Raw genomic sequence first — 72,089 nt, forward strand, 5'->3', positions numbered from 1 at the left:
GGATGGTCTAATTCCCAACTGCTGACCTCGCTCCAAAGCGCCAAACTGCTCCTCTGAAATCCCTATACATATGGTACATCTGGCGGAACGCGAACACTCACGATGAACATAACAAAGTAAATGAGGGTCCCAGCCAGGAACCGTGATGGGCACTTAGCACATCGACGGAAGACATAATATGGTGTCCTCCACGGAAATCATAATATATAGAGGATACAGGTCACTTCAAAGTACTAGCAAGATGGTATAATCTTTATTATGGTAATTAGATTTCGATTAAATTTTATTCAATCTACACAGAGAACGGCACAAAATAGAGATTATATAGAATATATCTCTATAAAATATGACTATAAAAACCCGTCACTCGACTTTCGATATAGCTTCACTGATAGTAGCAATCCACCATCACACAACTTTCACCTACTGTAACGCCTCTGGTATGTTGTCACTAGTCTAATTCTAACAACTGCCAAGAACAACAGGGAAAACGCTATATGAGTATAACAAGTTACGGATATCATATATAGAATAAATTGTGTGATTAAACTATACAGCGGACGCTCTAGCAATGCCTTCCAAAAGCTAGGCAATCACACGGTAACAAAGGGCGTATCTTAGATTAGCGACCGCCATGTTTTAAGCGATCGCGGGAATCGAAAAAATTTGACTAAAGGACACATCCCGATAGTTTAATGAGTTTAAAAGTTCCCCATGATACTTAACACTCTCCGCTATAACTGCTATCCTTCCGATTGCAATACACGGCTGTTTTTAGTACACAAAATCGTTCACCAACAAGTACGACCGTCGGAGCTCATAAGCAACACGTCTTTCTTGGGCGGTGACAAAAAAATTTTGAACAGGGATTGTTGCACGCATGCGCTCAACTCAAAGGGCGCCGATAGGTCGGTCTTAGGGACAGGTCAGAAAAATCTCTGTGTGAGAGGGTTTTTGTGTTTCGCATAATCGGTAGATTAATGCAATTTGTATTTGTATCAACATTGAAGGTGGGTAGTTCTATGTATAAGTATGGGAATTTTGAAATTTCAAATGACTGGCAAAGGTAACTTTCTAGCACTGCTTTCAATCACAATCATCTTTTGACTTTTGTATCAAATCTTGATACTCTCTCAGTGTAGACACTAGAAATTGTTTTAAAAAGAGGGGATAAAGTACAATTTCCCTTTAGATTCAATTTATTACAAAATAAAACTATCACCATTAGGAATGGTAACTCCATCCCATGCAGCAGCAGACACATCTTTTCTGAAGCATGTTTCTCCCACACACCTGCTCCCATTCCAAAGCATTAGGTACCCCAATCCACACTCATATTCTCAATTATGTCTCCCAATCCCTAATCATCCACTCGTATTCCCAATTTTAAATCTCGATAGGTTTAACAATGGGTTTCCTTATGTGCCTCATATTGGCTCCCGGTTCCTGTGGTTTGAATGGCGCGTGTACTCCGTATGGTCTTGGTACAGGTAATTCCACTTCATTATCTGGAATGTATGCATTAGGACGTGGCTCGGCAGTGGTAGTCACACCACCAGCTATCAGATATTGCTCCTCGTCCTCTTCAGCCTATATTTAAAAAGAAGTAAATTTGATTGTTAACTTGATTGAGTTGTAAACTGCTATGCAAAATCAAATCAGCAAAAAAAAGACAAACATATTACATCCAAGACCTAAAAAATATCTCGGGTTTTTTGCAGTCTCATGGGCTTTGAAACATGCTGCGCGTATTGCACATTTCAGCGCACATGTCTGTTATTGATCACTACTATACTATGACCAGCTTGTAAATGGGGACTGAATAATTATTGCCTATGACAAGTTAATAATAGTATATATGACACAATCTGGTCCATGGAGACCAAAGGAGGCATTTTTGAAAATTAAGTTACTATAATTATTATCAAAAATTAAGCTATCATTTGCTGAAAAAACCGAAGGTCTAGCATACTCGGTTCTAAAGTTTTGTGATGCCTATTTTCTTATGTAGTTTATTGGGGTTTTTTTACTCCATATTTTTCTATTTATCTCAATTTCACATTTGCCACCTTTGGCCTACATGGACCAGATCGTGTCACATATGCAGATCGTGTCACCGTTACATTCTCATTGTCTATATAAATAAAAGAAAGTCGCTCAATCTTGTCCAGAAGCAGGCTCTGAGATGCTTTCATTTTCAGCTCTGATTTATTCGTATTTGATCGGGTACATATTGCCATTCAATCATCTGACGTTCATTTTTGCAAAACTGTTCAATCACTATGGAAATAACAAAAAAAAATGGTCGGTTGCTAGGCCGTTGAGGTCAATAACCTTATGGGTCAGGTCATGACAGCAAACGCGTCAAATGCAAGCGGTGTCCAACACGCGCTGTAAGTGGCGAGTCACGCACCTGCGCCGTACATCGGCACCATGGTTTCACACGCATTGCGGCGCATGGTATGGACGCACTTAATGTTGGCTAACTGCGCGTATAGGCCTACGTATGTGTACGTGACTGACCGCTCCTGTTTACTAACCGCTCCTGTTGACTCAACTAGCGGGGACCCGCGCGAAGCTTTTACACAGTGTACACCAAAATACAATTGTTGTCCTTACCATTCTTCTGAGCTCTGCATCATCAAGTCTCCTTCTCTCGTCTCGTACCATCCGTTCCCAATCTCTGGCAGCTTCCTCTGTAGGAGCCTCACCCTGCTCCATTCTTAGATAAGCCTGCTCAAGGGTTGATTCTTGACCTCTGACATCTTGCTGCATCTTAAGGGCTTCTGCTTGTCTCATGGAGAGCTCGGAGACAGCAGCCATCATCTTACGAGTAATTTCTTTGATCTTAGCTTGAAGCTCATTAACCTGTTGGAAAATAATTTTGAAAATTGTCAATGTCATTAGCATATGCTGCAGTGATTAGAGAAATGCCATTTTATCTTGCCTAAACTTTGTTCATAAAGAACCTTGCAATAAAAAAAAAAAAAAAAATTGTTTGATTGGCATAACATGAAAAAAAAAAAAAATTAGGGTAGGTCGGTCGGCAATTAAAAAAAAAAAAATTTTACACACATTTTAAGCTGAAAATCATGAATTTTTCTTCTTTTTTTAAATTTTAATCTTTTTTTGATTTTTTTATTCATTTTTTGCAAAAAAATAAGAAAAAACTCCAGGGTCGGGCCTATTATTAGGGTCGGTCGGGTTATGCCAATCAAACAATTTTTTTTTAGGCCTAATTGCTGAATGTAAGTATATAATGCACTCACCAGAAGTAGGAACTGACTCCAAGTTTGGCCTTTTCAATTTTACAGACAACTGCATGTTCTACACCAATTAAAGTGCAACTTTACACACAGTAGCGAGTACTAGTAAACATATTTTAATTAGCAAAATGTTGATCTGCCTCAATTTTATTCAAGTGCACAAATCTGGCTAATCAAATAAAAATAAATTCTTGATTTGAACTGTCAGGATGAAATTTTGTATTGAGACTTGCACTAGTATTATGGCTTCAGATTACTATTGGGGTTGTATCTCCTTACCTTCTTTGCCAGCTGTAATGTATCCTCCTTGCCAGTGTCCACTTTACTCTTGACCCTCTCTGATAGCCTGGTCACTTGCTCAAAGATAAGATCTTTTTCTAAAAGTTGCTCTTCTTTTTCTGCTAAACGAATCTCAAGCTGAAAATTTAAAATGAGATGGCATGTGGAATTAACAGTTAGGAGTATTATATGTTAAATAAGAAGTTACGGTCTGGATGTACTTGGCTAGTTACTTCAAATGGATGACAAAAGCATTTTTCAATATGTGGTCTTTCATTTCAAACCTTAGTATCAATACTTAAAAAAGTGGTTTAAAGTACTTGTTAATGATTGCATTCAATTTATTTCAACTTCCCTTTTTTTTTCTTCTCATTTATAACAATTTTCAAAATGTTTTAAGCAGTCAAGTTAGCTCAATTGATAAGGTGTTGGATTATGGTGCGAGAGGTTGTTAGTTTGAACCCTGGCGATGGTTAGTACGCTCTCGTGAAGCTGATCCTCATTTGCAATTGATTATATATGGAATGTGTAGCGTATGCGCTCTTGAAGCGGCAAAGTCCCTGTGTTGTTGTTAAATGGTTTATGGAATGAAGTGGGCCGTAGTGGTCAGCGACAAACTGTAAAGTGTGCTGAGGCTTGTGGATCAATGTCTAGATGTTGCGCCTGTGCGTAGTGCACTATAAATCACTGATTTAATGATATTTGACTTACATCCTCTATCCTGGTGTTGAGATGTGACGGGTTAGGATCTTGACCTTCCAGTAGTCTCACTCTCTTCTCATCATACGGATTCTCTAATTCCTTCTCTAATTCATGCATACGATCCTGACAGGAAGCCAGCTATAAGAAAAAGAATAAAGGACAACTCGTATTACATATGAATGTTGACGAATTTGATTGTGCCTCACGTGATCACATGAGCCCTTCAAACCTAATATCTTCCGCTCTTCTCCAGTGTGCCTCTGTGGCCCAATTGGCTATAGCGACGTGCTAGTAATACGAAGGTGGCCGGCTTGAATCTGGCCAGATGCACTGATTTGTTTGTTTTTCAATGTTTATGTGTGCTGGCTGCTCTAGGTAAAGATTAAAAATTTGTTCATCCTATCAATCCAGAGAACTAAGTATAAAATTTTCACATATGAGCCCTAAGATTTGGAGCTTAATTTCTGTTTCATATTGTGTTGGGTTTTAAGTCTTATTATAGACAAGACAGCTCACTATAACATTGGAAAAGCTTGCAAGTATAAAGTATAGCATATATTGTCACTTCACAAGGTGAAGGATAACAATTCAAATTCAAACTACAAATTAATTTTCATCAGGCAATAAACCAATAGCAGCTAACCTTTGATAAGATTCACTACCTGCATTGATTTTTGTCAAAAACAATTATATGCACATATTTCTGGATGTAGCTAGGCAGTATTTTCAATTTCATTACAGGTAGATGAGGACATTTCAGGCCACTATGTGGATTTTTTTACCATCAAATTTGGGATTTTCAGCTTTTGCTTTTTAAAAGAAAGTTAAAATATATATTTTACAAAGTTTATGAATGAGGTTAAAATCCCAGTCAAGGATGATTTTTCATCCGTAGTTAACTTGTGGAAAAGAAATAATTATAGATAATCAATGGAATACACATCCAGAAATACATAAACATGGATTCCTTCATGTAATTTTACACGAAATTAGGGTTAGGGTTAAGGTTAGGGTTAGTTTAGGGTTAGGGTTAGGATTAGGGTTATGATTAGGATTAGGGTTAGGATTAGGGTTAGAGTTAGGATTAGCTTACACGAAATAATTACATGAAGGATCAACCCAAATGACATACCTGTATTTGCAGTGTCACAAGTTCCTGTTCTAAAGCCGTCTTATTAGGTAGATTCCGTCTCAGTAATTGGATGGCTCTCTTCTCCTCACCCATCTGCATCTTCAGGAATCTTATCTCTTCCTCCCTGGTGTGCAACTCAACATCACCTTTACGTATCATGTCTTCTTGGATGTTCACTTTCTCATAAAATATACAGACTTCTTCATTGCGTTCTATGAGCTGGACACCTCTGTAAAATTTAAGAAACAAGAGAATTGTCTTTAAAATGTTTGAAGATTTGTTGATTTTATTAGACAGAAAATATGTGGGTCTAAACTTGAAGATCAAACTGCCAAGATCATGGACATTCAGAGCTGCTTCCTGGCTTATTCTGCCTCAGTAAGTGTTGTTCTAACAAGCCCAGGATCAAAAGTAGCCTCAGCAGCTGCCTTCGATTTGGGACGGGCAGCGGTGGGTTAAACGCTTTGGCCCCGGGGACCCCACTGTCCAGCTGCACTACTGTCAGCACCTCTCAACTCTCAGCTTACAAACATCTTATTGCTTCTAGCCAACCAGATTATATGTTGCTCTTAAATCTCTGTAAGTTTTTGAAATAACCTCTACTCCCTTTATTTTTTTGTTTGATAGGGTGTGAGAAATTAATGATTGCATAGCAATCAAGCTGTTCCATTTAAAATCCACACTGCCCCTGTGGAAGATTTAGCTAAAGTCTTCCACAGAAGGAGTAACTTCCATTTGAAATACTCACTTCAATTGTGGAAGATTTAGGGAAAGCCATAATACAGGGGATGTATGTGTCTCAAAATGGTTTACCCTGACCAATGACTCCCCCTGTGGAAGATATTTCCAAAATCTTCCACAGGGGTAGTGTGGATTTCGACTGGAATAGCCCATTTACAAGTTTCAAAAATACAATTTCATCAGGATAATTTTTGCAATTTTTAATTTACCTCTTTGTTTTGATAAATTGTAGTATTTGCCGATTGCATGACCATATCAAAACAAGATTTTACCCGCTAAGTGTGTATTGCATTTGTGTACGCCTGCTTTAATTGCCGCGCACGCTTTGCTAAAGCCTTCTGGCATGTTGCAAGAAAAGTGTGAGGAAAAAATTGCACTTTTTGCACATGCGATTGCAGGGAAGACCTTGTTTTGGTAGCAAGATAGTGGATCCATGCAAAGGGCGAATAGTTACAAACTTACCTGTCATTTCTGTGTTGTACAGCAGTCTCATATCTCTTCCTAAGTTTCACCATCTGATCTTCAGCCTGGTTGATCATCAGATTGAGTTTAGCAATGTCCAGTCTCTGTTGCTCCCTCTTCTCTCTCATCTCTTCTTCTATACGCTGCTGCTTGCCAAGCTCATTGCGCAGTTGGTCTCTCAGGACAACGGCATTCACATGTTTTAACTTGGCTTTTTGAAGGTGCCTAGATGGGAACAAAATTAAAATCAAAATATGCCAATTATTTAGCATATTGTCACCACAGCTAGAATCCAGTTCACAATGATCTGATATTGCTTTTTGGCAAGGTAACATATGTGACGTGTCATGTCAAAAGGAGACACTTTTGGGCAGGTTATCATTTTTGAGGTTTTTACATATCTTAAATATAGATATATTTTGCTCCACAATGCCGTTTTCCCCAATGAAATCGGACATTCCTAAGTGAAGATATTGAGTTCGTAAGTTATGGTATCATAAAATTGGAAATTGAGATATTGGCCTTTAAAAATATCATTGACAATGTTGAGAGTAGGAATTGCCTTGAATAAATGTATCAAAAAATACAAGATGCCAGTTATATTCCGGTCTGAAACTATCAGACAATATTTTAAACGTTAAGCACATTACAAATTTGCAACAAACCCAAATTGTGAAAAAATCACCCCTGGGCAGATATTTGGCTATTTCTCCATTTACGATCCTGCCCAAAAGTGTCTCCTTTTGACATGACACGTCACATATTACCAAGGTTTACACCTAATGAAAATTTTAAGGGGCAAAATTCCATTACATTTTCATCCATTTGTCATGTGTTGAAACTCTATTCCCAATATCTACATACAAGACTGAATCATTCATTGTCTTCTTTGTCATTGGGTTATGCTTGTGCTTGTTAATGACAAATCAAAAACAGTGTGTTCAAAAGTGATGGACACTTTGATAGTGAGGCTTCCAATGTACCTGTTATGTCTTTGCAAGCTGTTGTGTCAAGAGCTCATACTATAGATGAGTTGACCTCAATGTTTATCAACAAAGGCAAGGGACTGGTATGTCGATATGCTTGAGTGAACCTTGTGCAATCACTACACTGTTCAATAGGCTTATTGTGATGTGGCTGGAGTTTTAAAAACACAAGCCCTGAACAAAATATGATGCGCGCGCATACTGCCAGGCAAAACACAATGGAAATTGTGATGATATATGCGCATACTGCCAGAAGTATGTCAAAAGTCAACTCATCTATATGTTCTAAAGTATGTTTCACATTTCAGACACAGTTTTAAAGGTTGACTGGGAAAGTCACAGAAATTACACAAAAGTTTGTCACTCGCTCGATCAACCACTGCATTGACTGACTGAGGATGCCAGCCTAATCTATATACAGAAACTGATCATGAAAAAAGATTCTTTATACAATATTCATTTATCAAGAGTAGTCAAAGGCCTCTTACCTTTCTTTTGTATGACAAGATGTTCTTAGGATCTCAATTTCATTCTGCAAGATTTTAATCTTCTCTCTCATCTCAGCCGCTTTCTGTGTGCTAGCCTGGATGAGATTGACACACTTGTTCCTCTCGTTCTTGATCACATCGTACATCTTAGCAAACTCTTTTAACCTTGAGTGAAGAAAACACACAAAGTTGAAATAATAATATTAATGGGCTATTCCAGTTAAGGTCCACACTCCACCTGTGGAAGATTTAGCTAAAGTCTACCACAGAGGGTGTAAGTTTTGAATAGAATAGACAATTGAGTAACTTCCATTTGAAATACTCACTCCAGTTGTGAAAGATCATTCAGTTGTGTAAAGTCGTAATACAGGGGGAGTACAAGTTTCAAAATGATTAACCCACCTATTACATTTGAAAACATACACCCCCTGTGGAACATATTTCAAAAATATTCCACAGGGGTAGTGTGGAATTCAATTGGAATAACACAATATGCTACAATATGATACGTCTGAGTGGTTTATTTGGCGAGGGCAGCTTTAGCTGCCCGAGTTAAGTAAACCACTCAGAAACGAGGACGCGAGTTGTTAATCGGTGATGAACAACGGTGAAACATGATTGAATCCCTTTCAACAACGAAACAAGCAAAAGATGTCTAATTCACATGATTCTTTCATTCGGAATGTCCGTTTGTCATTGCCACTCAACCTTACAAGAAGATCGCTGTATTTCTCTGTTGATATCAGCAATAAAACTCAAGCGTTAATATTTAGCTGCTACCGCCAACATCAGAGAGTTCATGTTTACGCATACGTTCCAGGCATGACAACTTTTATGCGCTCATGCGTAACGCGTAACCTTGCCTTCGCGTATACGCTACTAGACTGTGGATTCATCACCGATTAACAACGCTTGGCTCCTGTACAAAGGTATAGGAAGAGTTGTTGAATACATTTTTGTCCATTTCCAACACTAATAAAGACACAGACCAGTGAAACAAAGCCTCATATATATAGAGGCATATGAGGGTTGAATTCTTAAAAATGCATTCGCACAAAGAGTAAGGCCTAAAAAAACAAATTGTTTGATTGGCGTAACATGAAAAAAAAATTAGGGTAGGTCGGTCGGCAATTTTTTTTTAAATAATTTTTTTACATGCATTTTAAGCTGAAAAGCTGAATTTTTTCCTTTTTTTCAATTTTAATCTTTTTTGATTTTTTTTTATTCATTTTTGCAAAAAATAAAAAAAAAAGTCTAGGTCTGGCCTATTTTTAGGGTCGGTCGGGTTACGACAAACAATTTTTTGGGGGGCCTAAATTGCCTCAACACTAATAGGCTACTGATACGATTCTTTGGTTCATTTCCCAATTGCTATAATAAAATGTTAATAAACAATTATCAAAATTTATTTACCTGTCATTCATGTCTATCTGCTTATTTGGCTATTCTATTTAAAATCCCCACTACCCCTGTGGAAGACTTTGGAAATATCTTCCACAAGGGGAGTATGAATTTCAAATGGAATGAACGCATTAGCAGCTCCATTTTGAAACACACCCTTCCTCAGCGGAAGATTCAGGTTGAATCTTTCTCAGTGGGTGTATGAAATTCAAATGGAGTTGCTAAAGTGTTCATTCCATTTAAAATTCATACTCCCACTGTGGAAGATATTTCCAAAATCTTCCACAGGGGTAGTGTGGGTTTTAAATGGAATAGCCTGTTGACTAATAACTTCATGACACAAAATACAAGACTCACCTAATCATCATTTCTTGATATTTTTTCTTATTATCAATAATGGAGAGATCTTTAGCTTTCAAGTCATCCAGAGCCCTATGATATCTGAGCTCAGCTCGCATGAAATCCCTAGCTTTCTGTTCCCTCTCGTCTCCTTTGATGGCAGCTAACCTAGTCAGCTCAACGACCTCTATGCGCAAGTCACTCTGCTCATATAGGAGGCGCTCTTCTTCTGCTATACTCTGTTCTACTTTGACTTGTTCAACTGCAGTGAGAGAGTTCTGTGAGAAAATTGTATTGGATAGAATTAAGAAATATTACTGTATTTATCTATATTTTTACACTAAAATAAAAAAAAAAGGACAAATTAATTTACAGTTACAACAGGATTATATGGAACTAGATTTCGCGGTTCTCGGGTTGGTTGGTTCTCGTAATAGCCCTATCTCTAATCCATATACCTGCCCTGACCTTTTAAACTACTACTGCTGAAATACATGGAATAGGCATATGCACACGTTCCGTACCGTATTGAAATATGTGTTGAAAACCCGGGGTTGAAAATAGGCCTATTGGTCCGATGAGATGCAACTGTTAGTCACATGCATGACATGCACTCTGTAATGCTTTCCGATGCCCGCACTGCGCCCGTCGGTACTCCGCGCACACGCCCGTTGATACTCCGCGATTGCGCTCTACGAGCACACGATAGCGCGCGGACAGACGGACAAACTCTCTATAATTAGTATTATGATGGTCAGACTTTGAAAACTGAAATACCCAGAGAAAATATCCTGCACCATTGTGACAGGACCTTGCCGAGGTATCTTGCCCTGAATGTTCTAAAAATATGTGTCAACTAACGAACGCAGTCACAATGTGAAGTTTTACATAACTGTGCAAAATCATAACTTTAGATTCTTGTGGTAAGTCTGTCACACAATTTGCCCCCAAGTGTTTCTGTCGTCAACCTGAACATTCACCGACTTTCAGTATGTAAACAACTGCCATTCTTCTCTGGCTGAAACTGTATGGAAGAGAAGAACGGCAGTTGTTTACATTCTGAGAGTGTGCACAGCGTAAACACAGAAGTGGGGTTCTGATTAGCTGATTCAATCGTCTGACAATCATAACCTATCTATCTATCTTGCGGACGCATCCGAGAAAGAGTTTACAATTCTTTTCCAGGAATCTCTATCAGCCATCAGATTTGGGAGGTCATTAATTTCTTGATTGACGTCCCTTGCCACACAGTCGATGTAGTTGAATGGTCTTCTTCCTCTACATGTTCGTGGAAGCCTCATACAGATGACATCTGAAATCATTTGGTCTTTTGCACGGTAGCAGTGGCCTGCAAATCTGGCTCACCGTTGAGCAACGATGGAGGACACCTGTGGAACACCATCATAGATCTCTGCTTTGGTTTTATGTTCACGCCAGGATATATTTCGAACCCTCATCACAGCCGGGTGTAGGTACCATCAAGACGGTCCTGAAGATCTTTCTTCATTGTCCAGGTCTCACTTCCATATAAGAGGATACTCTCTATGCAGGCTCTAAAGAAGGCAAGCTTGGTATTTCTTGATATGTTGGACTGCCAGATGGTGTGCAGTTTGTTGCAAGCTTTCCATGCTTGAGCTTTGAAGTCAGAAAGTCTTTCTTGCTGTCGGCAACAAATGAACCAAGGTATTTAAAGTCCGACACCTCCTTGAGTTGTGTGCCATCCCGAGAAAGGATTGGAGTTGGGTTCTTATCTCCATTAATACACATATATTCTGTCTTCTTGGAATTGAGAAAGAGGCCAACTTTGGCGGAAGCATCTTCTAAAGATGACAGAAGATCTTGGGCATCTTGTGATAACGTAGCTGTTAAAGCGATGTCGTCTCATGTAGTCAAGATCGGTTAAATACTTGTTCTTCTCTCTGCTCGTCTTATTGGGCATGATGTCAATCCCTTTGGACTTGTCAGTGTCTATCGACTGTCTGAGGAGATAGTCTACCACTATCACAAAAAGGTAAGGGGCCAAGGTGTCGCCCTGCAGGATTCCAGCAGTAGAGAGGAACTCTTCAGTTGGTCCATCACCTGTTTGTACAAAACTTGAAGGATTATCATACATTATTGCAATAGCATTCACAATCTCCTGAGGGATCCCATAATTACGAAGAATATGCAGCATGGCCTTCCGGTTAACACTGTCGAAAGCTTTTGAGAAGTCAACAAACACAATATATGCCTGCTTCTTTGAGATTTTAAGCTCTTCTATTATCCTTCTAAGGGCTAGAATCTGTGGTGTGGTTGATCTACCCTTGCGAAAACCATTTTGGTTACGTCTGAGAATAGGATCTAGATGAGGAGAAATCCTGTTGAGCAGCATAGTGTTATACAGCTTGGCAGCAAGTGCTGACAGTGTGATACCTCTATAATTTGATGGTTGTGAAAGATCCCTTTCTTCGGAGAGGTATAATTGTGGATCTTGACAAGGCTTTTGGCTTATTTCCTTCATGGTTTCATTACAGAAATCAAGCAGTTGCTGATGGAAGAGTGGGTTTTTCCAAACAATGGCTGGTATGTTGTCAGGACCAGGTGTTTTTGACTTGTTGAGCTTGCTCAGACCTTTTGCAGTTCCTCCATAGTAAATGGACCAGTGTGTATTGGGAGATCGTCAGAGACATTGCTGTTAAAGAACGTATCTTCAAGGTTTACGTCTTGCTCTGGTTTCCCTAGTAAGTTGGAAAAGTGTAGAAACCAGTTGTCACGACGCTCTTCAGATGTATTGCCTTTCACTCTAACCACAGGAGCAGATTTGGTGTCAGTTATCTCCGGAGGAGTTCCCAAGAAGCTGCATGTTTATATTCACGATGGAGGGTGTCAAGTTCCTCTGTCTTCTTTTGAATAGAGGACTCCAGAGTTTCTGTGTAGGCTTTATCAAGAGTAACTTTGGCCGATTCGAGGAGCTTTTGTGAGGCTCGGGTGGATCTAGCATTGTGTTTCATAGATGCACTCTTTAAGACATCTCTTGCCTCAGTGACTTTGTCTGATGCAGCAATGTTGTAGGACTGCTTTGATTTTTTAGGGAGCATCTCCAGTGCAACTTCCTCATTAGCCGCAACTAAGGTATCATAAGTGGTGCTAATATTGGGTTCTTGTAGCTCATCGTGTAGAGAACTGAAGCGGTTATAGACTGCTACCACAAACTGCTCACCCAGGATGGTGTCTCTGGTAACCTTCTTCCAGTCAATACGTTTCATTGGGTCTTTCATGGAAGTTCTGCATTTCCGGTAGCTGATTTGACATTTGCATGAAACAATCCTATGGTCCGAGTTCACACCCTCGAAGGAGCTGTATGCACGTGAATTCTTGATTGAGTTGATCCACTTCTTTCTTACCAGGACAAAGTCTAGTTGAACTAGTTGGCCATTAGGACACCTATGTGTCCATAATCTGTTGATGCGGTTTTGAAACCTTGTGTTTGTGGCTATGAGGTTATGTTCCTGCATGAAGTCTTTCATGTGGTTGCCATTTCTATTGGTTTCTTTAGCAGGTGTGAAGAGAGCATCCAATGGCCCAAGCTGAGCATTAAAGTCTCCTCCAATTATAAGTAAGTTATGAGCTGGGATGGCATTAACTGTAGAAGAGAGTTCTTGGTAGAAGGAGATAACAGCTTCTTCAGGTTGTTCGTTATGTGGACTGTAGCAGCAGAGAACTGTGGATGTTGGATTGCCCAGCAGAGAAATTTCTATAATCCGTTCATTATGACTAATAATGGACATGCAGGAATTGATGGCTCTTGGTGAGATTAAGAAGCCTACTCCACCAGTGGCAGCATTCCTTTGGTTCTTCCATGCTGAAGAGGTGACTAATCTGTATCCATTCAGATCTTCCTGCAAGAGGGAGTCATTGTGACAAATCCGGTGTTCCTGCAGACATATGATGTCAATGCCATAATGTGCGGCTTCATGAGCAAGTTCTTCTTTTTTTCTAGTTAGTTGAGAGTTCTGATGTTGAAAGTGCTGATGGTAAATGGTTTTTCTTTTGTACAAATTTGTCTTGACCATCCTTATCTGCATCAGGTTTGGTCCGTCCAGGGATGGTATCAACTGGCTTTGAGATCAAACCGTCATTGATGTTAGCATAGTCTAACGGTGACTTAGATGGTCCAGACTTCATAGCAGGGGCTTTAACCCTGGTGCTTAAATGTAAACTCATATTTCTTGTCAATGGCTGAATAAGACAGAGGTCGCCACTCCTTCTGTCATAGAGGATATAAAGGAAAGACAATCATAACAGACATGGTAATTGGATTAGCCGATTACGCATCAAAACGTTGGTCGGCGCAAACAAAGCTCCGCGTATGTCGCTCATTAACAGGGCACTCGTGTCAATCTGAGCAAGGGACTGCCGGTCTTCTCTGAAGCTGAGTGTAGGCCATTTATTCAGACAAACACAACCTTAACATCATCATTTTTATTTTCAATGCAACTTTTGACTACAATCCTGCTTACCTGTTGTGCCAGCATACGTTTAGTCTGCTCTACTTCACGTTGTAAATCTTTGCGTTTTTCGAGCAGTGTGCCATCATCTTTGGGACCATGGTCTGCTTGTGACTTGACCTTATCATAAACAGACTGAAAATTAAAAAGAAGTAAACATTATTGCTTTTAAGAGTTGTTTTGTTTTATTCTTGAAATATGATCTTAATGTGCTTTCTCAACTAAAGTCTGCACAAAAAGAAACTCAGCTGTTATAAACACGCCTATAGCTTCGGAACTAATAATTGTTTTCACATTATTTCAACATAAAAAGATGGATGGTTTATTTACGCGCACTTTGATATCTAAATTGTCCAATTTTGTTCAATATTAACAATGCAGCAGTGTTTTGGAAGAAAAATAGCCGAATAGAAAAGTTGCAGCTATTTGTATTGATTTTGAAGTGAGCGTGAAGATAATGGCGGGCTTTACGTGCTACCGTGCTGGCATAATAACCATTGATCGCTGTAAACTGCAACTTTTAAAATCGGGTATTTTTCTTTAAAAACACTACTGTGTTGTTAATATTGAACAACATTTGACAAATGTGGCATCAAAATGTGTGTAAATAATTCATCCTTCCCTCCATGTTAAAACATTGTGAAAACAATTATTAGTTCTGAAGCTATAGTCGTGTTTATAATAGCTGAGTTTCTTTTTGTGCAGACTTTAGAATTGAGTAATACATACCACATGGCCACTAATGACTGGTCACAGGGACTTTCAACACATAATTGAAATAAGATAGATAAGATAGACTTGATTCAGTTGAAAGGAAATATGAGTTGCAGCAGAAAAAGCATGTGGGTTTTCTATTGTTTTTGTTTGTTTCTTTCATAACAATTTCAAATTAAAGTGTATTGCATATGATATCAACAAAGTGTTACACCTATGATTGATTTTGAATTGCTAAATATCCAAAAATATTACAATTACATATTCATCAAGAATATTTCCCGGGCAAAGACTGAATTACATACATTGTACAGGTAAAAATACATAAGATCTGCATCCATAAAAGAAATGCATGGGTGCTCGTTAAAGGTCTAGACTGATTCAAAAGTATATCCAAAACATCAAAATGTGTTGTGAAATTTTATTAATTTACAATTGCAGTTCCCTTTTTTGAGGTCTTTTATGCAACAATCAAATTGTTGCATAAAATACCTGAAATAAGAAATAACAACAAAATATGCTACTTTAATGTGTTTGCCAATTAAATGTAATCTCTCTACACTCAAATACACTACATCCCTATCCCAGTCTTATTAACTTTACCTTCGTATGTTCCTGGGCATCTTGTGACACTCTCAATTGCAGCTCTGTTTTCTTCAGATTTCTTAGATCTCTCTCTTTTTCCCTTAATTTTCTGGCATAGATGTCATGCTGGTTCTTCTTCTCCATCTGGACATGACGAAGACTCAAATCAAGGGTTGCCCTGGGGGAAAAACAAGAAATTGGCATAAAGGTCAAACATATCTTACATTAAATGCCCACTGTATCATGTCATGTTAAAGAAGGAACACTAGTCCAAAGATATGGTATGATCAGATAAAACCTTGTACATGTACATGAGCATATCTCCAGGAGCAAAAACACCCATCAAATAGACTGGGAAAACATAAATGTGCTGGAAAAAGAACCCACAGAATTTTCCAGAAGAGTCCTAGAAGCCATTCACATCAGGAAAAAAGGACCAAACTTGAACAGAGACACTGGACTGGACTTAGATCCAGTCTGGGACAACCTACTCATACCCAAGACCACCAGGGGGATGAGGACAACACCTTTGACGTCATCTGCTTCTAGTGTGACATCATCGTCAACAAGCCATAAATCATCAGAGCCATAACATCCGGCTGAGGACGCAGTTGGTACTGTGAAAGCGCTCCCGGTAAGTAGTGTTGAAGTCAAAAAATTCTTCTAATTTAAGATAAAACCTCTCTGTACTTTGTTCACCTCATTATATAACACTTCATACATTATACTTCAGGAAGTGACAGGTGCATTCTGTTAGGCAAAAAAAAAAGGTGTTTGCTTGTCCTCGTCCAACCGACTGTCTCGGCAGTCCCGACCGTAGAACTTTTTTTTTTTTGAAAATTTTTTTTTTACAATTTTCTCGAAAATGTCATGAACTTTTCGTTTAAAAAACTGAAGATTTAAATGAAATGTTGTAAAAACCATTTCCTGCATGTTTGCGTCTATATACAAGTAAAACACTTTTGAACTTAAAAAATGCAGTATTTTAAGTCTGCCAGACACGTATATAGGCATACATGTCAAATAAAGTAGGATTTACCTTGAATTTATCTTTGGTGGAAATTCTGTGGTCAGTGGGTGTTTTACATAATAGTACTTCACATTATACTTTTGGTACATGAAAAAAAAAAAGATATAAGAAAAGAAAAACTTTTCCCGACCGACCGACCCAACATCTGAAAGTGATCTATGGACAAGCAAACAATTTTTTTTTGGCCTTATTAAGAGACAGTTCACATACCCATCATTCAACTCACATGCGCCATTTTTAGGGTAAATCTGACATTGATTGACTCCCTTTTTTGAAGAATTTGTCACCCAATGACTCACTATTTTCAAAGACTTTTGCCCAATCACAGAAGTTTCAAGTACATCTGCTAGCCTTAAGTCAAGTTCTTACTCCACATCGCAGCGCGATGCGATGCTGCGATGCTATAAAAACTGAAATTTGAGCCAGGTTTTTACGAGCTTGGCGGTAAACATTCTCATAGCGCGGTGGAAATTTCGGTCCGCGATGGAGTTGAATTTTGTTCAACTTTATAGCATCGTGCTGCGATATCGCAGCCGTGCACACTTATGATTGGATGCTGTAAAATCAAGGTTGGTGGTATGACCATAAAAGGAGATACAGACCCCACATGCTTTTAATACTCCACATCGCGCGATGAAATTAAAATGTACATTAATTTCATCGCGCGATGCTGCGATGTTTTAAAAGCATCGCAGCATCGCATCGCGCTGCGATGTGGAGTAAGAATCGGACTTTAGCCATTCATTTAAGATCTACAAAGAAAATCCTGAGTTAAATCAGGCAACCTGAAATTACAGCCAATGCAACTTCTCACATTTGAATAAAATCAACAATTAAGTTGCAGCAAGCAGATCGTTCAAAAGACCACTTTTCAGGTGCTTCATCAACCAATGAAACAATATTTGACTAGTCTGTCATCAAATGATGCGATTTAATCAGCAAAATAAGTTACTGGTCAAAAAATTAATACATAAATAAAACAAAAAATCAACAAAAACAATGCAATTTTGCATTCAAATTATTTTCAGTAATATCTTAGGAAACGCAAATTCAAAATCAATGGAATATTAAAGGACTCGTTTTGCTTATGAAACTGCTACACCAGTGTGTTAGCTAGCCACCCATCATTTTGGATGGGCAGTTTGCTGGGACAGGCAAAATTAATGGCTGTGACATATGCTAATTTCTAAATATAATGCTAAAAATAAGTTTCGTAAACTCAAAACAAGACCAGACTAATAAATGAAGGGGCAAAGATCTGGCTTATGTTTTCAGGTCAAATTTTGGACAGAGTTTTGGTGACAATGACAGGCACTTGTCAAATCATAGCTAAGACCCTGTGCAGGCCTGAACGCAGGATTTCATTTGGGGGTGCTGATTTTGAAAAAGTGAACTTTTTCCAAGGGGAGTGGGGCAATTTTGTGAAAAGTGGACTTTCTTCCCAAAATGTTGACCTTTTTGTCCAAAAACGCGTAAAAAACCTGATTTTTTTTGCTCGCTACACTCGCAAATTCTTAAATTTTGGGACTTTTTGTATACTTTTCCAAATTTGGGATGGGGGTGGGGGGGAGGGGGAGTGTGCTACACTTACCTATCACCTAAATAGACAGCTTCTTTTTCCTTCTCATACTCATAGTCTTTCATCCTCTGATCAAATTTCACCTGCGTATCTTCCAGTTGTCTCTGTGCTTTTTGTTTCTCCCTCTCCAATTGGAACTTTTCTTCTGTCAAACCCTGTTGTCTATTTAGTAATTCTTGTAGACCAGCAGCAAGCTCTGCGTACTGCTCATCAACCTCACCTCTCTGCCTCTCTACTTCACTGAAAAGTGAAAATTATAATTCATCTGATTAAAACATCTCCTCTAGATATAATGCAAGAACATCGTAATTAAGTGATACAAATGCAATTACATCATTCTAATGAATAATGTGATCAAGCACCATCAGTCACATCGTGGGAATATTTTCTTTGTTTGTACTGTCTAAAGAATACTAAAACTACTCGTATCTCAGGAACCAAATGTTCCCTTATTATATTTTTTTTTCAAACTGTCACATTGTAAATTCAAAACACTTTGGTTTAAAAACAAAACAAAAGTGGATATGCCTGACATCAGGCTCATTTGGCTTGATTGCATTTATAATGATATGAATTAAAATGAATTAAAAAGTTGCCTCTGAAACTTGAAGATTTTGTTACCAGTCCTCAAGTGGCAACACCTAGAGGACTGTGTGAGTGGCAACACTATTTAATAGTTTATAGAATGATGTGAGGCGTAGTGGTCAGCGACAACCTGTAAAGTGTGCTGAGGCTTGTGGATCAACATCTAGGCATTGTGCCTGTGCGTAGTGCACTATAAATTAGTGCACTTTTTTGCAATATTTTTTTTAAGATGATGCAAACAACTTGTGAATTGTGAGAAATTCTGACAAAATCAATTGTATTTTTGAGGGTGACAGTTTGAAGTGCATGACCTGCTTAGATAAGGACTATGCCCTACAATTCTACCTGATTGCTAAAGTTTCAAAATGGAGACATTCATGCATAATTGATCCAAAACTGCCACACTTTGAAATGAAAATCAACAGGAAAGTGTAACATAACAGCTCCGAGCGGTTTTGTTGAAAATTTTCTCCAAAACATCTCCAAAGGTTTTGAGTTAGTTTTTTTAGGTTTTAGTAAAATTATGGTTGAACGGGAAACCCAAACTAGACATAACTGCATTTTTACCCAGCCTTATCACATAATTCAGAAAACAACTTTAAGAGTAAAACTGGGATCATAAAATCTTTCATGAGACTGCGCCATTGCAATTCAATGATACAACAACCTGTTAGTTTTTGGACCCAACTGTTGTAGATACCAAGCTCTTCTTTTAAAAACTTCATTTAACAAACAAAAATCCCTAATTGTATACCATACTTACTTCTTCGCCTTATTCATCTTATCCATCTCCTTGACTAGTTGCCCCGGTAACGAATGCACCTGTACCAGTTTATCCTTAAGGTTCTCTTGCTCCTCAATAAATGTCTCTAACTCCTTATTCTCTAACTCAATCTGCCTATCCCTCGTCCCTAATTCTTCTCTCAGATTTTTAGCTTCCAGTTTACGCTGGCCAATTTCTATCCTCAGGTCTTCGATCTGCTTGTTTAGTTCTTTGGTTTGTTTTTCAATTTCCTCTTTTTTAGGAAGCCTGTTATATTCTCTTTCCAACATTTTTTTCTCCTCCTGTAAACTGTTTTTAAAGAAGAGAAATACAATATTAAACATATTTGTACAACAAGTTTATGATCTTAACGTTTTCATTTTAACATAATGGAAAATTATGGAATACAATAGATCTATGCATACCCACTACATATGGGTTTTAAAGTTATCTACATACCCTGCCATGCTTACAACCATTATTTCTATTTCTTTTTATTATAAAGCAGTTTTCGGACACATCTGCAACATAATATTTGCAGTAAGTGCATGCAATCATGCATTCAATCAGTTGACTTAGTTTGTCAAACACATTGGACTTTTATGGGGTGGGATATGTATACTATCACTTTGTGTTATCACATGTGAAAATACCAACCCTAATCATGTACCTTCCTTGAAACCTCCACTGACCACTGTTTTAGTTGATAACTGATTTTGTTGTGTGTGTGTGTGAAACTTGGGTGAAAACAGTGAAATTTCCAAGAATGACCGTAAATGCGATCCACGCTGATCCGTAGTCTCAAGTTGCCTTCAAATTTCTGCTTGAGGATGGAAACCAATTGGGTTTTAGTGGCCCCAGAGAATACAATGTATGTGACTCACTCTGACAAAACCAGGAACAAGTCGCATTTTTGACATTTCATGATTTGAATAAAAATGTAAGCACTGGACATTAAGCTTTAAAATGATACCAAAATTAAATAAACAGCATCAATACTTTTCAAGATATGGATAATTTTGTAAATGATACCTTGATATTTTTGCCAAATTGCTATTCTGAGAAATGGGCCAATAAGTTTCCTGCCTTACACACTATTCAATAGGGATTATCATAGTTAAACTGTTATATATTGATTAAATAAACCTCTTTTTAATAAGTACTTTCAAGGATTTGAAAGTCCACTTAGTCCCACAGTCAAATACCATTAAATTTAAGAATTCTAAAATTTTCAATTTTTTATGGGAATGTCATCTTTAAAGGCCTGTAACTCAACAACGTGCCTAGCGACTTGTTCCGGATTTTGTTGGAGCTGGTCACATATATTTACAACACACTCAGGGCATAATACATTCATGATACAGTGAGTATCAGAATTCTGTAGTTTTACATAATTATATCCTAGTAACAGTGTGTATATTCCAGAGTCAAAGATACAAACCCATTTAACTTACTTTTCAATTTTGAATTCAAACTGGTAATTTCTTTCATCTGATTGGTTGATTTCATTATTATGTTTTAATAACTGCATCCTCATCTTGCTGGTCTCTGTGTTGCTACTCTCCGGAAAATTATCAGCCTTTTCCAGCTCCATGTTCTGTTTTTCCAGAGTGTTTGTGCTGTGTTTGGCATTCTGAAGAAGATGACTCTCAGAGTCGCGTGTTCTATTATGCAAAGGAAGCAAAACAAAGAATTTAGTGCATTTAATTTAAAGGCCTTCATGCAAAAATGTAGCATGACGTACTGCATGGCAAACTTTTGATGAGTTTGTGCTATGTATGTTATCTGATTTATCTGGTAAAATGCCTATTGCTACAAGTGGTAATCTATGTATAATGTTAAATTTTGTATTTTCATATAAGCTGGATTATCATTTGTTGGTGACGATGTAAAAATCAATTTGGAAAATGTTCCATATCATTATCGATTCTCTTGTTTAAATGATGTATCAAAATTTATAAAATGATGTGATCTGCTGTTATTATGGTGTTTGGATTGAACAACATGAGCAAAGCCCTGGGCCCTGGCTATGTTAATTATAGCCATTATATTGTAAAGTGGAAGTGTAAAAAAGCTAAAGAAAGGGTAAGGAAGGGTTAGAAAAGATGAGTGCCACTCACCTTTAGAGGTTTTAACTACAAAAAAAATGTTGGAAATTGAAAATCATGCACTGATAACCAGTAACCACAGGAATATTAAGAATGTAAATTTCATATTCGCAAAACAAACCAAAAATGTGTTCAAACCAAACATACATGTCTAAACATGTCTGAAATGTGCAAAATATGATACAACCTTCCCAGGGCCCATGCTTATAAAACCTTTTAACAATTTGCCCATTGGCATAAGGTTAGGCCAGTTGCTATGGGTAGCAACTTGATTATCATACACAAAAACTTTTATAATGCTCAAATTTACAACTAGACATCTAACAGCTTATAACTTGCCCAACATATTTACAACTCTCTTTATTGCCTAGATGGCATGGGCAAGTGCCAAGCCCTGATCCGTACCTTGCCAGCATACGGTGAAGGTCAGTGTACTTTGCTTTGAGTTGAGCTACTTTAGTTCCAGTCAACCTGCCTTGTTGAAATAACTGTAAGAATAACAAACATTAAATAAATAAAAACAATCAATTAGCAATATAACAAAATTTCTTTGCTTAAATCAAATATACTTGTATGCGTATGTTTGACAGTGGCGTAACTAGGGGGCAAGGGGGCAATGTGCCCCGAGCGCAACCACTAGGGGGGCGCCAAATCGACCTCACTGTAAAAAAAATTGAACCTACCATTTGGCATGCATGAGCATGATTGCAATTTATTTTAATATCATAATACCGATGCCATTTCCACACCCACACATCTAAGATATTCTCGGGTGGGGGTAGGGGCGCCAATTTTGTTTCTTTTGTTGCGCCACTGATGTTTGAAATGGATACTTTATTGACCTTTTTACCTTGCTACCGGAAATATATTCTGCCCAAAATTACCTTCTCATCTTTCAAATTCAGAAAACAATGGGGCTGTATTTTTCTGTCATTACAACTGTACACATTTTTTATGATTTGCACAGTTCAGAAAGTGAAACCGCTTTAAATTTTGTGTCTTAACTTTTTGTCCTACTGTACCGTAAATTTTTGTTTGTTTTGTTTTTCTTTGCATCAGAATAAAGTTGCCAATTTGTGACAGGATCAAGCAAAATAAATTCTTTGTCAAACAAAATCAAAATCTACTTATTAGGTACCGGGGTACATTATATGTTTTATTTTGATGAAAACTCCAATACAATTTGACTTTTGGTTCCAGAGATATGGTCATTTTAGAGTTGCTCAGAACAATAAAACACAAAGGAAGTTGAAGAATATTATTGGCTGTACATCTAAAATCAATATTCGCGACAAACAACTCATCACATCACATTTGTTCCTTACTTCATCCAGACACTGGAAGGCAGGACTTGCAGACACTTCCACCTGGCCTTCCTCCTGCAGGATAACCTTTGGTGCCAAGGGTGCAATAGCTGGCTCCATTGGCTCTGGTTCTCCATAACTACTCTCATCAGATGAACTCATCTTCGATGCACTGTTTATCTATGTAATGGAAAAATGTAAAGTAACAACATATAGTGTGGCATAGTTTGCTTCATGATTTTGACATTGTGTGATATATATTATATAGTGAATTATAATGCTAGTGCCTGGATGGATTAGGCTAAAGAAAGTTGATGTTATGTTTATCGTACCGTAACTTAAAACCACAACGAGGCAACTATTTCATTATTCATTATTTCCCAGCATTTCATTATTTATAAAATATCTGTCATTTCATCAACACTTGGTGCACTATATACCCTCCAATATTCTTTTTAAAAACACAACCATAAGGCCTAAAACAAAACTGTTTGATTGGCATAACCTGACCGACCCTAAAAGTAACCAAGGAACATTGGACAGTAGCTTGAATGAAAAGACATAAAGTTTCTGCCAAAGATTTAAGAACGGCACTTGTTGACATTTTGATAGTGTGCAGAGCATGAAGTACACGGAAGTGGGGTTCTGATTGGCTGAATCAATCGTCTGACAATCATAGCAACAGACCGATAATCTGATTGGCCGATTCCGTCAAAACATTGGTCGGCGCAGATCGGCACCCTTAAAAAGGACACGCATAGCTCCGCGTATGTCGCTCATTAATAGGGCGCTCACATTAATCTGAGCAAGGGAGTGCTGTTCTTCTCTGAAACCAAGTGTAACCTACAGTGCTTAAAAAGAGTTCTAATTTGTCGAAAAGGGGTATAATCCTTCTTGTCTTCCATGAGCAACCGAGTCACATCGGGTATAATCTTCCTTCCAGGAGCAACCACTGTGCATGATTGACGGGCTATTCCATTGCTCGTAATAGGGTAGTGTATTTTAGCGGGACAATGCTGGATCATAGTGGTGCACGCGCGAGTGCACGATGTGCAAGGTAGACTTTCGCCACTTCGGGCGCCACTTGGCATATCATGTGGTTGTTGGTGTAGGGGTGTGGGGGTGTGGGGGTGTGACGTGTGTGTTGGGGGGAGGGGGCGTGTTGTCCGAGATGTTAGGAATGATTTAATAATAGTTATTAATATTGGAAGAACGTTTTAAACTTTAATTTAAGGCATCATATACGATTATATACTATTTTAGATTTTCAATTAATAACAAAATAATAAAATAGCATTTAAAAATTATAGGCCTATTATAAATAGCCCGATTAATAGGCCTATTTATTAAAAAAAAAATGGCACACTTTCCGATAAAAATTTGGGAAACAAATTAATTTTTTTTTAAATTAATAAAAACAATGTACCCCGAATCTGTCGCACATCCCCGTAGTAGGCCTACCCTCCTTTCCACCCCGTTGCCCTAAACTAGACGTGTAATATAACCGCCACGCCACGAGTATTTTTTTTTTACCTGTAGGCAAGCTCACCCCCCTTACAGTCGCAATAGTTCTAGCCCAGATAGCTTTTAACTCACGCCTACTAATAACGTACTTTCATCAAGTGATGGCGCTATAAGGTTTACCACAGAAGCTGTTTGGTTTACCGTGGAAGAAGATTATACCCTATATGAATTTGTCAGAGTTCCGGTATGCAATGGAGATTGTCAAAGATGCATGATTGTAAGGTCTCTGACTCTTCATTCCTTCTAGAAGTTCTACAGCATGAAAATTCATGTTAATTTATCAAAATTAACAACAATAAAGAAAAAAAAAATTGTCACGGACATGGACTACCCTGCTGAGTGATTCAGTGTCAGTGATTGGTCACTCACACAGCACTCATCAAGGTCTTAGCCAGCAATATGTCTACACGTCTTCAAGATGGGTAATTAAAAAAGTGGACGAATAGAAAAATTCTCAAACCGTCTAAAAGACGGGCAGTTTCCAGATTTGATACATTTAATGATTACATCATTGCATTGTCATTGAACATGTTTAATGAAGCATGAAATTTGCAAAATTTACATTTTCAGATTTTGCTTACTTTCACTCTAGGCCTACATGTGTAGTGTAACTGTAATGTAAGTATAATACTAGAGGGGAGCGTGGCCTAGCGGTTAAGGTGTTGGACTGTGAATCCAAGGGTCAAGGGTTGGAAACCGAGGTCTGTCTGAGCTCGGCTGGCTCTTTGTGTCCTTGACCTTGAGCAAGGCACTTCACTCTATAGTGCTTCAGAGGGCACTTTAAATTAAGCCATCAGTCCGGGCCGTGTACATGTTTTTCTGACATTAATGCAGTGTGCACATTAAAGAACGTCACTCAGTCCAGACTCAAAAGAGCAGGGGATCATCCCGGTACTGTTGACTGCACTTCAAAAATACACTCATCTACTCTAGGTTCCAGAGTAAAAAAATAAGTACAGCCAGTGTCTGTACGCAGTGTGATAATACTCATACATATGATTATGAGGGAGGCACTAAGAAGAAGTAACTGTAGTAAAGTTAATTCTTTATTACTTCCGTGGTCCGAGCTGTGCGCCAAGTGTAGACGAGCGTACACACAGAAGAAATAACAATCACGCTGATTTAGGGGTTCATTCATATATTTTCATGACTAAACGATTGTTTATGCCCGAGGGCATAAACAACGTTTAGTCATGAAAATATATGAATGAACCCCGTTCATACATACATAACATTCTGTGTGCTGTTATTTTCCTCCACAACTAAAAAATACTAATTTCTTATCCTTTTAAAAGTTTTTCCATTCTAATTGTAAGAAAACGTTTACTTGCTCAGTCCACCGTGTTTGGACGCGCGCGAACATCGCGTACATCATTCTCGCTTTGCGTAAATAGCTCATGAGCATACGCCAGCGTATATCCTATACTCGCATGGCGTTCATCGGTTCTGACGCGGCTTGTTTACGACCAGAAAGCAGGGCATAAACGTTGTTTATGCCCGCCTATCGACCAATCACATAATATGACATATGCTGTTATATATAACGCGTATGTATGAATGGCTGATCAACAGACTTGACAACAAGCTGGTTGAACCATTGGTCGTTGGCGCGGTGCGTAGGTAACTGGACATTTCATCCCTCGCATTTTCATCCCTGGACATTTCATCCCTGGACATTTCATCCTCCCGGGATCCCCTCATGTTAAAAGCGCTATTGTAGCGTTATTTGAGCGTGATGACAGTAAAAAGATTGCATATGAATATAATAATTGTTTAGGATCTTTAGAAGGAAATAATATAAGGAAATTAATCTTTATTTAAAATTAGTCTTATTTATCCAATGTATGCACCGTGTTCTGTATGAGCTAGCACTAGCTGATCACACGTATAAAAATCGATCGATGTTGAATGGCAATAGTCAGCAGTGCAATGAATTTACCTATTGAACAGTGCGTGTAGCCCCCCTACACGGATGATTCTAATTCAGTATTAGTACGCCTAGTAAAATATTATTATTAAAAGTATTATTATTTTGTTATTTTACCGGGTAGGCCTATCGTCATCATTATATTATTATTGATATTTTTATTATTATTATTTATATTATTATACTTTGTTTTTTGTTGTTGTTGATATTAGCCTGGACTACTTAACTTAGCTAAAGTGTATTTCTTCTCTTTCTTCCTGTTATTTATGTATTTATTGTGTATTTTTTATGTATCTATAGGCTGTTTATTTATTTATAATTATTATAATTTATGTATTTATTATTTATTTTGTTTGTTTATTTATTTATTATTATTTACTTAGTTGTTCATCTAACAAAATTAGTAGGCCTACATTTTTATGGGAACCATGTATCTGTTAATGTTATGTCATGTGGATAGTATGTTATATTATTAATAAGATAGTGATAAAAGATAATAGCATCAAATATGTCTGCATATAGGCCCAAGGGAAGGTTCATGGCAATATTTTTGTATTGTCCACTTGATGAGGTGATTAGATTTAGTCCAATGTTATGTTATACAATAGGAACAATAGCCGTCAGCCGAATGGTTACAGGAAGTTGAACTCTTTCATTCAGTGGAATCTATATAACTATATTGCCAGTTTTAGTCGCCCAGTTGGGCGACTTTTGACTTCCGTCCTGCGACAAACAAAGTGCTCCCGCGATTTAGCGACATTTTGGCTACTTTGAAAATCTCACCCGCGAAATCCAATAAATATGGGCGATTTTTGAAAAGCCGACTTCATAATTGTTAAATTGGATATTCTGTCATAGTCAATGGTCATTCAAAACAAAACCTCCAAACAACTAATTCAAATAAAAAGAACACATTCTGTGGTCAGTGTGCATCCAAGTATGACAATGGGAAACAAATTGAAGTCGATACACGCGCAGGGAGATAACTGATATAAGGGCTTAATCCCCGCGAGTATCCTTAGAATATTCCCATATCAATTCTCACAAGTGGCTTAAGACGACAAAAGTGTCAAGCGGGGGGCCAAGTTACTCTTTTCATGTAGGTTCACTTGGGTTTATTAAAAATAACATAACAACATGTCGTTCCATGGCTCTGGGGAGTGGGGCAGTGGCTGAAAATAGGTTAGTCTACATTACCAGTCGTTATCTATTTTTTTTTTTTTTTGTTGTTGTTGTTGAAAATCAACTAATTTTACAAAAATGCATGATGTAGGCCTACGAAAGAGATTGTTTTGGGGTTAATTAAAAATATCACTAACTACATGACATTATACATTGAAAAGCCGACTTCAAAATTGTTAAATTGGATATTCTGTCATAGTCAATGGTCCTTCAAAACAAAACCTCCAAACAACTAATTCAAATAAAAAGAACACATTCTGTGGCCAGTGTGCATCCAAGAATGACAATGGGAAACAAATTAAAGTCGATACACGCACAGGGAGATAACTGATATAAGGGCTTAATCCCCATGATTATCCTTAGAATATTCCCATATCAATTCTCACAAGTGGCTTAAGACGACAAAAGTGCCAAGCGGGGGAATCTACTATTTCCATGTTCTATGGCTCTGGGGAGTGGGGCAGCGGGTGGGGCAGTGGCTGAAAATAGGTTAGTCTACATTACCAGTCGTTATAAATTTAAATTTTTAATTTTAAGATGGTCATGATGGTCTGAGACTAGGTATTTTCGTCTCAGATTATGCATGGTAGGGTCTTTTGGGGACAAATGCTCAAAGTCTATAGTTTTTACACGGGAACCCTTCTTGTTCGTTCATCTTTTGTTCTAGTCTTTAAATTTGATTTACCAAAACCTGGACCACCTCCTCCTCACATAATAGGTTTATATACTCTGAATTTTACAGATGAGCTCAGTGCTAGCTGCATGATCTGAGTTGCGCTTTTCTCACCGCGCGTTTACGAGTATTATGCTGATACTGTGTATAGAACCTCCGGGCATGGAATTACAGCTCGGTGATAGGGTCTTTTGGTGAAGTTTTTTAGTCCTTCCCGGTAGTTCTTCATTCTTAAGTTTCTCTCTTGCTTTCTTCTCTCTTTCAATATGACTAGTGTGCAGAAAGCTGAATGTCAAGAGGCGGGTCAAGAGCTGGAGACAAGGTCATAATGTATAATAAGCCTACGATTGTATTTCAGTAGGGCCTACTTTTTCAACCCTGATCATGCTGATATTTTGGCATATTATTTGTAATGTTTAAACATGTCTAAGCTTACATTGGAATCACTCAAATTCATTATGTTTGTAAAACATTGGAGCTACCCTAAGTAAAGGTAATGGAACAATTTTGTATTAATAATATGTTTAGTGAAAGGGACTTTTCAGATACTCAGGTTTTTTCCCTGTTCACGCGTGCACGTAGGTCTTCCTTATATCAAACACCCAGATTTGGAAGTAAATACAAATATACGTTGTTAAATAAACAAACAAATAAATAAATAAATAAATAAATAAATAAATAAATAAATAAATAAATAAATAAATAAATAAATAAATAAATAAATAAATAAATAAATAAATAAATAAATAAATAAATAAATAAATAAATAAATAAATAAATAAGGTCATTTTCACGGTAAAGGGTGTAACTTTGGATTTTTAACATTTTGATCCGTAGTGTTCTAATAAAGCCACAGAATTCCATGATTTTTGGCCACATAAGTCATCTAGTTAGCAGCTACCTTGGGTAGCATAATCATCTTCGGGAGTTACTGCGTTCAGTTTTAGCAGGCTTAAATGTACCTAATATTGCCATTTTGAAAAACTATAAAAAACAGTAACATTTTGTAAAACCCTGTGTTTTCTTCAGTTAGTTCATGGATAATTTTCTTATCCTGAAAGTACGGTCATATGTTCAGTAAACACTGCCACATTAGATTTAATTGTGAACAGCCCTGTATTTTTGAGAACCGGACTTTGAGATTTGTCGTTTCGGAGGCTTCATTTTCCGTTAACAATTGTTAACAAACTTTGTGGGTATAGCTTTGGTTCATAATTCTTGGTTATTTCTTCACTTTTTCTTGATTCATAACAGTTGATATCTTAACTTGAAATGGGTAACAAAAATTAGTCGATTTGCAAGCTTTTAAATTTTTTATAAAATCTTGACTTCAAGGAGCCATTTTTCCGTTAACTTTTTTGAAGCCTCCGAAACAAACTGTTCAGCAAGCTTGGGCAAATATAAATAAAAGAGCTCATCCAATCTATTTATCAAAATGTAGCAAAGTAGATCCTCAAGTCACTTGTTATTAAATCGTGGAGATATATATCACCGTTTGAAAATGGGACCCAATACAAACTTTCCGTTAACAATTGAAGCCTCCGAAACAAATGAAGCCTCCGAAACAACAATAAGATTAATTATCATCTATGCATATCTAAATTGGTGTTTCATACTGATATCTGCATTGTAATTGTTACTTGATATGTGCAGAATGTCATAAATTAAAAAAATTGTTGATGTTATGGTTAATGTTTGAAAAATATACTGATACCCAAAAAGCCTGTTTCGGAGGCTTCACATGCAAAAAACACCATACTTAACAAATGGGTGAAAAAGTTAAATCTACAATATCTGCCGCATAGAATCATTGATTCAATACACACAAGAAAATAACAGCTTAGATGATCCCAACAGTGTTGTTTTCAAAAAATACTTCTGCAGTGTTTAGCCATTGTTAACATGAAGCCTCGAAACAAAAAACATGACTTGCTGTGATAATTTAATTTTTGTCACAACTGAAATTCAATACTTAGAAGCAAAGCATGAAAATTGGTAATTGTGATATTTTTAACCTATTTTTTCATGTCAACTTGCAGTAGTTAGCCAAATATTTTACTTTTATGATCACCTGTGTTGTTAACTGAAGCCTCCGAAACACAAATCGCTTGAATTGCCAATTCTAAAAAATAACTCCAATTTCTGTGAAACTTGGCTGGGAGGTTCCTTTTATCAAGTAGTATTTGTACATGAAGTTAGACATTCAAATTATTTTAGGAACCCAATTAAAACTTAAAAAATATGTTTAAGGTTGGGAAATTTCCATTGTAAATGACACTTTATGTTAAAAATTTTCAAAACTGCAATTACAAACATAGCAAAACATGGTATAAAATGTAACTTATATCTGTTGACTTACTTTGGAATGGGATTTCACATGTATTCCAGCTTTCATGTCATAATTTTCTGAGCTTATGTAAAATACATTTTTCTTGGATTTTAACCAAAATGTTATGGAAATGTCAAATTTTTATTAGAAATCAAAAGGTTTAAGCCTTGAAACATTATTTTACTGGAATTTAAGTTGCTCCTATGCATGATTTCAGTAAACAGAAACATATTTAAGTGGTTTGAAATTTTGACCCTAAAAATCAAAAGTTACACCCTTTACTGTGAAAATGACCATAAACAAACAAACAAACAAACAAACAAACAAAATAAGTAAGTAACCACACGATCTTCAGGTGAAGATATTTTTGAGCAAGTTTGTATGGGGTGAAACTGAGTTTGTCTTACTTTTAGAAAATTAATCTAGAAAATTTAATTTAGAGAAATCAAATTTAAATATTTGCGGTCATGCGATTTTTTATAACCCGGTCTTTAGGGGCCATGGATTGTAATCCATACAGATGCAGAGTGTAAACTCTGTCGGGAATCACGTAGTTCAAACTTTAAAGTTTCCGGGGAGGGGGGCACTCTAATAATAGTAAAATGACATGCATGTGCGGAAAAACCCCAAAATCAGTTCTTTCTGCAGTTTTTTGAGCCATATTCTAAAACTTGGTTGCCGATCTTATAACAGTATATAGAGTGTCCCCACAAAATGGTCTTGGGAGCAAAAAATGGCTTTTTGGGTGAAAACAAGAAAAAATTGGATCTTTGGAGGTGGTGAAGGGGATCTTTGGAGGAAAGCAAGAAAAATAAATGGGCAAAAACAGGAGAAAAAGAAAAAATATTATAATGCAGATATTTATTATCAGTTGAACTGATGGAATTCCAGTATGTTGCGTATAGTGCTCCTTAGTCTTTACCGTTTAGTATTAATTTAATTCTCCTACAAGTATAAGTTCTAACTATCCTTGTACTTTACTACTTTTAGAACCTTTTAATCGCACCTTATCAGTGGTTATATTACAGATTCCCGAATGATTAATATAGTTATGTAGATTCCATTGATTTTATAATACACCAGTCAATGATTGAAAGAATTCAACTTCCTGTAGCCATTCGGCTATTGTTCCTATTGTATAACATGACATTGCGCTAATCACCCCATCAAGTGGACAATACAAAAATATTGCCATGATCCTTCCATATGCAAACATATTTATCAATATACAATAAACAGATAAATAGTATTAAAAATGTACTAATTTTGTTAGATGAACAACTTTAAGTAAATAATAATAAAATAACTAACTAACTAACTAACTAACTAACTAACTAACTAACTAACTAACTAACTAACTAACTAACTAAATAAATAAATAAATAAATTAATTAATAAACAAACAAACAATACATAATAAATACATAAATAACAGGAAAAAAGAGAATACACTTAGATTTAGATTTTAGATTTAGATTTATTATTATCTTTTCACTCATTACATGATACAAGAATAATACATAAGAATAATACATTATAAAAGATATCAGGAATAATACATATAATAAACTATGGAAATGCATAATACAACGATGAGTGAAGGAATTACAGTAAAGGCCCTAAGGCCTGTAGCTCTGTAACCCCTTGATACAGGTATATGGCATATATTTGACATGGCAGCAGGTTGGTAGACAACAAAAATGCCGAGTCCAACCAACCAGCTGTCATGTCCATCATGTCCATCAATGACATAACAATAATAACTGAGCTATCAACAAAAAAACCCACAGTAAATAATAATAATAATGATGATAATTATAATATGCCTAATAATATTAACAATAATAGTAATATAATGATAACAATACTCACAGTAATAACAAAAGATATGCGCGTATGCACTGTTCAATTTAGATAAATTCATTGAATGTATAAACTATTATTAACTATTACTAGTCTATTATAGGCCCTGCTGCCATTCAACATTGATCGATTATTTTACGTGTGATCAGCTGGTGATAGCTCATACAGAACACGGTGCATACATTGGATAAATAAGATTATTAATTTCCTTATATTAGTTCCTTCTAAGTTCAAGATTCTAAACAATTATTATATTCATATGCATTCTTGAGGGTGGTGCAATAATTATGTGTACCCCGGAAGTGAATTCTCAAAATGGTCTGCCAAAATTGCTTGCCCCCCTTTGGCGTGCCAAAAACCTTTGCCCCCCTTTCGACGTGCCAAAAACCTTTGCCCCCCTTTTGACGTGCCAAAAAATCTTTGCCTCCCCCCCCCCTTACACATGCAAGATTTTTGGGGAACCCGAATTTAAAACCTTAAATTGTCTTCACATATAATGCTGGCTTAGCGAAAGCAGGAAATTGGCATATTTGAACATGTTCAGAACGTTTTCCCTACGCCTTTTAGGGCGTAATATAGAAACGGTGCCCAAAATATCTGTGCCAAAAATTGCTTGCCCCTTTTGACCTGCCAAAATTGCTTGACCCCCTTTTGACCTGCCAAAAATGCTTGCCCCCCCCCTTTTGGCCTGCCAAAAATCTTTGCCCCCCTATAATTCACCCCGGGGTACACATAATTATTGCACCACCCCTGAGTCACTGTCATGACTGTCATGCTCAAAGAAGCGTTTTAACACGAGGGGTAGTCCGAATAATCAGACCCAGAACAAAATATTAATTTCTGACATGATCGTGTACTGGGTCTGAACTGTTTCCATATGAAATCTTGATGGCAAATTGGACAATAGAAGCACATGGTTCTACGTGACAGCTTTTTAATCCCTATTCAGGTTACGTGAATCACGCTATTGTGGACCATCCTTCTGATACTTGAGTGTTTGGACAAGCGGAACGGTTTTTGTCTATTTCTCTGTTTGTAAACAACCCAGGAGGTCAAAATCATCCTCCTCGCCGAATACGAAAGTCAGCGTAATAGTACGGCACTACACGAGGGGATGAAATGTCCAGGGGATGAAGTGTCCAGGGGATGAAGTGTCCAGTATTCGGTGCGTAGTAGTCGACCGTGTCACTTCTATGTGATCGCAATTCACCAGCGCGTACCCGGACACGGAAGTAATAAAAAATTAACTTTAGTGTATGGTAAAAATGAAGTTTTTTAAAATGAAAATTTAAGCTTATTCATAAAAATGTTGTTTTATTATTGCAGTTAATTATACCTGGTTCTGGATGTGCATTTACTTAGTTTAGTACTTACTTGATTATCTAATGGGGAAGTTAGTTTACATAAAACCTAGCTAATGCCTTTTACATCATCGTTTGATGGTGCTTTACCCTCAAACACTTCCATGCATGATCATCTGGTGCTGAATTTGACGACTTCCGCAAACAGTTTCTAAGGAGATAGGACGTCAATGACAAATAGATTCTAATTGGTTCAAAGTACGATTTGTGGAAAATATAAGCCAATCGCATACAATGTAAGAAACCCTGATTCACAACAACTATCCTCTTCCGAAGAGAGTAATTACACATAATCATTTAAGTACAATATTTATATTTCAACAGTTAAAACAGACAAATAAATTATTATGAGCTTAAAAAATTATTTGTGTTGTTAATAACCAGAAATTGTATGAAAAATATATAAATTAAAATTCTTATATTCAGCCTCTACGAACGCGGCCATTTTTGATCAGCGTGCAGAATTCTGCGTCTCTGAGTCACGATAGATCATACAAAATCACACTTTTCAGAGGTTTTCATCGCAACTATTCAAAATGAAGATCGAGGAAGTAAAAAGTACAACTAAGACGCAAAGAATTGCAAGTCATAGCCATGTCAAAGGCCTAGGACTGGATGAATCGGGCAACGCAATCACGTCGGCTGCAGGACTTGTTGGACAAGAACTTGCACGTGAAGTAAGCTTACCAAAATACATGCAATAACATGATAAGCTACATGCTATGGTGGGGGGGGCAGCCCGGCCCCCAACTCAACACAAAAGTTGGCAACCATGAGAGTTACCAAATCTTTCAAAGACCCCCTTTTGTAATGATTTTCCATCAAATTTACCCCCTTTTTCATACAAAATCGAGGACAAAATTTGACCAAAAACAACCCCTTTTTTGTGGTTTTCAATGACACTAAATATTGCCAACAAATTACTAGATTTCCTCAAGTACCCCTTTTATCCAAATTTCGCAGACAGTGCAAATTAAATACCCCCTATTTTGCTGATTTCATATTGTCAAATTTCGACGTGGACAGTCCAACTTAAATACCCCCTACCGTATTTCGTCAAATAAACGCCCCCGGGGGCGTTACATTTTCCCAAGGTAGGGATGGTCATAAAATTTTGAAGTTCAATATTTTTAGCTGAAAGTTCTTTCATTTGAAAGAGAATTAAATTACCTAAACAATAAGGGGTCAATCATGTTTCTAGTGCATATACTTTTGAAGTTACAGACAAAAATAGTGTCATCAAATTGCCCAAAATTTTGTGTGTGAAATCGTGACAGCAGGCACATGTACAATGCACACTACTGTATGTGACCCCAGATGACCTCCTATTCTTTACTGTAAGAAAGCTGTTTAGGATGGTCTTGATTTACACACAAATTGCTTTTGAGCTAAATCGGCGTCGACTTGGTGGAACATGGATTGCACTATGTGATAGTTTATGAATCCAGTATCATGCCAGTACCAACATAAGTCAACATCACTTAGGTTTTGGTTGTCAAAATTATTTTTTAGTAATTTTCTCCATTGAGCCCCACAGTAAAGCCATTTTTGGACCGTACATGCACATTCCACTTCCCTATGGACGAATAGCGCCACCTATAGTGTGTGATGTGAGCTAGCCTACCCAAGGGAGGCGTTTATTAGCTCATTTTTAGCACGACAATTCCCGTTAAAATCATTAGGTAAGCTTAAAAGTCACGCTAAAATGACGAACTATGAACTTTTGACACTGACTTTTGGTTCACGTCCGGGTTGCCGATGCAGATTTTCGCCATTTATTGCTGCTATTATCAACCATGTGAGCAACTTGGTAAACTTACTACACAAGATAGCATGGAAACATCTTGGTTGAAAAAAGTGGTGGGGGGCGTTTATTTGAGGGGGGGGCGACTATTTGACGAAATACGGTATTTTGCCAATTTCGCGGTCCTCTCTACTGGTGAAAAAAGTAACCCTTTTCCGCGCTTTTTGGTAACTCTCATGGTTGCCAATTTTGGGTTGAGTTGGGGGGCGCACTCACTAAAATGGGTGACAGGGATGTGCGGCCTCATTCTGTGTGTTTCTACTGGGGAACGGTTGGCGGGTAATGCGGTTTAGTGTGTTACCGGTTAATGTGCTCAGTGGAAACAGATTGGTTCAGAGTGATGCGGTGTGGATACCCAGCAACCGTGGTCCACCTCTTGAGGTAGATCATGTGGTGTGACACCCGGTATTTCTGCCAGTGGAAACACACTGGTTTACGGTTGCTGGGTGTTGAACTTCTTTTATGTATCACATTGTGACCAAGCAGCTTGGAGGTCAGGAAAACAGTTTCAAATTCAGTACTTCTGGTACACACCACATACCTTATTTTAAGCATCAGTAGAAACGTGGTGGTTGTTGCCTGAATCGGATTGTGGGTTACCAGGTAATACCGGGTAAAAATACAGAGTGCTCAGTGTAAACATGCAGATTGACTCCCATTTATTTTACAACTCCCTCTCAGACCAGTCACACCTACTATATGTTCAAAATGCATGAATGTGACATGATAATTTGTATTCATGGTTTTTGATCGCAGTCAAACTTCAAAGAATTCCGGGTTTTTGTTTGCTCCATTTAATACCAATGAAAAAACACCTATCACAGTGCTATAGGCCTACATACTAGTACAGGGAGGTTCAGGTTGGCCACAATCTTTTATTCAAAAAAAGAAAAGCATATTCAATTTCAAGGTCAATTCAATCAACAAAAAATTGGGAGAAGAAACAAAATTTTGACCCATTGACATTGTGAACAAAATGACTTTTGAAATTTGAGTTACATTTAGCAGGGCCGTGACACTCGTATTCAATCCCTGTACAAAAAGTGAAGTCACTTTACGGCAGTTTGATTGACATATCGGCAGTTTGAGTGACGGTTGTTAGGAGTTTGGTACCAAGTTTGGTACCGTAGTAACTGATTGACAGTTTTGGTAGTTTGGTACCCTAAATTTGTCCAAGATGGCGCACATCGACTGCCAATTATTCGAACCCTTTCCAGCAAAAATGCAGCTTATTTAGCCAGTCTCGTCATGGGGTCATCGGTTATAATATTTTCCTAGCATATTGAGCTAACTCTTCAGCTATTTGGTTTTTCACGATATGATAGTAATGGAAAGATTCGACCAAATGTTCGCCATTTTTCGCCATTTAATTTTTTTTTGAAACGATGACGTAAACATGCATCATCTCTTCCACAGGTGATACACTCCTACACAGCTATGCCATCACATGCATGAAGGCACATAGGCTGAATGACTGACTTCATTTGCGCAAACGAGTGGCTTATCCTATAGTATATTAGTACTTGAGAATCCTTGCATTTAGTAAATGAGGTTTTGTTCTGACAAAAAGAGGATTTTTGCTTCCCACATCTGTTTTCTATGAACAAGTTTGATTGTATCATGCATTGTAAGGCCAAGTAAAATAAATATGTAACATGTACCGTATATCAGCCCCTTCCTCACCGATTTTGGGAGATTTTCAAATATTTTTGTTATTTTCTTATTTGCTCCCTCCTCCCTTACTTACTAAAATTTGCTGTGATAAAAAGACATGTTATGAAGTAATTAGTTCTTCAAGCTAGAGGTAGGGCTTTGGGGAAATAACAAAAATATTAGGGGCACCATTTTTATGATGGGTTGACAATGACAAAGCCTTTGCAATTGCAATTCACACAGAAATGAATGCCGGGTAGTAAATTTGTAACAAATTAACAAATAATAAGAGCCTCCCTCACCAAATTTTGAGAAAGCCTGGACGGTATTACATGTTAATTGTTATTTATTTTCCTTGGCCTAAACTAATCTTACACAATAAATTCAATTCAACAGGCAGCGGGAGTGGTGGTAGATCTCATCAAAGCAAAGAAGATGGCTGGGAGAGCTGTTCTCTTGGCTGGACCTCCAGGTACAGGGAAGACAGCACTGGCGCTAGCCATAGCTCAGGAATTAGGAACCAAAGTGCCATTCTGCCCAATGGTTGGAAGTGAAGTGTTCTCTTCTGAAATCAAGAAGACTGAAGTGCTCATGGAGAACTTCAGGAGAGCAATTGGTAAGATGTGTCCAGAGCTATAATCTGGATTCTTGCAAAGGGACTTTCAATCAATCTTGCTTAGAACTTGTAAAGGAACTTCACAAGAAGCAAGGCTGATATTATTCTTGTACAGGAACTTCACAAGAATCAGTCTTGATTCTTGTACAGGAACTTTACCATAATTAATCTTGATTCTTGTACAAAGGAACTTTACAAGAATTAATCTGGATTCTTGTACAAAGGAACTTTACAAGAAGCAATTTTAATTCTTGCAAAGGAACTTTACAGGAACGTTACAAGAATCATCTAGATTCCTGCAAAGGAACTCTACAAAACGTTCCTTTACAAGAAGTAATCTTGATTCTTGTACAGGAACTTTACCAGAATCAATATTGTAAAGGAAACTTATGAGAATCAATATTGATTCTTGCAAAGGAACTTGGCAAGAATCAAATCTTGCAAATAACTTTACAAGAATCAATCTTGATTTGTTGCAAATTTTATGATTTTACAAGAATCAATTTTGATTCAAGAAATCTCAATTTGTGAGAATTGATTTGGGATCATATCAAAAGTTAACCCTTGTGTAATACATGCATTTATTTTAAGACTTCAGAGAGTGTTGGTTGGTGAGATTTACATCATGCATGTATATAATATAAGTGCTGTGTTTGATGTACAATACATGTAGTTCATTTCAATTTTGTGCGATTTCATAGTTTCAAGTAATTATTTTGAACTTCCAGAAATTTTTTAGAAATTTTAAGGTTTAATAGTAATGCAGCACATCAAAAGAAACAAATTTGCATTATTTGGCCTAAACAATATGTGTCCAATCAATGATAATGAATGATAATCAATATATTTATAGCACACATGTAGTACAATGATCAAGAACTTGTTATAGCATTGGCTACTACCACCAATGTGTTAACATTATTACTGGTAATTTTGTTTCATAGTGTATGTTTGGGGAATTGAAAAAATGCAAGCAAGCAAGAAAAGTTGAATGAAAGTACCAGTTCAAATCAGGGTCTTAGGCAGGATTTGAAGGTTTGGGTGTGTATATTCCAAAAACTGGGTGTGTAAATTTAAGATTTGTGTACAAAGTTTAGGCCATGTGGGCAAAAATGCTTTACATTTATTCCGCCGTCATTAGAATATGTCGGAACCACGTTTGCTGCCTACAAATGGTGCAGGGTTCATCAGTACAACGACTATGACTACCCCTAACAGCTTCCCATTGCACCTGGGTGGGTGAGGCAAGCGAGGCAAAGCGCCTTGCCCAAGGGCGCAACACGGTGGTGGGATGGGGACTCGAATCCACGCATGTCGAGCAAGCTCTCAGATTATGAGTCCAAGGCAGTAACCACTGAGCCACCGTGTCCAAAAACTGGGTGTGTATTTACAAATTTGGCTGTGTAAAACACTCCCTGCATGGCTGGCTGCCTAAGCCCTTGAGTTCAATAGTGCCAGTACATTGTAAAGGTAAAAGTAATACCATTCTCTTCTTTCATTTATCATTTAGGTTTGCGTATCAAGGAAGTCAAGGAGGTATACGAAGGAGAAGTAACAGAATTAACACCGTGTGAAACAGAGAATCCTATGGGAGGTAAGAGGAACTTTTAAATCGCAGCATGGGAGGTTGTATACATTCGACTTCACAGTAGATTCAGTGTCTGGTCTTACTAGCATTATGACCTTGCACCTCAACAATTCATGTGCTCGCAGACTGGTCAAGAGCGCAGGCACATGCTGATCATATATGTGTATCCTAATTTTTGGCCCCACACATATGTGGGGCTTATGTTATCACCCAGATGGCTCTTTATTTGTTTCTATGACTCTCCTGTTGTTTGTCCGGGTGAAAGCAAAACCATTGTGCAGCTCCTATGTTATAACCGATTAACATGGTATTGTGATAATATATGGTGGCCTGATGTGCTGTATAGTTTTGTGTCATGTTATTTGCATATTTATGAATATTAAATTAATGAGCTTATTTACATCTTGCATATTATTTGTATTTGCCTATTACACACCTTTGTGTGGGAGCCACCTTAATTAAGAACCGCAAAATTCTAGTTAACCTAGACTGTGACTTTCTCTGGTTCTCATCACTATTCCTGGTCATCTTGATGAGAATGTATTGTTTGCACAAGTTGTTGCATAGTGACGCTAAGATTGTCTATATATGGCATGCACCATGCATGAAGATACAGCACATTGGCATTCTGTGCAACACAGCTGTAATGATTGAAAAGGAGTACACAGTTGGACCTGTGGTTCCTAAGTTAGGGAAATTTACATGATGTTGAAGTACGGTACAGAAGTTGAACACTTTTGGTTATAATCTAAAGATAAATTTTACCAATCTTAAGCATGTTGCACAATCACATCACCTATGCCTGGGAAAATAATATGAAAATAAGCAGAAATAGCTAGTGTTATTTGTGTTCATACTACCCTGTAATTCCTGAACTGACTTGATCACAATTTTAATTTTTCCCGATACAGGTTATGGTAAAACAGTTAGCCACGTAGTCATCGGTTTGAAAACGGCAAAAGGTACCAAGCAGCTGAAATTAGACCCATCAATTTATGAAAGTCTACAGAAAGAGAAAGTGGAGCCAGGAGATGTTATCTACATAGAAGCAAATAGTGGCGCAGTCAAGGTTAGCTAATCGATACCATATTGTAAACTAATGTGTATAAAGGTTGAGAAAAATGCCGGTATTGGCAATATTTTGTACTTTCTTGCTGATGTAGTACAGTATCGCCTGTGCTACATAAATACGTATGTGGCATCCTGATTGGCTAATTATTGAATCATGGAATATCAGCACTTCATTTGTCAAAATAGCAGAATCATAATTAGTGACTCTTGTTTTGGGTTTTTTTTTCATACGATAAGCAGGGTGCACATCTTGGGAAAGTTGTGTGTGAAGTATTCTGATTTTGATGTTCACTTGGGTGGGGTGTGTAGCAACCTCAAGTACTGTATAAGTGGTAATTTTCGCGAGGGTTTTATTTTCGCGAATTTCACGATTAGTGCTCCAACCGCGAAAATAACACCTCGCGAATGTATGCAATAATGTATTTCAAGTATAGGGAAGGACTGGGCAATCGCGAAAATAACATTCGCGAAAATGTGTCTCTCACTCCAAATCGCGAAAATAACTGTACGCGAAAATTACCACTTATACAGTACTAGGATCAAATGAAATAAATAGAGTAGCCCATTTATTTCTCCCTAGTATGTAATGATTGACATTAGAGTCTGCCCAATCTACAATCGCCATAAGGGGTAAAATAAAATGGTACTATTAGCAAAGCAAGAAATGCTGAGCTGTACATTATCACTGAAGCGAGGCTCTACTTGAGACTTAAGCATTCAATTTGATTCTAGTTGGGCTAAGTTTTCTATTTCCATTTTAAATTTGTTTAAATTAAAATCAGGCCTCATTATCTAGCATTCAGACGTAAATGCATACCTATGGAAGCATATTTTTCAACTAAATGTTTGTAATATGTTTGACTTGACAGAGACAAGGCAGATCAGACACATATGCAACAGAGTTTGACTTGGAAGCAGAAGAGTATGTACCTTTACCCAAAGGAGATGTACACAAGAAGAAGGAAATCATCCAGGATGTAACGTTACATGATCTGGACGTCGCTAATGCAAGGCCACAGGTAGGAACTAAAATTTAAACTTGAATTGGGCCTAATTAGTTGTTGACTTACCATATTGTCGTAATAAACGCCCCCTCCAATTTTTCTGTGAAATTGACAAAAATGCAAACATTTCCATGCTATAATATCATGTGAGTAAGTTAAAACTGGCATCAGTCATGTCAGTCTTGTCAGTGATGATCGCTAAATTGCATGGACAAAACCTATTATGACTCAAACTTCCATCCATTCCATTGCCTAATTATAATAGAATTTCACCAGATTCTTGCTAGATGATGCACTTTCGAGTGTAATTTTGTTGTAATTCCCTCCTTTCAAGAGCACCATCGGGAAATTTGAGCTGATTTTTAAGTTTTTCCAATAAACGCCCCCCCTTTTGGAAAAAAGCAACTTATTACAGACAATACGGTATAATATTAGAAAATGCTTAAACCTGTCCTCAATCGATCCCCAGGTAGCCCATACAATACATTAACAAACCAGAACCACTACCTGTTAATATGATTTGTCGTTTCAATACAGGGTGGTCAAGATATTATGTCCATGATGGGACAGCTGATGAAGCCCAAGAAGACGGAAATCACCGACAAATTGCGCAAAGAAATCAACAAGGTAGTCAACAAGTACATTGACCAGGGTGTTGCCGAGCTGGTGCCAGGGGTTTTGTTTGTAGATGAGGTTCATATGCTGGATATAGAATGCTTCACATACCTACACAGAGCCCTGGAGTCGTCACTATCGCCTATTGTTATTTTTGCTACCAACAGAGGCAAATGTACAATCAGGTAAGGGAACAAACCAAAAGATCGATGACGTCCCATAAACAAAAGTCCTTTCGTTGGAGGGTGTCGAAAAGTCTGATTACATTTGTAAAAGACTAGTTAAAATATTGGTTGAAGTTGATCTTTTGTATGGATTTTTCAATATTTCACAGTTATGTTACAGGGAGGGAGGGAGGGGTCAGCCTCCTAACGATGTCATTGAACATTTAGGGTGTTCCCTAATTATTGAAATAGTCTAAGCCCATGTGTTTTCCAGCATATGTGTGCATGAGTGTCTTGTAATTTAATACATCGTCCAAAACTTGAGCTGACAACTGGGTTACAACCAGGCCTTGAATTTTAATTTTTGGGGGTACCCATTTTCAAGGCCACTGAGCGACAAAGAAGGACACCAAGGCCATTAAGTGATGAAGAATACCTTGGAAGTTGACAAAGATCGGGGGTGCCAAGGCCAACACTGAAAATGGGCAGGCAATGGTCTCGGTGGCCTCCCTGTAATTTGAGCCTTGGTTACAACTAATTGTCACAGATAAAGGATTGGAAAAAGATTTAAAGGACATCGGTAGATATTATTAGACAAAGAACTTAACCTAATGGGACATTTAGACTAGACAGCAATGCTTGTTTTCACCTAGCAACCAATGTCAACAAATCTTTTTGTGTGTGTGTGTTTTTTAGGGGGACAGACGATGTATCATCACCACATGGCATGCCCCTTGATTTACTAGACAGAATGATGATCATCAGAACATTGCCATACTCACAGGATGAAATGGTGCAGGTAGGTAACAAGTCTGTTAACTTCTTAATGTACGATCTTTTTAAATTTTTCGATTTTTCTTTTTTTCTTCTAAAATGATAATATGCAATCATTATGAAAGTTCCCAATACATTGGACGCGAAAAACATTGGGAATTTGCAAAGAAACAACATCATAAACTTCACCTGCACTCGAAACATCTCGCACTATTTGGATTAGGACAGCGAGTGCGGCCTCAGAGTTAGTCTCCCACGCTGCCAGTTTGAGTTACGCTCCCTCCACATGTGGAGGAGCGTAACTCAAGCTTAGTTTTTTACGAGACTACGGTTTGCGATCGTGGCCGACATAAAGTCATAATCTAAAAAATTATGACTTTATGTCGGACCAACAGAAAATCGTCCCGTTTTACTACAAATAGGACAAATTTGACAGTTTGCTCATAGATTTAAGTTAGAACATGTGTAAGTATTACAAATATGCCAAAAAATCGGTTTTGAAAAAAATAAAGGTAAATTCTGAAAAAAGATCGTACATTATGACTTTAACTTCTTGAGTTTGTAATGTTATGACCCTATGTACTATATTCCCATCTGAGGCAGAGATAAAAAAAAGCTACTTTGCATTGAATTTGTTCTGATAATAATTGAACTTTCAGAACGCAGAGAAATAACAGCGTGTCCTATGGTCAGTTTTTCACCTTCAAGCATACAAACCGTCTAAACAGTTAGGGTTTAGTAATATGAAATTTTCTGTCCTGAAAGCACAAAGCCTAGAAAAGTTGCTTTTTGCCTTGTAAAAGGACTGAAATCGTAAACCATTTTCTGCAATACCTTTTGTCTGATGAAGGCACTCCCTTTTACACGCTACTCACCTATCACAGGCCTTGGGGACTTTGAGTTTGATCAGACACAAACTATAGTTTCTTTATTTCAGACTTTTATTATATCATTTTTGAACTGGTAAAATATTGTTTGATGAGACTGGTGTTTTGTTATATTCCTTGTGTATCTGAGTTGTATTGATTTTAAGATTACATTCACTCCTTTGTGCAGACAAAGCATATTCATGATGGAATATATGATGGACTGGTTCCTAAGTGACATTACAACCTGGTTGATATCAATCAAAATAGTTTTCTGCATAGAGTGCATATAATAGTATTACAGGTACAAGACCCCTTTATGGGCTTAAATTATATTTATATTTAAACTTGAGCTGAACTTGCGCCGTCAAGGTAGTGTACATATGAAGATGCCCCAGTTCTCTTTGGGCTGTGCAGAGTAGTAGCTTGAGGGTTACATTGATAAGTTATCTTATCAACAGCTTATTTCATATGAGATCAATAATGAGTGCTTTAATCACCTCGTTGCCAATTTTTTTTTCCAGATTCTGAAGATCAGATCTCAGACAGAGGGTTTACAGATTGATGATGAGTCACTCACAATGCTGGGAGACATTGGCACAAAGTCAACATTACGGTGAGGAGAACATATTGGGTTTTTTTAATACAGTAAAACCTCATTATAACGAAATCTGATACAAGAAAAACCCTGTTATAAAGAAGTATTTTTCCAGATCCATTTATTGTTTTTACAACCCTGATATAACGAAATTTGGATATAAAGAAGTAATTTCTCTGTCCCTGACAACTTCGTTATAATGAGTTTCCACTGTAGTTCGAAATGCTTCAGTGCATGAAATCAAGCTCTCTAAGTATTAAAAACATGTTTTTCTATGAAGATCACATGTCGGGATAACAGAGATCCATGATATAAAAGAGGTCCGGACAAGGGTGGTTGGACTGTATACTTTGATCAGCTCGTAATCGGCGGGCCTTATAACATCGCGGATTAATATCAATTTATTTTATTTCGAGATCTTGTGACATGTTGCCAGAAGTATCACAAATTATTTATTAAAGACCTATACTTTGTCTTCTTTATTTAACACGCAAAATATAGACCATACAGGTCAACTATATCACTCTTAATGTGGGTCTCCTTTTCTGCATAGTGGTAATTCCCACCGATTACAAGCTTAGCTCCAAGTTGATCGAGTTTATATCATACAGGTAGGCAAACATTGGGCAGGTGAGCAAACATTGGGCTAGTCCATACACTCCTATGGAAGACATGAACTTTATCTTCCACACGGAGTGTGAATTTCAAATCAGTGTCTCTGTTTGAAATCTACATCTCACCTGTGAATTTCAAATCAGTGTCTCTGTTTGAAATCTACATCTCACCTGTGAATTTCAAATTGGTGTCTCTGTTTGAAATCTACACCCCACCTGTATGGAAGATTAATCATGTCTTCCCTAGGGGGTGTATGGATTTCAACTGGAATAGCCCATTCCGTGGATTGCACCTTTGTGCGCAAGAGTAAATAATAATCAATATTATTGTCCTTTTGTTTCCCAACAGATATTCAGTACAGCTTTTGACGCCTTCCAGTCTTTTGGCAAGAATAAATGGAAAAGAACAGATAGGGCGCGACGAGGTGGAGGAAATCAATGAGCTCTTCTACGATGCCAAATCATCGGCCAAAATATTAGCTGAAGCTGGGGATAAATATATGAAATGAGACTCGTTACCATTCTATGGATTGTTAGAATCACGTCTGTCAGATTCTGATATGGCTGGACATTCCCGTTATCTTGCGTTACCAAATATGTGGTATTCAGTACAAAATGGACTGAAATGAAATGACATTTATGACTTACGTGACATTTAGGCATTTGTGGTGTGTGACCTTACAGAGAGTGTAGTTTGTCTGTGTCTATTCATTCCAGAGTCAGCAAACCTGATAAGGCATAGGTACAGAGAGATAAAAATGACTTGCAAGTCATGTATACTTACTTCCCACCTATATGATAGGTTCCCAACTTGTGGAGGTGGACCTCAATTGGGGTCAGTCTCAACAGTTTAGGTAACAAGGCTTGACTGCCAATGAATATAAGGTGGGACATATGACACATTTTGCTGGGTTGTGTTTAAATTGGTTAAAAACCTTCTGCTTCACGAAGTCAACGAGAGGATGCTACTGCTCAATGTTCGGTTTTACTCGCTTGTTTGGAGCAATTACCGAATAGGCTGCATCTACTAAGTAGTCTTATTAAAAGACTACCTACCCTAACCCTAAACGAAGACTGAACTCAAGTCTAGCAAGTTGCACCCTATTTGGTAATTGTACCAGTTGTTTTTATTCAGAAGCCATAGACACCTAAATTTATTTGACAATGTAAAATCTTGAATGAATTTAATGTCTACTTAATTATTGCTGCTTGTGTATTCTTATCATATCTTGTGTGTCATTGTAGAACGTTACACTTCATTTATCGTGCAGTATGAGTACAATAATCTTGTCATCATATCTCTTCATGATCAAATCCTTTGCATAGAGAAAGATAGTGACATGGTATACTAAAATGCAGTAAACCTTTGACGTAGCGTATTGTAAGGATACATCGGCGTATTTACTGCGTTACGCACTTGTCTCTGATTGGCTGCTGAGGCGATCTGTTGTTGCCGAGTGGAAATTTATGAATGAACTGTGCGCCGTACGTGTTGTTATCGCCGACTTTGCAACATCACGGTAGTCGCGCTCGTCAAAGGTTTGCTGCATTTGAGTATAGATTAGATGGGAATGCGTTACACATCAAATACCTAGCATTTTATATACTGTACTGACCCAGGTATTATAATCTCTTATTGGAATACGGTTAGGACCTTGAACCCAACAGAAAACTGACAAAAGTTATGACCACTTCGTGTGCATTTCCCATTGTTATTAAACTGAGAAATTAGGTAAAACTGGTGCATTCACTATTTAAAAATAACTGATGCAACCATAAATTCACTATCCTCTTCAAAAAACTAATCTGCATAATCACCACTATTCTGCATTATTCAACGCCTGACCAGTATAATATGTGACATGATCTGCTCTATGGGGGCCAAAGGAGGCATTTTTAAAAAATGAGTTACTATTATTATTACCTTATACAAACATCAGGCTATCATATACTGAAAACACCAAAGGTCTAGTGTTTTTTGTTCTAAAGTTATGAAGATTGTGATGTTTATTTTCTTATGTATTTTATTGTTTTTGCCTGTATCTCAATTTTAAATTTGCCGCCTTTGACCCCCATAGACCAGATCGTGTCACATATATTGTATATTATCGTTGAAAGTGTATCATGTGATTAAAAGTAGTTGTGCAGTCAAAAAGCCTATTGGAATTCCATTTCCCCTGACAATATTGTACTACTACCATCTGACCGCGTTGGTGTAACTTTCAGTACCAGCCTGTGGTATGTGTACTGTGGTATGTGTATTGTGTAGTGAATCATGGCATCTTTTAATCAATCAATGAGCAAAGAATACATTAATAAAGGATATACCGGTAATTATAAAACAAACAGTGACTGCTCATGAGGGATCCAATGGAATTTATTGTTCCCCTTGGTGAACTGGAGACCACTCTCTGGGAAAATAGTAGGCCTACGGTCGCCAGATCACAGAGGGTAACAATATAGACAATATTTGTATACAATCCCATTGTTAAAAGATGTTTTTTCCTTTGAAGAATTGCTCATCCTTCGATTTGGGATGTGAATATTTTCACCATTAAAATATTTCTAATTTCTTAGTTCAAATTACAAAATGTGCATACATTTACTACTTTTACAATATATGTAAAACCATCCAATTTTCTCTTTTGCATTCAGGTTTTTTTCCCTCCCACTTTTGTGAAGCTCCACATTGTCTGTTATTGTAGGTTTTAATAGTTTTTGTGTGATACATTGTGTACAAATATATTGTTTTGTATGAATGATGAACATGACTGTACCAAATATATGTGCATTAAATGAAATACCTTAAAATGCAGTCTTGGATGTGAACTAGAGTGATTATTTTTGAATGAATTTACATTTTTAGGATAATAATCAGGCATGAAAATTTCAGGATTTAGCCCAATTTCTGTTTTGTCAAATTTTTTGTATATTTTTAATATTTTAAAATAAAACGAACGAAGATGGGAAACAGTTGTACATTAGCAGCAATTTTTCGGTACTGAGCTTACCTTCTTCAGGCTTTATTATAAAATGACAAGAAAACAATCTAAAAACAAGCAAGAAAATTAACGCGTAAAAAAACAAGCATGAAAAAATATGTTGGTGTTATGGTGTGTGTTTTTTTTTTTGGGGGTACAATTTTATCAAATGTCAATGTACCTCCTCCAGCATTTGTTGATGAAGGCCCCAAATTGGAAAATAGTTCTTCAGGTAACTGACCTGCTCAATACTGGCTTGTCATTGTGATACTAGGAAATACATCCAAGGAAAGCATCCATCTGGGAGTATTTAAAAGCAGCCTTCACTGAACAAGAAAGGGGTACTACGTCAAGTTATCTCAAGCTTGGGACCGGGCCATTGAGAACATTCGTAGTCATCTCCCAGTTATCACATAACCAGCCCAGCAGGCAAGCATCAAAATAAGCAGGCACCCAGGAGCCATTTACCCAATGGTCATAACATTCTGGCTCCTGGTCCACACCAAAATCATATGAACCAGGCTCTAAATTTTTTTTAAATAGAGCCTGGTAGTTAAAGCAGGTATTTAATATGTACAATTGAAATTTAAATGACTCTTAACTCTTTCAAAATGACTCCTGGTTCACAAGATAATCTCAGGACCAGGAGCTGCTTTTTCCCAAATGTGCGGCTCCTGGTCCAGATCTACTTTTGAGGCTTGCCAGTGGGTCAGTTGCCCGAAGGAGTGTATGCAACGTAGGAAATTATTAAATCAAGTTAGTTCACATATTCAATCAAACACAACAAATTTGTCACATAGAGGCTGAGTTCTCTAATCTAATACAATTTTTCAAAAATGATGAACAGTTGGAACTTGCCACAAGAAGCAATGAAACACAACACACTCAATATGTCAATCCTGACAAGTTAGTTTTTATTGACACCATACTGAATAGCTCTGAGTATACTTATTACCATATTTAGTTGGAATGTCCTGCACTGTAGCTGAATTTATACTTCATTGCCGCAATATGCCATTGGTTTGAAGCCAACAAGTATGATAATCTGTATATCTAATGGGGGGGTGGAGTTACTTCGCTTTAGCAGGAACGTAAGTTATTTGCTTCATCCTTTCTTGAATAAAAGTGAAGAATTTTCAGGGCTTTTTTTCCCCAATATTTCAGGATTTTCTGTTCACACCAACTTGCAACATACTAAATTACACCTTTGGCCAACACCACCAAGACCTTAAAGTCCTTCAACTTCATTTGTCAATTTTCTAGGGTGAGAAGTCAACTTGACATTTTCACTGCTTACTGTATTCAATCTAGCGCTCTGGGGCACACCGACATTACCCGGTTAATAATAACATTATACAGCAGAGACACTGAAATGAATACCTGGGATCGATACATGTGAATGTGCTGCGTGAAAATGATGAATATCTCCGTAATTGATTTAGTCTAAAGAAGCCAGATTTGGTTCTTGCACTTGAATATATGTGTTCAACGGATATGATAGTCGTTAGCTTGCAACTCAAAAACTGACAAAAATATTCTGATTTTATATGTGCCGAACTATAGTGCAGCGTAGGCTAGCTGCACTCACTCGTGCAAACAGTCTAAAAGCATATGACCATTGACCTCATCAATGGCGTATACATACTCACTCACACACACAGAGGTCAATTACCAGGCTATTGTCAGCAGCCTTAGTCGGATGTCCCTCGCTCATTATGTGTCTCAAAGGTCGGAACAAAATGGCCATGCGTGGCTGTGGATTCAACCTACCATGGCGATTTCTGCCATGAAGATATCGGGGCGATGACACTGTGAGGGGGTTAAGTCACAACAATCATGAAAATGGAGTTAGTGTCAGTTTCTGCTATAAGGGGGTTATCTGCATCCTCTGTGCACGTTTCATAAAGCGTGTTTATAGTAAATATACTGAGTTTTGAGCACATCGTTTATGACAGTTTTCAAATATCTACCACAACTGTGGCTGTTTATAGTGAATCACATTTATACGTAGGAACCGGCAAAGAGGAACCTTTCGTTGTGACTTGTCACATATGTGTAAGAATTACAAATATGCCAAAAAATCAGGTGAAAAAAAGATCATACATTATGGCTTTAAACATCTCTGCAGGCCTGTTCAATGGGCTGTTCCATTTAAAATCCACATTACCCCTGTGGAAGATTTGGGAAATATCTTCCACAGGGGGAGTGTGAATTTCAAATGGAATGAGCACATTAGGAAGCTCGATTTGAAACGTGCCCTCCCTCTGTGGAAGATTCAGGTTGAATCTTTCTCAGAGGGTGTATGAAATTAAAATGGAGCTACCGAATGTGTTCATTCCATTTGAAATTCATACTCCCCCTGTGAAAATATTTCCAAGCAATCAAAGCATAATTTCAGCTGTACAGGTTGTGTCAGTACTATAAAGATGATCACAAAATTTTGAATGAAATATTGTAAAAAGGACTTCATGCTGAAAATAAAAAATAATGGAAATTTTAAATCTTGAAAGCACCACTTAATTTGATACAAATGACATGAATATTACATTCCATACATGTAAAAATCGTCGGCAGAGTGCAACACTATCGTAAGTGCAGTAGAATGTAATAGCTGCCTTTTGTACAATACCTATTGTTTGCAGCACAATCCCCTCATCATGCTCATTGTAAAGTGTTGATGTTCTATATGCTTTCCTGGTGGCCATTAAGGTGGCTGTGTACTCTCAGACATGCATGTAGTAAAAGTGCAATAACTTTGTAATTATTCAGCATAAAACATATAAAAGTATACATTTTATGAAGGCAAGACATCAATAAATCTTAATATAAATACAGATTTGGGGTAAAAAAAACAACAATTTTGAAGAAAATCACAAAAAGTGAGTTTTTGGCAATATTTGTTAGGTACATCATAACAAAAAACACTCTTTCCAAAATATTTTATTTTGTTTTTAGCTCAATCTTGAGGCTCCATTCCAAAAACGGTTTTTTATTTTCTTGATATTGGCCTTATTTTTTGAGATATTGACCATATAAGGCATCAAAATGAACTTTTTAAAATTCAAAACGCCTATTTGCACAAAATGATGCCCAAAATCGGAAATAGACCAAAATATAAAAAAATGAGAAAACCGTTTCTTGAGTCGATCATGCTTTTACGATGATCATATTTGCTTACCTATAGATGCTGTATTTATTGAGTTATCGTGTACCTAAATCGTCATTTTACCGAGAAAATGAACATTGAAATAATGGCCGTTGAAGTTTAAAGTGGTCACATTTTGCACTTTCATCGAATCTCACAGGAGAATGCGACAGTTTTCGTTTTTGTAACTTATATTACGCGAACATCGGGTAAATCCACAGCCCCTTGAGAAGTTTGAGCGAAATCCATTCATAACTTGATATTTAAATCCTGGGGAAAGAACTTGAAAAAACCCACATTTTATCAGCTAAAACGGAGCCATTTGACCACTAGGTTTTTGTGAAATCAGTGCTTCCGTGGTGTTTCCATAAGATGCGCCGCGCATGCAGATAAGCGTCGCGTATCGTCGTGTATTTGTGCGTTAACAAATTGCGCGATACATACGCGATGAGTTGTTGCGGCGTGTACCTTGCTGGTACAACAAAGATTTTCTTTCCTTTTCAATTTCAAACACGAGTGGAATAGTGAAATAAAATCCTTAAAATATTGCAGTTGGAGTTTACAAATCTGGATTTTCATTCCTTGTATTTATAAAAAACATAACAAGGTACAAACATATCATAAAAACTCAATTTTGAGAAAGAAACAATGGCTAGAGTACACAGCCGCGTTAAGCTAACCCCAAGATATCACATTTACATGTAGTTGGGTGTTTTTTCTAGTGTTATTGGTTAAAAGTAAGTACCGTACGGTACATTTATTGAAATGTTGCAAATGGCAGCTACTGCATTCTACTGCACTTACGATAGTGTTGCACTCTGCCGACGGTATGTGATTAACATATTGCGTAAAAATAACTTGACTTGCAAAATTTGTTATTAGCATCATCAATTAACAGTACTTTTCCTTTCACCATGATTCCTTGAGTAAATTAATAGAGGTTATCCACTTTACTCATGTGTGACTTCTAACAAAAGGCGCTGATTCCCATAGTATTACTTATTCCGTATTCCTCGGAGTTACCTGCATGACTCTTGGCGGGCTATTTTGAAACAGTCATGGTTGCACATGCAGGTACTTTTGAAAGTCCTAAACAAGGTATAGCAGTCGTTGATAGGATATGCAGCTTATAGAACATGGATAACCTCTATTAGGTTTGCAGATTCACAATAAGAGCTTTATGAAACATACACAAGACATCAGATAATGTATTTTAGATCGGTGAACCTGTCACTCATGTGATTCAAGAAGCAGGTGCACAGCAAATTTGTTTTTTGATAACATTGAACAGTATCTCTGCCAACAAATCTTGCACTATTTAAGTGGCAAACGTAAAGAGAGCATCAAAATTATCTTGCTCACTTATGGAAGAATTGGTTTTGCATATTTGCTGTCCATCTGCTTTCATTCGTCTATACTACTACCAACAGAGATGAAGGGATCTACTATCTAAGTCATTTACAGACCTCTCCATGCCGACAGTATTAACCGCTCAGTAATGATGCGATATGCCTACCAAAACCAAAACTACCAGACTGTTTGCATATTTCAAGAATTTGTTTTTTATTTTCCACCATGATTTTTTTTTGTCTTGTCCATTACATATTTTTCCATCTCAACTACATTGGGCTGTTCCAATTGAAAGCTACATACCCCCTACGGAATACATGACATTAATCTCCCACACACGGGTGCAGATTTCAAATAATGTCACCCATTTAGGTAACCCCCCATTTGGAATTCACACTGCCTGCATGGGAGATTAAGGTAATGTCGCACAGTGAGTGTGTGCATATCAACTGGAACAGCCCACACAGCTTCTAATTAGAAAATATATCAATAATATGTAAGCTTGAATCTATCTGGTATCTTTAAGAATTATAATAATATAGTTAATAAATTCTATTATCATAATTATAATAAATTTTTAACTCATAAGAAATATATCACAATTAACTATTAAAATATAGAGTTGAGGTAAACATTTACGAAAAAAATCACATTTTTGTACCCAAAACAAACAATATTTTTGGTTACACTACAAAATGTACATTCGATTGACCACAAGACGAAAAATTGCTTACAACTTTGCAACCGTTGCAGTGCAACTGCTTGCAGGAACCACTAACTGCAAGCACTGATTATGCATTATATCAAGGGACACCAACTGATAAAATAATAATGATTGAAAAAGAACATGGTGGCTTATGGACAACCTCAATGTTAGTATATCATGTTGTGATGATTGTGAAAGGAACAAATACAAAACCACGAATGAATTGTCCATGACCTGTAAATTGCTTAACGTGACTGAGTCACAGCATGTGGACAGCAACAATAACATACATTTTGTACAGTAATATGTAATATCATAGGCCTCACCATTTTGTATACTACAAACAGCTTGCTGAAACTGGTTTATAGTAATCTACTATTTATCAACTATGACGACAAACATAAAACAGCAAAAATAGCATTGCTATAGACATATTTTATGCATATCTATTGTGCAAATTTGTACATTTATTAGAATAATTCAATAAGCATACGTTGCAACCATCTTTTCTCATTATGTTTTTATGGATCCAAGTGTGTGAAAATATTGGATCCGATGCATAATAATGATAAAATTGGACGCTTTACGCCCAATATTTATTGGTCTCACTATGAGTTTTAAAATATTGGACTCGACTACGTCTTGTCCAATATTTTAAAATTCATAGCTCGACCAATAAATATGGGCTCAATCAATCCAATTTTATATCAGACAATTAATATAAACCTCATTAATAATCTTCCAATTAAACCCTGTTATGGAGAAAAAAAACAATTTAGCAAAATTCCCGCAACTTTTTAATCAAAATTAACTTTAACATTTTAACATTGATCTTCTCCTATTCCAAATGCATTGACATATTCATAATACCACATATCAGATTTGAATGAGTTTCATACCAAATAAAGAGGAGAGAGAGAGTGGTCATTATGAATTTATAGTTTAATCTTTGTATTTGGTTTTTTGCTAGGATGGTCATCATTGTCTTTTAATACGCGTAGACTACCTGATATGTGAAATCTAATTTTTGGCAGATACACAAATATACATGGCAGTTTTATACTTAGGATTCCTACAAGCATGAAATGCATATTTTTGGATTTGATACTTCGGCACTTACCGGTATTAAAAGATACAAACTGAACATTTTTAGATATAAACTTGTTAAAATTATTATCATACTTTCATAATTTGGTTATTTTTATAGAGGTTTCTAATTATTACACAATTTCATTTTGTGTAACCTGTCCAGTGTCCATAAAACCTCTATACTCTGATCAGTTCTTAAAAGGCGGGGACTCACAACATCGTGGATTGATATAGAACGGCGTACACACAGCTGGGCGCAGCAGTTACGCGAACTGCGCTTTGCGTGAAGACGTGTGCTTTTGTGAATTTACGCTGGAACTTTATTGACTCGCGCAGTAACAAAAACCGAATAATTCCCGCCTATTAAGAGCTGACTATACTATAGTAAATTTGCCATTTGGCATGATTTAACGGCTAGACAGTTTCACAATATATGTATATACATGTATTAGACAAAATCGGATACATTCACATGATATATTGTTGTATATATAATTACACAGCAAATAGTCGGTACATATTTCGCTATGTAATAACTAAAAATTTGAAAAAGAGTATCAAAAATTCTAACATAAACATGCTAAAAAAATTGTTTGCTGATGGGCATAATTTAGATTCACAGACAAGTTAAACATTTCGTTTCCAATTACCAAAATTGTACTACCAGCTAATAAAGTGAATTTAATTACAATAGATACAAAACATTCTTTAAACCCTGGTGCAATGTAAATTGATATGAAAGACACAAGCATGGAATACTTTATGCCCAGGGTGTACAAAACATGTGAATTACCTAACCCATAACTGTATCTGTGGTAAACAAATACAATGGACTATTCCAATTATAATCCACACTACCCCTAGTGGCACATTTAGATAATGCCTTCCACAGAGGGAGTATGAGTTTCAGATAGAATAGACAGTTGGGTAACTTCTATTTAAAACACTTACTCCACTTATGGAAGATATAGGTAAATCCATAATATAGAAGGAGTATGGGTTTCAAAATGATTAACCCTGACCAATTACATTTGAAAAACATACTCCCCCTGTAGAAGATATTTCCAAAATCTTCCACAGGGGTAGTGTGGGTTTCAACTGGGATAGCACATATACGTTTTAAGGGGGAAGTAGTCAAAACTACTGGTCCCAAAGTGTTGGATGATTTGACTACTTCCCCAGCGTCAGCGGAGGCAAAGAAATCAAATCATCCAACACCGAGAAACTGTTTTGGCAAACTTTAACTGGTGGTGTGATTTCTGACCTTTTACAATTTTTTGCTTGTTGAATACTTTAGTTATCTCAAGAAGTATTCGCTTACAACTATAGATGCTCAACCAGGCCTTATAATCACCAAAGTCAGAAATTCAATTGAATGAACGCAATGTGCAATTTGTTTAGACACACATACTTATCCACATGTCTGCTAGATCTCATAACTTCAGTTGCCATGGCTGAGTAGCGGGAACCAGGGACTGTCTTTTGGAATTTGCAGGAGAGCATTAAATAGCTTTTCTGGAGCCTTCAAGCAGAGCTGTTAGAGCATTTACAATATAATATATGGATTGGAGAGAATGGTCAACTAACAAGAGCTAAAAATCACTCTCCTATATCAGATTTAAGGAGAGCAGCAGAGTGTGATTGCTCTCACTCTCCTCAAAAGACAGTCCCTGGATCTATCATGCTGTGTTCATTAATTTACCAATCCGAGTAATAGCCGAGAAAAGTAATGGCCGAGACAATTTTAATACCTAGTACAAGCTGAGACTATTATAGTCTCAGGTACATGTATGACAGTAACACCTAAAAACAATACAATTAACTTGAAAGGAATATGAATATAGATTTAAACACAGTTAAAGATAGATCAAAAATATTTCTATTACTTTTTGAGAATTTTGGGTATACCATCTGAAACAGGCCAACTACACAGTCAAATATACAAACTAGGCCTGTTTCATTAAAACCTTGACAAACACAAAATATGAGTTAAGAAATCTTGCTATTGTATGTGTAACCACACAAGTACAGCATTATGATCAAGGAACATTGGCTGATTATTAATATAGTAAGAAAAATATTTCAATAATTTGTAGTACATTTGTTTTCAACATCTATATATGACAATGCCACCAAATTCGGAACCATAGTGTTGCAAGCAGGAAAGAGTTTTTTGTTTTTGTTCGAACTGGAACTTTGTTTTGTTTTTACTTTGCTTTGTTTTGCTTTGAGATCAGGATAAACATAATTGTGTTTGAAGCAACCACCCTGATCATCATAAAACACCAAACAATGTGATGTGCCTCCCTTGCTACCTCAAACCGAACTACCCAAGCAGATATGTACAAGTTTTGTCAGCTCTTTAAATAATGGCTTTCAAACCAAATCCAAAGTAAAAACAAAAGGAGGAAAGTCTGCCCGGCACCGCTAATCCCAGCGCACAATGACACCTGCAAAGCAGTAAACCTGTCCTGGACAAATGCCACCTCAGTCCATGTGAACACACCTGCAGCATTTCTTTCTTTTTACAGTTTTATTTGCATAACAGGTACAGTATGCCCCATACCCTGTGTTGTTTGTTTACATACATTAGCAACACAAAACACTGGGTTTCTTCTTGCAGCGGGGCCAGCCTAGGCAACACATTGGCCACCTTATCCCAGCACTGAGTGCAACCAACCCCGGGGGGGGGGTACTCAGTACAAATGACCATACGGGGACGTGCCGCAAATATGGGTAGCATTTTCAGCCTTCTGGTATATCAATGACCCCTTTTTCAAAGCGTATTTTGGTATATGAATGGGTCCTTTTTTCAAAATTTTCTCGGAAAACAGCCCAATTTTTCCTTAATCTAGCCAAAATTTTCAAAATTTCCCCAAAATTTTGGGGAAATTTGTAAAAACTAAGACAATTTTGGGTAAATTCGGCCGAAAATTTTGACTTTTGGTATATCAATGGGTCCCAATTTCTTGAAAAATTGGTATATTTATGGGTCTACTTCCAAAATCTCAATGCACGTCCCTACCAAAACCAAACTTGAGTACCCCGAGAACCAACCTACCTCTGGAGCATTGGGGTTAGTGCTCTCTTACCAAAGCCCAAAATTACTGGAGAAATCCTTTGGGATTTTGCATGTTCAAGCCAATTTCAAAAACCACAAGACATGTCAACATTAATTTGAGTCCTGATTAGTAAATAGAGCTAGTCATCATCTTGGATATCAGAACATTTAATTGGCTAAAAGATGATTTATACATATAACAAAAAAATATACTAATTGAAACTAAAGATGGGCCCACAACATAGGCCTACTTGTTAAAAATGGACGATCACAGATGAAGCTGATTTCAGTGTCATTTCCCCATTGCATGGACTATTGGTGACATAAAGTCCCTTACAAGTAAAAAAAAAAAAACATGGCCCAAACCAAGCAAGGATCAATGCATCTTTTAACTGTTACCCGTATGGGGACAATCCATTGTATGCTCAAATGGCAGGCACACTGCACAGAATATTTCACATTCTATAAATGTATATCACCTTTAAACAAGTACAGTGACTGTCTTCAATATTTTGAATGACTGAAGGAAAGATTCATTATTGTGCTCAGTATCAAGATGTTACAAGAATTACCCCTGGCTCCGTATGTGTCATACTTGGCTCTGCCTTCCATGCATATTGCCCAATGCCCATAATGACATTTTTGGGAAATGAGCATACACACGTACAGCACTTATACCAAGTTCGCTCTTTGTGAGCCTATCACAACCTTTTGTGATATTATGTGAGCATAGATTTGGGCGCTATTGATGTACCCATTTATAATAATAAACACCATATAATAATTTTGCCTCTTTCGATGTTGCACAAAGTCTAATATACCTCTACTTCACCCAATAAATAAATGATAACCAAATCCCTTGCGAATGAGTTCCTTTATGACGATATACGCCTTACTGCGAATGCGTTCCTTTAGTGTCGACTGAGTCCCTACTGCGCTGGGGGTGCAGTGGGTAGTTCAGTAGGTGGTGCTGTAGGTGGGGCAATGGCTTGATGCGGTGGCGCCTGATCTCTGGGTACAAGTCCTCGTTTCTTCATGAATGCAAGAATCTGCTCTGGGACCTCTGCCAGGACATCCTTGGCCAGCCTTGCTTGGCTTAGCTGTGTATTTCCTGATGCAACTCCTCCTATGTATTCCCTGAATGGCACAAACTATACAAAATGCAGAAAAAACAAAATATCTTGATTAAGATTTTTTTTCCTATGTTCAAACTTGATCCAAATTTCAAGGTTCTATTACATATATAAGCTGTCAATTTGGCACTATTTAACAGTCTTTTGAAATATCAATGCATACAGATGAGGTCTGTTGATTAAACAGCTAATAAAATTCTTTGCCAAGACCAAAGGAATGAGGGAACATTCATTCTAAGCCACATCTTTGATCTTCGCATATGCTCAAGACCAACAACGTTGGAGACAGGAGTCAATACCATCCGGCCGGGATACCCGCTCCAAGCAGATGGATCAATAACAACATCAATCGCTTTGAGAAAGCCAGAAGGTTTCTGGTGAAACTGTCAGCAGAAAAATGTAAGTTTTTCCTTTGGTCTTGGCAAAGAACTTTTATTAGCTGATCAATGCATACATTTGAAATGAGACATTAAGCATGCCATCATGTGAAACAAATTTTGTTAAATTTGTACACATTTAATGAACAATTTTGTGCATGCAAATATTTTGCTTTCCAATATCGGCAATTACAGAAACTTTTAAATTCAAATAACATTTCATGCAACAAAACAACTTTTTTTTTAAATTGCAGAAGTTCCATGCAGCACAAATACTGTGATTTTACGATACACAAGCTGTAACTGCAGGAGACAAATCAAAATGATCATTGAAGTTTTATGAACAAAACTACATCAGTAAGGGAGAAAGTGGGTTAAAAATGTTTCTCATATAATGCTCTGAAAAACATCAATGTTATAATTTGATCTACGTCGGGTCTCATTATAGATGGGGAGCGAAGGGGGGATCTACTGGTTTGTTCCCTAAATTACAACATATATCAGACTGACTGGGGAAATAGATCCTAGCTACAGCTTATATAGTAATATTGATTCAAATTATTAGTCTAATACAGACAATGTTGTAACATTCCCTGTTCTGCTAGTACAAATGTTACACTTGAGGTGTGTGACTTGATCTAGCCTAAAGCCAAGAATTTTCCAGCGTTAGGAAATTCCATAAAATCATGAATTCGGAGATAAAGCGGAAAACGCATTTCTGAGAAAAAAATAAAAAAATAAGCAAAAATGACCTGGAAAAAGGAAAAAAATACAATTGAAAAGAAATAAATAAAATACTAAATGAAATGGGTCTTCAAAATTCATCAAAATAAAATAAAATCCGTCATAGATTTACCGTACAACGCCCTATTGCAGCCATGATACCCAATTACCCATCCCAACTTTGCAAATCGCAATGATCGTCACAAGATTCTTGTGAAATTTTATTATGTCAGAAATGTGCTAAAATTACAAAGCGGAGAAAAGCGGAATTTAGCATTTGTAAAGCAGAAAATTCTTGGCTTTAATCTAGCCCCTCTACCATGTCTATAATGCTGGTTAACTTTGAATAAAGCATGTCCTAAAATTGCTCTTACATGGAAAATTCAATGCTTCTTGCATAAACAGTTTCAAAGATATGGCTATGTTAGTAAACAATTGTCCTGTTTTCCACCATTTTACCCCACTATAATTTCTACCATTCGGTTTTAAACTGATGGTTTCAGATCATGTCACACGCCCCAAGTAAGTTAGATAGCCATGCTCCATATACATTAAACTGGGTTTAAGGAGGGTGGTCTGATTTTAATACATTGTGATTTTTTTCTACCAGCCAAACTTTCTTATAAAATGGGGGATGAGGCTGTCAATCAGGTCACCCACCTTAAGTTGGTAATAAGGGGATAGGATATGTGACGTGTGATGTCAAAAGCAGACATTTTGGGCAGATTATCAATTTTGAGGTTTTTACATATCTTAAATATAGAGATATTTTGCTCCACAATGCCGTTTTCCCCTATGAAATCGGACATTCCTAAGCGAAGATATTGAGTTCGTAAGATATGGTACTATAAGATTGAAAATTGAGATATCGGCCTTTAAAAATATTATTGACAATGTTGAGAGTAGGAATTACCTTGAAAAATGGCTCAAAAAATACAAGATGGCAGTTATATTCCGGTCTGATACTATCAGACAATATTTTTAACATTGATAACATCACAAATTCGCAACAAACACAAATTGTGAAAAAATTACCCCCCGGGCAGATTTTTGGCTATTTCTCCATTTACAATCCTGCCCAAAAGTGTCTGCTTTTGACATGACACGTCACATATGTGAAAGATAAATGATAATGTGTCCATCTGGATTGAGAGATGCCAATATGTTGTGGTAATGAAAAGTTGTGACAAATCTGTTGCATCACTCAACAACATTTTGACAAGTAGACAAACAAACAAATAACAAACAAACATACAGCACACCTGAATTTATATCTTAAAAAATAAGGCCACTTCTTCCTTTCATTTGTTCCAATTTGCAAAAGTTTCATGCTGCACATGTTTGTTTTACAGTACACTATCTATTACTGCATGTGAACTAAGTATGATTAGTACCACCATATGGGCCCTGGATTAGGGCTATATCTCCGCTCTATATACATCCTGACCCTAACTCTATCTACTTGAATGCAATAATTCCAACAAGAAAGACTTTCACATACAATCAAATATGTATGCATCTTTACACAGACCTCAAAATTAACACAAGTCAAAACAGCCACATGCAGTCAAGATGCGTTTGTCTGTCTGTTTGTTCTTTGTTTGTTTGTTTATTTATATGTCTGTTTGTCTGCCTGTTTCTGTGCTCATGTATAAAAGCAGGGAATGTGGTTAGCAAATGATTATTAAAGTGAAGTAAAATATAAAATGTTCAGACAGAATACACCACAATTTTCACATTGCACTACATGGTTTTTAAAAATATGACAACAATGCTCAACATTTTTCAATTCTTAAAATAAAAAGCTTAAAAGCATTTACAAGCTGGACATAATTAATGTAGCTATCAAAATATATATTTAAACAATTTACTTTCAAAAGTAGATGGTTAAACTAAAAAAAAAAAAAAAAACAGTGTTGTGGTAGATGGTGGTACAATAGTAGCAACTTCGAGAAAATTGAGCAAATGAGAAAGCAGTAAAAACAGGTAATCATACTCAGAGTTAGCCTAGTATCAAGACGAGCTATACAGCTTACAGAATAAAGCTGTCTAATACCTCAATGAAGTCTTGACAATAGGCTAATTTTGTGTATACTTGCATGAATACACCAAAATCAGGATAATTGATATAGCTACAGATTGATGAATTAATATTCATTAGGTATATTACCTGGTGTTAGAAAATCAAGCCAACCAATGATTCAAAAATTTGGATCAAACATTGATGACAAAACATTCACAAAATTACACCACTAAACCCAAATAAAGTAGAACCAGAAATACAATTATGACAAGTGGAACTAAAAATAACAAATATCTAAATGAATGTGTGTACTACTAAGGAAATAATGAATAACAATGAAAAGAAGTGGTTAACTTCCACCGCAAAGAGAGAAAAAACACAGCACAACAAAGTACATATTGCCCACCTAGCCAACAAACTAAAAAGTGACTGGAACAAAACCCAAAATATGGAAAATAATGTATTGCAATGATTGCTAACTACTGAAGCTGCAAAAATCAACAAACAAAAATGTGGTCTTGTACGTGTCTTTTCACTGTGGTCTATTGCCATTCAAATTAACTATGTTTTTCCAATGTTGTTGAAGGGTGTTTAGCTCAATTCATGATATTATTCTTTGTAATTGACTCATATTATAGTACTTTTTCATCATGCACTCCTTTGGCACATGCCTGCCCCCATATACCCTAGGTGGTTCTTAACCCTGCGAATGCTATCGGATGAATTATCAGCCTCCAAGAGCTATGTTGATTGGTTACAGAGACAGCTATATCATGTATTGAGCCAATCAGAGACATGATAAGAACAGTCAGTAGAGCTGAATGTGATAAGCTTAAAATTGCTAAGGGATCTAAAAGCTCTATTTTGATTGGTTACTCAGATGAGTACATCATGTAATTAACCAACCAGGGGCACTGTAAGAAAGGCAGCAATGCCCATGGGGTTAAATTAATGAAAAGGTGGTGCGCATGGGAGGGGTCGCAAATGAGCAGAAAACATGATGCTTTTTTCAAATTTTCTCAATGCAATCTGGGAAATAATTTCTTTGTACTAAAATTTGCACAAAAAAACATAAGGCACAAAAAAAAAAAAAAACCTTTGAGGGGCAGCAACATGAGTTTCATTTTGAATAGAAGCAAGACGGTACAGATACTAAATGTTGCCAATTGTGCCAAGTTCATAATAGGATTAGGGTTGTTTAGCATGGTAGGATTAGGATTAGGGATAGGGTCATGGTTATGATCATTAGGGTTAGGGGTTAGGATTATCAGGGTTAGGGCATGGTATCCGACTGCATCGCAAGTGAGATTATCTACATACAAACTGAAGCATTAGATTTTCTTTAAATAAACCTCCAAAGCACATTCATAAGATTAATATTGTAAATTATGAATATCTGACTATATGGTGAAATTAAGATGCAATTGGAAAATTGAGAAATCAAACATTTTTTGCAAATGCAAGAGAATGGATAAAAAAAGCAACTGAGTACTGTTTTCAACCTAATAAGCACCCCTCCCTTAATAAGTGCCTGAAGTGGTCCTTGGCACTAAGTAAGTTGAACACGGTATAGTCCTCACTCCTCCGATCAAAAGTTTCAGGTTTGATAGAGTGCAATTATAACCACTTCAGAAAATGAGTGTTCTGCATTGCTTTACATATCTCACTCTCTTTCATTCTTTGCAAATGCAAGCGAATGGATTAAGTTGATGAGTATAATAGTGTTTAGTTAATCTTGGCCCAAAGGTTAAGGTTTGATAATGGTAGGAAATATAAAACAGCATATCTCTAATTTTTCTACAAAAGCTTATAAATATGTAATTAAACATGCTAAAATACAAAGTGATTGATTTTAAGTTACTTAAAGCATTAGTTTAATTAAATATCATGTTAAGCATTATGTTAGGGTAAACTGTGCAATGAAGCAGGTAGGCGTGAAAGATAATTACTATCATAATGAAATGTTAATGATTAAAATGGGTTCAGCCCATAAAAGTGCTGTTAAATAGGAGATGCTACCATCTTTTGTTATTCATGGAAAAGACTATAGACCGCAGTGAAAAGATATACCAAAAAAAAACCTGTATTATTTTAGCTCTGTCGCTGTTAAAACGACGGAGCAGAAGGCTGCGCAACACCATCTTGTTGAAAATTAGGCGGCGGAGCCTCTTTAGGCTTTAAGCCCCTCCTCTTCATGAAGTGTACAATCTGTTGGGGACTTCTTCCAGTACATCGTGGGCTGGGACGATCTTGACTGAGATGGGCATTTTGGTTATGACGGCCTATGTAATCTCTGAACGGTACAAACTAGAAAGAGAGAGCAAGCAGGAGGAAACATGGGTTACTGAGTGAGAGGGTCATCATGATGCAACATTTTTGATATGGGCTTTAGATTTATAATTTATCTTCTTTCTTTTCATCTTTCACATCTAGCACAACAGCTTTGATTATTTATCCTTACTTAAACTGATGAATACCATTTTGCTTGGGGGTAATTTGACAGATGTAAGAAGCAAGAGACAAATTATAGAAAGCAGTTTTGCTGAAAACGGCGACTTATGATTATCAACTAAATGAAAAAAATGTTTTAAATAAATTTCAAAAGGGTTGATTTTATTTGCTTATTCTCATTCAACGGGCTATTCCAATTGAATTCCATACACCCCTGCGGAAGACATATGACCTTAATCTGCCACACAGGGGTGTAGATTCCAAATGGAGTCACCCCTTTGGGCGAATCACCCATTCAGGTAACCCCCATTTGAAATCAAAACCCCTGTGTGGAAGATTAAGATCATGTCTTCATATGAGGTGTATGGATTTCAATGAAAAAATAGTACCACTCTATAATAAAGTGACCCTTGCAAAAAGTTAAAGTAGTATTTCGTGATCCTAGCATCCTCTTTTTACGACATTTTTCAGCAGATATCTATCCACACACAAAAAAATTATTCCCAAAATTTCAGTTGATTCCGATTTTGCGTTTGCAAGTTATGCATGATTATGTGTATTATACTGCTCCATTTGCCACTGTGTTGAATTATGTTCTGGTATATACCAGAACGTAATTTAAATTTGACCATATTTTTGCTATTAAAATGAATTAATCTGCAAGAAATTTTTTGTACATAAACATTATGCTGCCAGTGGTATAAAAATCTCAACTTTTTTTTTTTGAGAAACTGGGGGATGAGGCTGTGGATCACGAAATGTCCCTTTTAACACTAATGTACAAAGTAATACCTCTAAAAATATAAGGATATTTATAGATTTTACAAATACCAGAATTAACACATTTATATAAAAAGTAGTACTTAATTAACAAAAACCAAATACAACACACAAAATTGAAAACAAGGGTTGACCACAGCAAAAGAATATTCAAGAAAATACTCGAAGGGTTGGTAATCCTCATAAAACTACAATAGAGTTAATAAATAACTAAAAAACATTAAGAGATAGAGAAAGAGAGAGAAATTCTGAATTCTCACAAACACAAAACAGATACATTCACAAACACACACCGGTTTTCAAGAGGCAAATGTATGTGTTATTTATTTCTTTATCTGAATTGTCAATAGCAGACATATAGCTATCGTGATGTTCATGTATAAATGCTAAGAAACTATTAATACTTTTCGGACAAAGCAGCTTAGTTTGAGAAGTTGCTATAGTGACAGGTTATTCAGGCAGATATAAATCAAGACAAAGACAATAGAGTATAGCTGTCTGCCAATGTAGTAGAAAAATAATAACATAAAGCTTCTCACCACCACAGAAGAAACCCTCAAATTAAAGCACAGTTCAAGCCACACAAAGCTTGTGGTACTTTTACCAAAGATACCCTGAATCATTAATTAGCACAACCTTGCCCAGGCCTCAAAAGCGGTATGAAAAATGATGCATCACAACATAATTATAGTAAATGGGTACTAAAGCCCATTTTAAACAAATGTGTACAAAATCTAACCTAGCTCTTACATCTAACCAACATTTTTGTGTTTACTTGTTGTTTTTTTTAAATAAATTAGCAGGCATGTTTATAAAGATATTGCCAATAAAAATCACAAGAACTAAGTACGCTTTAAAAAAGTTTTGTCTGAAATTTAATCTGTAATGCTCTGATGAGCCGTAAGAATACACTGAAGTAACATAGGCCATAAACATTATACACCATCATCGTAAATCAGACCACACTTCTGAACAAAACATACACACATATACACCACATGTGTCCTATCGTATATGATTCAGAAGAGTAGTCGGAAGAGATATGGCTGGTGGACGGTCAACAATGGTCAAACGCTGGTAGCAATTGGGTCAATACTGTCAACAATTCAGTCATGGCAAAAAATTACAGAGTAACAAAAAATACCTTGCCTAGACACTTTTCTGATGGAGCAAGTAAAATAAGTCATAAAATATGCGATACTGGTAGTGATTGCTTGGTATGGCAAGACAATTATTTAAACAGTGTTGTTCGTTTTTGTTTTATCTAGCATGTGTTTGTATTGGTTTACATTGGCTACTTACCACATAATACTTGATATTTGTTTGTTCTAAATATGCTAATGCACATGGACACTTTGTATGATGCACTTTGTGTTTCAATCTTATTTCAGTAGCTTTTCATTTTAAATAATTATACTCAAATATTTCACGGTAGACGACCTATTGAATTTGATTTCATAACATGAAGTACCCCATGAATGACATGAAATGTTGTGGCATAAAATCAAAACCCGCAGTGCAGAATGATGTGAAATGAGGTAAATTAAAATTGAATTATATTCAATTATTATATATTTTCTCAGGCATGTATCCTCTGGATCCTCGCATTTAATATTTAATGTCTCATATTGACTGATGTCATGCTATGACACAGCAGATAGGCCGCCCTCTCTAATTTGAATTATATTAAATTACATTAAACTTAATCTGTCCCAGCTTTCACCCATTTACTATAAACCCTAAATATATTATATGTATCTCCAGCATATTAGTACAAGTTTTCCTGGTTTTAGGCGTTATACAAACTTCATGGATCGTTTGAAATATGCAAGCATTGTAATTGTAATTTTCTGAGTGGGAGGGTCATGGGAGGTACCATCGCAGAGAGCAGAATCTTGGTCAAAAATTAAGTTACTTCCACACGAAATAAAACAATTCCTATTGTGGGAACTTGTTCGCTGACCAAGATTCTTCTTTCTCATGTGCCATCATGCAGACATGTAGGATTAGAAAGATAATGGATGAAATGCTGACTATAGTCTGTATACCTTTTTCAAGTCAGTAATTTAGATATTATTATTGTATCTCTAAATGTAATGATGAGAAGTATATAAAGCATACATGTTCAGAAAGGATGCAAGGAATTCAACTAGCATAACAGATTCCTGCAAAAATCTAACAATTTTCTGACTCGAGAAAGCTATACGTATTATAGTCCAGTATACCCTAGAATAGCAAAGAAATTTGGACGTCATTCATCTTACCTGTACTATGTCTCTTTCAGCCACCTTTCCTCGGTACGACAACGCATTCTTGTCTGCGTCTAATTCTTCCATAGCTGAAATAAATTATATTAATTTTATTTTTATAGCCTCCAAAAAGGGTAATATTTCAAATTTCACCAGCATCATCATTAAATAAGGATAGATGAGTCCTGGAAAGTATAATGTTTTGCAGAATTCCTTTTACAAATTAAGTGTAAATATTATTTTGCACAAAGTCCCATACACACGCTTTACGTCACTTGCATATACACGATGGTCAATGCTCAAAGGAACCTTGCACAAGATAATACTAATTATTGCGCACCCATAGAAGCACCCCACCACACACAAATCATAATAGGGATAGTGTGTTTTCAAGTACAAAGTCCAGGAAAGTATATAGTCCGCATACACCCATACATTTTTACAAGCACACTCCCACCCCTACACCCCCAGCACACACACTACACTCAAACAGAAAAACAAACAAACGCATATCCATGAACAACCCCATCCTTGATGAGAAGTTGAACATTTTCATTATTTTGTACTGTCTAATGTGGTTTACTTCAAAAACAAATTAAAACAAAAGATCTTACCATCAAACTCAGCTGGTCCTACACCAACAATGATAATTGACATTGGTAAGGAACTAGCCTGAAATCAGAAAAGAAAAATATATGCTAAATAATGTAAAGAAAAATTACATAATAAATCTTTTTTTCATATGTTCATGTGATGCATGTGAATCCTACTACTACAACAACAACAACAACAACAACAACAACAACAACAACAACAACAACAACAACAACAACAACAACAACAACAACAACAACAACAACAACAACAACAACAACAACAACAACAACATCAACAACAACAACAACAACATCAACATCAACAACAACATGATAATGGGCTATCCCATTTAAAATCCACACAACCCTTGTGGAATGTTTAGCTGAAGTCTTCCACAGAGGGAGTATGAGTTTTGATTAGAATAGACAAATTGGGCAAATTCCATATGAAATACTCACTCCAGTTGCGGAAGATATAGGAAAAGCAATAATACAAAGGGAGTATGGGTTTCAAAATGATTAACCCTGACTAATTCCATTTGAAAAACATACTCCCCCTGTAGAAGATATTTCCAAAATCTTCCACAGGGGTAGTGTGGATTTCAACTGGAATAGCCCAATTTGTGGCATGATCTGATCCAATCAGACCAAAGTTGGTAACAATGAAACTGAGATTAAAAAGGCAAAGATAAGGAGCAAGTAAACATAACAAAATGGACAAATAAAAAGTTCAAAACTTTTACAACTAAATGTGCCAGGGACCTGAGGATTTCAACATCAGTAAGCTTAGGGGTGGCTTCAAAAGTCGACTGTCAGTTGGCCAGCAGTTGAACCCTGTTCTATTGTTTCTGACTCCAGCCGAACAGAACTGGCGGGCAACTATCGGTTGAGTTTTGAAGTCATCCCTGATCAATTAATGGAAATAACAAATTTTCTGACTTTGGTCTGAGTGGGTCAGATCTGACCCTTACCTAATTATATATACACAAGTAGATTGTCTACCCATATCTACTTAGGAAATGGTGGCTCTGAAAAGAGTCGTTTTAAAAGTGGGTACCACTTACTCTAATAATGGCATCTTTGGTCATTTCCATGTCTGAGATGACACCGTCGGTAATGATGAGGAGAATGAAGTAGTTGGAACCATCGGGATAGGCTTGGGCAAATCTGTTGACACACATTGAATAAAAGTGATTTTGATAATAGTCAGAATCAAAATATACATGTATATAGGCAATAAATGCATACTTGTCTCAACATTGAGAAGTCGCAAACATGTATGACGTGTCCTAAGTGCTAACCCATATCATAAGGTGCAACCCCATCATAACTCTTCCATATATGTGATACGATCAAGGGAAATGAGTCGGATGTTGTAATATTGATTTTGAGATAGAAGAAGGTAAAGAAAGTGTTAAAGTTCTTTTGTTTTATACTACTACACAGCTTGATCGGCGAATGAGATGTCGATGTGATGATGATGTTATTCAATTACCCATTCAGAACCCCACTTCCATGTTTATGCTGTAAACAGTGCCAAATCAGCCAGCTTTAGAACCAAGCCGCAGAAAACTATAGTGACCACTTCGATGTCCAGAAGAAGATATTTGAGGTCAACAATAACAAAATATTGTTGTCATTTTTCATTACAAAATCTGAGTGTGTGCTGTAGATTTTGTCATATGAATGTCTTGGTCTTCTCAAATTTCCATGAATTTGGACAATCCTTGTTTTTTCCTATAATGCACATTGTACAAAGGACATGTGCTCATATAGATGCAAATGTTCTCTACTTTTTTGTTGACAAAATCCTGAATCATTTCGAAAGTATGCAGGATATCACTTTGCTATTGTATTAAAGTAAATTTTTTAATACTTCCATGGTCCGGGTATGCAATATTGATCGTGTAGAAGAGGTGAGGTTTCCACCCCATCTACGCACCAGTAACCAATATTTCAACCATCTTGTTGTTAAGACTGTTGATCAGCGTGACTGTTGCCTGGTTGTTAAATTAATCAGTGACAAGATTATCTATGGAATTTGACAGGTGCTAATTGATGTTTTAATGTTATTGCACCAATAATTAGCACCTGTCAAATTCAGAGATAACATTTGGTTTGGTTTACCCCACAGCAGCTGAAAGGAGTATCCCATCATGCATTGCAGTCTATCTGCTTGCTCCATAGCAAATGTATACAAAAATATAAACAAGAGCCGCTTAGATATTGAGAGCTATGGATAGTTTCACAATACTTTAGGGGTCATATTTTTTCAAACAAAAGTCTAAGCTTCCCTGATTTAAGCCAGTAATTGAAAGTTGAAGTGAGGAATTTTGTGTACATTTTCTATGGCACATTCAGTTATCTAATGGTACTGCAAAGCATAATGGGATACTCCCTTCAGCTGCTGTAGGTTTACCCCCGGTTTACCCCAGAAGAACTGCTCTGGCATGACTTCCTCTTTTAAAAAATTATTTTCATACACATTCTATAAAAAAAAATTCAACTTACTTGGCCACATGGTTAATAACAGGAGCAAAGTTGGTGGGACCATAGAGTTGCACCGATCGTATACAGTTCTGGTAGGCACCCATTATGCCTTGGATACCCATACAGAAGGGGTTTTGTTGGTTGAAATTCTGCAGAAAGAAAAACCAATAACTACACACAATCAAAGATATACTACAACATTGTTTTGGAACTATCCACTGCCAGTAGGGCTATGTGAACAATACAAGTATCAAGGTTGGCAGGAACTATCAGCTCCCCAATGTTACTAGAGTGATATAAAAAAAAAAAGGTTTTATTTCAAACTCTAATGGTGACCCGCAGGTCAAATTGCTAGAATTGTACATTAAACACACCTAAACAGATGCAATTTGCAGGCAGCATCTTAATCAGCGCCAATATTGCAACATTGAAACAAACAACTATACAAACATCCAATCCAACCCAACCCCATTCCCCAGTAGGCAATGAGGATAAAGTGCCTTGCCCAAGGGCACAACACGTTGGCGAGAACGGGGCTCGAACTCGCAACCTATGGATTATGAGTCGGGTGCCTTATCCACTCGGCCACACATGCTCCCGTGATATAATTGCATAGGCCAAGAAGATATTGTTAATGGCCAGTGGGACTGCACGGGTTTTTTCATGTTTACCAACCCAACAGTAAAAATATGAAGTCATTTGCTGTCAGGCTATTTTGGTAAGAATATCCCTGCATGCAATACCAAGCATCTTTCATAACATAGTACACTAAAGTTATAGAACAGGACTTTTTATGTATTACTTCCAGTCTATCATTACACACAGCAGGTATAGATCAGCAGCTGCTGGCTGATACTTTTAACCTCCCAAACTTACCACAGCAAATTCATGGGACACCTGCCCATTAGGTGGTATCTTGGCACCAAACCCCAGTACAGGGAAGAGTTTGTCGGTATCGTAGTCTTGAATCACCTCGCCCACTGCTGTGATGGCTTGAGCATAATGATTGGGCTGGTATGGGTTGATGTAATGCAAAGAATTGGTGTGTGTTGGGTTGCCTGAATAATGAAAGAGAAACAGATTAGGCTATTTCAGTTGAAATCCACACTACCCCTATGGAAGATTTTGGAAATATCTTCCACAGGGGGAGTATGTTTTTCAAATGTAATTAGTCTAGGTAAATCATGTTGAAACCCATACTCCCCCTGTATTGGCTTTATCTATACATGTATCTTCCACAGCAGGAGTAAGTGTTTCAAATGGAAGTTACCCAACTGTCTATTCTATTTGAAACTCATACTCCCTCTGTGGAAGACTTCCACTAAATCTTCCACAGGGATAGTGTGGATTTTAAATGGAACAGCCCATTGAATGGGTGACAGTAATCATGGTAATACATTATGCTGTTCAGGGATGTGGAGATTTCTCTGCTTGCCATGTTGAAAGTTAGAAACTCTATATGGTTGCTGTAGTTGTTGGCTTTTACCATAAGCAAAGTAAATTTTTAATATTTAAATGTCTTACCATTAGAGGCAGCGAAGTCCATATATCTCTATCTTGGTATGATCAAAGAAAACATATTGTTTCTTAATAACACATTACTTAACTCTCATATGTGTAGTTGCTTGGCTTACTATACACAAAAGAAATGTACAATATTTTCATTACGTTTCACTACCTGGAGAGAATTGATCAAGAATTGAAATCCCTCCCGAGGTTCATATCTGTCAAGTTGACCAGATCACAAGGATGTCATTA

At 36.8% G+C, this 72,089-nt stretch overlaps 3 protein-coding genes across 5 annotated transcripts in view; 1 reads left to right on the forward strand and 2 right to left on the reverse strand.

The window, feature by feature from the left end:
* Positions 1–1,187: 1,187 nt before the first annotated feature.
* Positions 1,188–33,964, reverse strand: LOC140148335 (coiled-coil domain-containing protein 146-like). Its single transcript, XM_072170252.1, has 16 exons — positions 33,824–33,964; positions 22,973–23,131; positions 22,053–22,135; positions 20,994–21,203; positions 19,540–19,848; positions 18,204–18,431; positions 15,601–15,760; positions 14,296–14,418; positions 9,815–10,074; positions 8,057–8,221; positions 6,583–6,807; positions 5,380–5,608; positions 4,257–4,385; positions 3,546–3,683; positions 2,620–2,868; positions 1,188–1,590 (listed from the first exon to the last, which is right to left on the reverse strand). The coding sequence occupies exons 2-16, from the start codon at positions 23,111–23,113 to the stop codon at positions 1,387–1,389; spliced, it is 2,853 nt and encodes a 950-aa protein (XP_072026353.1). The 5' UTR covers positions 23,114–23,131; positions 33,824–33,964; the 3' UTR covers positions 1,188–1,386.
* Positions 33,965–34,238: 274 nt separating this feature from the next.
* On the forward strand, positions 34,239–46,498 carry LOC140148336 (ruvB-like 1). The gene is made up of 9 exons (XM_072170253.1): positions 34,239–34,487; positions 37,664–37,883; positions 39,394–39,477; positions 40,383–40,540; positions 41,412–41,561; positions 42,084–42,346; positions 43,022–43,124; positions 44,490–44,581; positions 45,527–46,498. Exons 1-9 carry the CDS (start codon positions 34,347–34,349, stop codon positions 45,684–45,686), a joined length of 1,371 nt encoding a protein of 456 aa, XP_072026354.1. The 5' UTR covers positions 34,239–34,346; the 3' UTR covers positions 45,687–46,498.
* Positions 46,499–57,497: 10,999 nt separating this feature from the next.
* Positions 57,498–72,089, reverse strand: part of LOC140148343 (copine-8-like) — a 42,469-nt gene continuing 27,877 nt past the window's right edge. For 2 of the 3 annotated variants that reach the window (XM_072170264.1, XM_072170263.1), the window contains exons 12-17: positions 71,208–71,389; positions 70,353–70,480; positions 68,906–69,008; positions 67,860–67,917; positions 67,261–67,334; positions 57,498–58,660 (exon numbers count right to left, since the gene is read on the reverse strand). In XM_072170264.1, the coding sequence (XP_072026365.1) occupies positions 58,439–58,660; positions 67,261–67,334; positions 67,860–67,917; positions 68,906–69,008; positions 70,353–70,480; positions 71,208–71,389 (767 nt within the window). In that variant the 3' untranslated portion in view covers positions 57,498–58,438. Of the gene's footprint in view, positions 58,661–63,846; positions 64,073–67,260; positions 67,335–67,859; positions 67,918–68,905; positions 69,009–70,352; positions 70,481–71,207; positions 71,390–72,089 lie in introns of all 3 variants that reach the window. The other variant, XM_072170265.1, reaches the window with a different exon arrangement.

Source organism: Amphiura filiformis, chromosome 3, assembly GCF_039555335.1.
Source record: "Amphiura filiformis chromosome 3, Afil_fr2py, whole genome shotgun sequence".
Classification (NCBI taxonomy): Eukaryota; Metazoa; Echinodermata; class Ophiuroidea; order Amphilepidida; family Amphiuridae; genus Amphiura; species Amphiura filiformis.

Excerpts from the sequence above, each read along its gene's own strand:
- LOC140148336 (XM_072170253.1), top strand. The coding sequence starts at position 34,347 with ATGAAGATCGAGGAAGTAAAAAGTACAACTAAGACGCAAAGAATTGCA. Across the intron at positions 39,478-40,382 it reads AACAGAGAATCCTATGGGAG|GTTATGGTAAAACAGTTAGC; the intron begins GTAAGAGGAACT and ends TTCCCGATACAG. Across the intron at positions 41,562-42,083 it reads TCGCTAATGCAAGGCCACAG|GGTGGTCAAGATATTATGTC; the intron begins GTAGGAACTAAA and ends GTTTCAATACAG.
- LOC140148335 (XM_072170252.1), bottom strand. The coding sequence starts at position 23,113 with ATGAGTTCATCTGATGAGAGTAGTTATGGAGAACCAGAGCCAATGGAG. Across the intron at positions 18,432-19,539 it reads AAGATGAATAAGGCGAAGAA|TGAAGTAGAGAGGCAGAGAG; the intron begins GTAAGTATGGTA and ends TTCACTTTTCAG. Across the intron at positions 4,386-5,379 it reads TTGTGACACTGCAAATACAG|CTGGCTTCCTGTCAGGATCG; the intron begins GTATGTCATTTG and ends TTTTTCTTATAG.